The sequence below is a fragment of the Wyeomyia smithii genome, chromosome 1, assembly GCF_029784165.1.
Source record: "Wyeomyia smithii strain HCP4-BCI-WySm-NY-G18 chromosome 1, ASM2978416v1, whole genome shotgun sequence".
Taxonomy (NCBI): Eukaryota; Metazoa; Arthropoda; class Insecta; order Diptera; family Culicidae; genus Wyeomyia; species Wyeomyia smithii.
In genome coordinates, this window is record NC_073694.1 from 112,195,931 (window position 1) to 112,268,019 (window position 72,089).

The window sequence follows — 72,089 nt, forward strand, 5'->3', positions numbered from 1 at the left end:
GAACAACTGAAATTTGAAGAACACAAATGATTATTTGAAGAGTTAATATTTTCTCGTTTTGCGCTATGATCCAAAGTTAATTATCTTCATCTACATGCATACTCTGACTATTATTACGTGTTTGCGTCGCTTAGTGTTTGGCTACGCTCATGCAGAACGCAAATAACGGCGCGATGCGATTCGGCAAGACGAAACCTGTTGAAATGTATAGCTCTACTTCGCCTTAAAAAGAGCTGTACATTTCACCACGGTAAGGCGAATCGCATCGCGCCGGCATTCGCGTTCTGCATAACAGTAGCCTTTGTTCCGTTCCCGTTTAATGATGTCGTATTAATTGTGCATATTACAATTCGGCAGCACTTCAACTTCTCATTTGCACAAAATTTAAAAATATCCAATGAACTTCATTCAAAATATCAGACAAAAAGAAATTACAATACTGCCAATGAACGGTCAACGTTTATTTACTAGAAAAAATGACTGACACGCAAGCAGCCAGGTTATCTTTCTTGTAAAAGTTTTCTACTTCAATCTTGCGGTCGTGGCTTTGCATACAACCTTCTTGTGATTTTTCCTTTTTTTCTACCGAACACTAAAATATCAGTCATTCAATTTCATCTTATCCGTTTTGTGCGAGACTTCGTACACCGTTCGTCTCTCTGAGCTATCGCGTTCAATTTCGTTTTCCGATTGCAAAATAAAACGAACGTGCATTACGATCATCTCTTTTCCTCTCTAGTGTAGAATCCTCGCAATCCTGTTCGCACTACTTTATGACGATTTTTTCCGCATTTTCCTTTTGTTCAATATCCATTGATTTTTAGTGGCAATGAACGACCGGAAAAAAATTCATTTGATCGCAGTCGCTGTATGCTTCTGATGCGTATATTCTGTTACAGCGTTTTGGTGGCTGAAGACGCTTGTTTTTGTTGTTGTTGTTGTTAATGTTTAGCGATTATGGAAAAGTAATGTGTTGAAGCTGTTTGATTAATTCTTCATACATCTCTCGAAGCATCCATGGAAATCAAAGCATCGCGTTTGGACATGAGTAGTGTAGTTACATCTGCCAACGCGGCTAGCACTTTATGTTGCGCAGCTCGCGTCGCGGCGGTGCACAGTGTGGCGGCTCCATACAAATGCTGGCCAAGCGAAAAAATATCTTCAAGTCATGGAAAATACATGGTTTTTGTATAATTTTGGGACGCCGAGTCCAAATTTGATATTATTTTTGCATGAAAATGCGTATTTTTGGAAAATAAAATGCATGATGCTTGAAAGACTTTCATATGCCATAAAAAACATAAAATATTAATCAGTTATTAAGAAAAAGAAAAAAAATTGAAAAATATACTTCGTGTTGAGAATCACTTATGACTTGTTTTATTTTTTCAAAGTGACTATTGATTCTTTTTATCGCATTCGCATTTTTTTTCATTTGCATTTTTTTTCCTTTCACCTTCATCTTCATTTTTGTGTTCATTTTCAATACAGTTTTAATATCTTCAAGAAGGGTTTTCGAAATGCAGTTTCTAACGTCAAAATAATTATTCACTATTTGCTCTTTAGAAATTAGCAGGCGATGTATTATGTCATGGTTTATGTTTACACGATTGTTTTTACATGTGACTGGTATGATATAAACTTAAAACTTGATTTTGGTAGTCAGTGCTGGTGATCCAAAACATAAACAATGACTAGTTTTTGATACTTCGTTAATTATCGTAATATAGATCAGTTAAACTTGTAAATATGCAAAAAGTGTGATTAATTATACTGAAACTTGTTTGAAAACTTTGTTATTATCAGACTAATATGAGCCATTTGTTATTATGTAGACGGTTTGCAGTTTGCAATTCAAATTTACATTTTTGAAATCCGACATGTGCCGAACACTCGTTGTTTCTCTTCGAAAGAAAGGTACTCTGTGCAACTCTGCGCAGGATCGGACTAGATGCATTTAAGGCATTTTTTCCAAGCTATCTTTTAAAACTAGTGCCAATAGCGCCAAACCCTGCCGTCTAAACTTTAAACGCTGTTTTATGTGAAAAATACGTAATTTTTTGATTCCGTCAATTTTCAAATTATTCGTTTGTTTCTATATTTTTTTAATTTCTTTTTTTTTATTTTTGAAATTATTTTTATTAAGGTATTTCAATTTCTTTTAATTTTTAAATTCTTTAAAAAAAATCAAAATTTTTAATTGTTTTTAATTATTTGTTATTTTTTTCCCTTTCTATCAAGCGTAGCGTATTTTCTGGATGTTCTCTTACAAAATGTTCGCTCTAGATCACATTTGAAATTTAAAAATTTTTTTTTTGCTACTATACATACCGCCGTTCTTATGCACGCTGGGACAACTAGAACGGCAGTATAATCGAGTTTGAAATTATATATAATAGAATTATATACATATAATCGAGTCAATATATAATCGAGTCTCTATATAACCGAATCATGGGCGCAACTAAGGAAGATTTCTAGGGGGAGCTAGTTTTCATTTATGTCATTTTAAAAAAGAAATAAAAGAGTTTAAATATGCTTATTTAATAAAGCCTAAAATAGTATCGTAAAAGCAGAAAAAATCACTTCGGGATAGAATCTCCGAAGATGTGCTGAATATCTTGAACACAGCGCAACGTCAACCTCTTTCAGCAACATTGATTCGATATTGAGGAGAACTAGGTTTGGTAAACGGCTGGGCAGTGCTTTTTAACAGAACACCCGTACTAGTTGGAATAAAATAGACCCCAGTGTTGTTTAAGGCATAATGCTCTATTCCTACCTCCACGTGGAACCGATTGGGATACGAGCAACCAAGGGAAAACCGGTGAACCGGTGGGAACTTGGTCGTACGCTGACAGGAAGGGGTAGTTGTTCTCCTTAGAGAGCAGCTTGTCTGAGCGTCTACACCACAGGCTAGGGGCGGCTCAAACAGCGACTGATCCGGACCGGACAGTTGAACTATGAAATGTGGTGTCTCGCCAGCTACATCTCTGGCGGCAGCTCCGTCGCGAGACTAGGCATCGCAGCCCTGGTAAGGCAGCATACTAAAATAAACATACTGCGGAGAGTCAAGAATTCAAAACGAACCGGAACAATCGGTAATGACCCTCCCGACGAAATAAGGACGACGATTAGAAGCTCGGTATATGTAACAGTAGATCGCTTAACGCCCCGGATGTCGACCGGATTCTGCTGGACAATCAGCGACAGTTTGTGTTTGTTGAGAATGAACGGCCGGTTCCACAACTACACTATCCCGCACAGCTGGAGAAACTCTACCATAGCTGCTCGCGTAGAGACATAAAGATCGTCATTGGGAACATGAACGGAAGGAATGACTTGTATAAGCCGGTTATCGGCCGGCACAGCCTGCACACCGTGACGAACGACAACGGCCAGCTATGCACCAACTTCGCAGCTTCCCGCGGATTGGCAGTCCAAAGTCCCTTCTTTCCTCGACCAACGTACAGCAAAACAAATTGACCACGTTCTCATCGACGGCCCCTACTTCTAAGACATTACAAATGACCACCTCAATACAAAAAACTGCAAAACCCTGATATAACCGGTAGTCCTCTACGGAAGTCCTCTTGGTGTTTTCGAACGGAAGGTACTATGGACTATCTAAGGTAGAGTACAAACGGACGACGGATAATGGCGACAGCGAATGAACAAGCGCTGCTTGGAGAGAACCCCATTGCACACCTGGCGAAAGACAATAGGTTGCGGGGGACTGGTCACGTCGTAAGGATGCCGGACGACAACCCTGTGAAATCACTTCTTCTCAGCAACCCTACCGGCAGCAGAAATTAAGGGTGCAGCGTGCATGATGGCTCGACTAGATCGAAAGAGACTTGCGAGTGATGAGACGTCTGGGGAACTGGTGAAACACAGCCCAAATCCGAGTAAAATGGCAACAACTGCTTGATACAGCACGAGTTACTACAGCTCTCGTCTGACTGGTAAGGTTAGTAAGAGAGCAAGGGTTGAGAATCGATCCTGGGTGCAGAACTAGTTCTTAGCCAACGAATGACATCTCAATTTGTGTTGATTTTGATGCTCTGATAAGTAGTATGGAATGTATATATATTGAATACAATAATTCTCTGGGAAATTCTAGGGGGGCTTCAGCCCCCCCTAGCCCCCCCGTAGTTGCGCCCATGAATCGAATCCGACCTTTATATCATCGGCCTAACAGATAGATACTTTTAAATTCGATAGTTATCAGGAGGCTAATTTTTCAAGTCAATTTGTATGCGGGAAATTTTTTTTCGTTATACATTAATAGTGTTCTCCATAAATTGTTGATGATCCTCTTCATGCATCAAACATCAATTTTGAAGTCCGCCTGCTTCACCTTCGCCTTAATCCGCTCCTGGGTACCAGAAACAACTTACAACTCGCAACTAAAATTGAACTAGTTTCAACAATTCAATTTAGGTGGCCTCTAATGTTTCTGCTGATTTGCAATCTACCTTTATTTAAATTTTTGCATCTAAAAAAACACAGTTTGTAAGACGGTTATCAACCAATACATCACAAAACTATCAACTCAATTGTAGAACGTGATTTGTCAGGGCATAAGGATTGACATTTTCCACTATTTATGCATAACGAATCAGAAAAAAAATTGACTGAAAAATTAGCCTACTGATAACGATGGATATAAAAAGAATAGAGTATATATCGGCTTATCTGTTGGGCCAATGATATAAGCGAAGCAAGAATCTGAATAAGCTTCGGAAAAATATAAATTACAGCCGCGCGCAACGCAACATATGGTATAATGCTAGCCGCGTTGGCAGAAGTAAAAACACTACTTGTGCCTGTCGGCGCTTTGCGACGTATAACTACGACGGACTTCAGCATCATTCGCTTCCGAGACGTCGGAGTAACAACACATGTTTTATTGTAAAGAGTTTTTCGAGAAGTGATTGCAATTTTGGTGGGAAAAAAAGAGTGAACTTGCGACAGAGTATAATTATCGCGTACTGTGGGTGAAAAACATTAGTGAACAAGGAAATTAAAGAGTGCGACAGGACGCTTAGAGTAGTGAGAATTGGAACAGAAGATACCCAGTTAACAAACAAAATGGCGTGTGCCGCGGCACAGAAACAAAATTAAAGATGGCGACTGCATTCCATGATAAAAACCAAAGCCTGATGACAACCGAAACAACTATGGACGTCCAAGAGGATAATCTTAACGATTCCATAAATGAAGATAATAACATCCCAACAAAACAAGTAAAAACAAATTCCAGACAAGATGAAAAGACAAGGAATTATCAGTACGAGCACAGTGACCAAGGACCGTATCGTATCATGGTTGAATTGATAGACACACAGAATGGAATCCTAAAAATTAATAAGCTATCCTTGGCCAGCACGTTGCGAAGGATGCCCATGTATAAAACGCACATCATCGAAATACAACAGGTTGGACGTAACAAACTAATGGTATATTTGAACAACTACCAGATGGCAAACCGATTGACGACAGATTCAGCTTTAAATGAAAAAAACTATCGAGCATACATCCCACGACACTTGGTGTCAGTTACTGGAGTCATCGCAGGAGTACCTTTGGATATATCTGAGAGCGAAATTGCCGATGAAATTGAGTGCGAATGGCCAGTGATGTCTGTATACCGTATGAATCGACACGTCAATGGTAAAAAAGAACCGACCATGCGAGTAAGCATTACCTTTAGAGCAGCCAAACTCCCTGAACGGGTAAGAATTTTCTGCTGTTCAGTTGGTGTTAGGGCGTTCTACAGAAAAACAGTGATGTGCCAGAATTGCCTTCGTTACAATCATTTGACAACAAACTGCAGAAGCAAGCGTAGATGCAAAAATTGCTCAAAAACTCATGATAACGAAGAAGATTTCAGCGAGTGCAATCAACCTCAGAAATCTTTATACTGTCGCCAACCACACAAAACAACCGATATTAATTGCCCGGAACGAGCCAGACAAAACAACGTGCAGGCAATCATGGCACGTACCAACTTAACAGCAGTCGAAGCTGTGGAACAATTCCCTATTCAAACTCGTAACTATTATGAAACCCTAGTGGGATACGCTCAGGAGCCGACACCTGCTGAATCATTCGCGACAATGACAGCAGGAAAGTACAAGACACGGGTGGCAACATCAACCCGACCACGAAAAAGGACAGGCGAAAACGATGAAACAAACATAATCTCGGAACAAGTCGTAGTAATGCAGGAGAAAAAGAAAACAACGGACGAAGTAACCAAGAAAAATGGAGTGGCCTTATTCAATAAGTATAAGTCCAGCGAATCAGAGAGATGGATTAAACAACTACGTCAAGCAGCGATTAAAAAACAAGAAAATAATGACCAATGTAATATTCCACATCACACTCAGCCCACCACATCCACGAGCACGGTGAGCGTAACTAACACGGAAAATTTCACAAAGTTTGTGTCGAAAATGATCGGAGAAGGCAGGGTAAACCCTGTTAGTTTGGAACTAAACAGAACAAAAAATAATTAAAAAAAAAAAAAAAATGCGTATAGTACAAGCAAATGTTCAGAGTCTAAATAAAAACAAGCACGAAATTTTGCGAGTGTTAAATGAAAATAAATACAACGTCGGCGTTTTTTCGGAAACTTGGACAAAACCAGAAGAAGAGACAAGCCGAGCGTATAGAATAAGCGGTTACCATCAAATTCTAGCAGCAAGACCAGATGGTTATGGCGGAGTCGGAATATATATACAGCACAAACTCAACTACTTACAAATTAACATCATCGGAATCGGAACAAATTCAGATAATTGCAGTAAAAATACTGCGATTAGACATCATCATCGTTGGAGTCTATGTCGCACCCTCAATAACAACCAGTATATTCGAATCGGAAATCAATTACATTTTGTCACAATTAGAGCGGTACAGCTAGATCGTTATTGCCGGCGATTTCAATTGCCACCACTACTCGTGGGGTAATAGCAATTGCGACCGAAAAGGAGCGATCCTAATGGACGCCTTGAACGACTCAAACTTCCTGTTAATGAATACTGGATCCAAAACATTTATCCCGATAGACCCAAACAAACGTGCAACAGCAATTGACCTGACAATATGTTCGGCAGGTTTATATTCGCAGATGGAGTGGAAAGTTTTGCCAAAATCCATTGGCAGAAGCGAACACTTGATAATAGAATCGAATTTAATCACACAGGACAGAGATTTCAACCCAACTATCATCAATCATCGTAAAATTTTCGAAGAAATCTCAAATTGGAACAGCGAGGACGTTCAAAACTTAAACGACTTCCAAAGCAAAGTTTAAAAGAGCATTGTACGAAACAGAAAACCAAGTAGATATACACCAAAAGCTTGGTGGAGCGACGAAACAGAGAAAGCATGGAGAGACAAGATGGAGGCTATTAAATTTTTTTACAATAACAGTACTTTAGAAAACGCTATAGAAGTAAAAAAATATTCGGCGATTTTCACTAAGTTAAAGAACGAAGGTATTAAAAAACAAATAGAAAATTTTGCGGAAACGATTGACCCGCAAACAAACTCGAGGATACTATGGAAAAAAATTGCAAGGATTTCCGGAAAGAGTGGAAGAAGAAATGTGAATAACCCTGTACAAGAACACATTCGTTGTTTTGCTTTCGTCTCGATTAGACGCAAATTGTTCATCTCCGTTTGAGTTCGCAAAATAACAATACACGAGTTATCGTACGGGTGTTTTTTTTTGTCGATTAGTTCTTGTGCTGCGCGATAACAATAGCCGGCAGTTTATCGGCAGAAACATCTTCTGCACACTGGTAGGGGCAGGCTACCCCGCCAGTGATCTGATACGCAGCTGATATATCAGCAAGAATAATTCTCCCGCACCGCTGTTACCCCGCTAGCAGCACGGACAACCATACGATCGAGCGAGTGGAAGTCAACTACAAGTGGCATCTACAAGGTCGCGTGTAGGATACGGCCACTGTGTCACAACACGAAGCTGGATCGTCATTGTTTGTTCTGCGGAGACGCTCGATTGATCCTACTATCAGCCGTGAGGTCGTGACTCAGACGTTCGGTGAAGTATTCACATTTAGAATTTTTATCATTATTATTAATAGTATTATTATTATTGTTATTATTATAATTATTATTATTATTATTATTATTACTATTGTTATTAGTATTAGTATTACTGCCTTTTTTTTTATTTTGATCCATTGTAGTTTGAAAAATTGTTTTTAAAATTTAATAGCAACTACTTGACCCCCCCACATTCGAATATTTATCGTGTGTGTGCGGTATAGCGTAACGCTCCCGCAAAATGGACGACATGCAGGTGCAACTATTCCTGGATGTGGAAACAAATGGGGAAGAGATTGAGATCTCCCCCATCAATTTCCCTCTACCTTCCCCGCTACCTAGCCCCGTACCAAGGGTACCGGCAACACGGGTGAAAGCTTACCCAGATGCTTCGAAAGGTCCGTTCGTGGTTTACTTCAGGCCCATAAAGAAGCCTCTAAATATTATTCAAATCGGCAAGGACCTGGCAAAACAGTTTTCGGCCGTAACCGAGATTACGAAGGTGAGGCCGGACAAACTGCGAGTTGTCGTGAGTAGCTTGAAGCAAGCAAACGGAATTGCTAGCTACGAGCTCTTTACAAGGGAGTACCGCGTGTACATCCCTGCCAAAGACGTGGAGATCGACGGTGTGGTTACCGAAGGAAGCCTCACGGTCGATGACATTTTGCGTCAAGAACCCCCTGATTCAAGATGTGAAGATACTGGATGTCAAGCAATTGCATTCAGTATCCATCGAAGAAGGGAAGAAGAAATTCTTCCCTTCGGATTCCTTCCGTGTAACATTCGCCGGATCCGCACTGCCGAACTACATTTCTTTGGACAGGGTTCGTCTGCCTGTACGCCTGTTCGTACCGCGGGTCATGCATTACCAAAACTGCAAGCAGTTAGGTCATACCTATGCAGCAAGTGCGGAGGCAATCATGCTGAGACCGCTTGCAGTGAGGATACTGAAAAGTGTCTTTACTGCGAGGGAACTCGGCATGACCTTTCGGCGTGTCCCGCGTACAAACAGCGCGAGGAAAAAATTAAACGTTCCCTCAAGGAACGATCAATTGCTCTTTCGCAGAAATGCTGAAGAGTGCTGAGCCACCCTCGACAGGAAACATCTTTTCCTTTTTGCCAACCGATGAGGGTACATCTGACGATCCCGTCGAAGGGTGTTCTTATGCCATGCCAGAAGGATCTAGGAAGAGGAGAATGATCAACTCTCCTAATCTTTCTCGCAAAGGTCGCAAGATAACCCCTAGCGGAACGACCAATAAACCAACACGAAAAGGAAGCGGTGAAGAAAAACCGAAGCAAGTACCTCCCGGTTTTAATTTTAAATCAAACCAGGAGTACCCACCGCTTCCTGGGGCACCAAAAACCCCTCGTGCACCCACTTCTCGATCAGAAGATGAAAAAGAAACAGGGTTCATAAAATTTTCTGATATTGTGGACTGGATATTTAAAACATTCAACATACCAGATCCCCTACAAAATATTCTTCTTGCCCTTCTTCCTACAGTGAAAACCTTTTTGAAGCAACTAGCAGCAACTTGGCCCCTCATTTCAGCTATCATATCTTTCGATGACTAAAACGGCGAAAGAGGTTAGGAATTTTATCACTGTATTACAGTGGAATTGCAGATGTATCATCCCCAAATTCGATCTATTTTCTCATTTAATAAATACATACAATTGTGACGCATTTGCGCTCTGTGAAACCTTTCTCAATTCAAATGACCAACTTAATTTCCACGATTTCAACATCATTCGTCGAGATCGAGACTCACACGGTGGAGGGGTACTTTTAGGGATTAAAAAGTGCTATTCCTTCTTCCGAATCGACCTCCCCTCGATCTCGAATATTGAAGTCGTTGCCATTCAAACGAATATGAATGGAAAAGACCTATGCCTTGTTTCGTTATATATCCCTCCATCCGCGCGAATTGAACAGAGGCATCTCACTGATATAGCAGAATTGCTTCCTGCACCTTTTTTGATTTTGGGAGATTTTAATTCTCACTGTTCGCTATGGGGGTCGCTGTACGACGACAACCGATCTTCTTTAATCTGCAACTTGATCGACGACTTCAATATGACAGTTTTGAATACTGGGGAAGCGACACGTGTACCTAATCCTCCAGCACGTGAAAGCGTGCCTGACCTATCCCTCTGCTCGACATCACTAGCGCTAGATTGCCAGTGGAAAGTAATCAACGGTCCCCACGGTAGTGATCATCTTCCAATCGTTATATCAATTGCTAATGGTTCAACTCCCCCGAACCCAATCAATATTTCCTACGACCTTACACGTAATATTGATTGGAAGTGTTATGAGTCTATTATAGCGCAATCTATCGAGACTCACGAGGAACTTCCTCCGGAGGAAGAATACGCGTTCTTAGCTGGCTTGATAATCGACGCCGCGACTCAAGCTCAGACGAAACCGATACCCGGGGTAACGATTAGACAGCGCCCTCCCAACAAATGGTGGGACAAAGAGTGCTCTGAGCTGAACGCGCGAAGGTCCGCGGCGTATAAGGACTACCGGGAGTACGGCACTGTCAACCTGCTTCGAAAGTACGAGGCACTGGGCAGGCAGATGAAGAGCTTAGTAAAGGCGAAAAAACGCGGGTACTGGCGGCGGTTCGTAAACGCGTTGTCGAGGGAAACAGCGATGAGCACTCTTTGGGATACCGCCAGGCGCATGCGGAACCGTGATGTTACGAATGAAAGTGAGGAGTATTCAGATCGCTGGATACTCGATTTTGCCAAAAAGGTCTGTCCGGACTCTGTACCGGAACAGAAAACCTTTCGCGACGCGTTATTAGTAACTACGCAAGAGCCTCCATTTTCGATGTTGGAATTTTCAATGGCTCTCCTGTCGTGCAACAATAAGGCTCCAGGGTTAGATAGAATAAAATTCAACCTGTTGAAGTATCTACCCGACTCTGCAAAAAGACGCTTGTTGAATTTGTTCAACAAGTTTCTTGAGCTAAATATTGTTCCGCATGACTGGAGGGAGGTAAAAGTCATTGCTATTCGGAAACCCGGGAAACCTGCCTCTGATCACAATTCATATAGGCCGATTGCGATGCTCTCTTGCCTCCGGAAATTAATGGAGAAAATGATCCTCTTACGGTTAGACAAATGGGTCGAAACAAACGGGTTACTTTCAGATACTCAATTTGGCTTTCGCCGGGGCAAAGGGACGAACGATTGCCTAGCGTTGCTTTCTACTGAAATTCAACTATCCTTTGCTCGAAAAGAGCAAATGGCTTCTGCGTTCATGGATATTAAGGGGGCTTTTGACTCTGTCTCTGTAGAAGTTTTAAGCGCGAAACTTCATTCGCAGGGACTTTCACCAAATTTGAATTACTTTTTGCTCAATTTGTTGTCAGAAAAGCATATGTATTTCTCACATGGCGATTCGACAACTTCCCGAATTAGTTACATGGGTCTTCCCCAGGGTTCATGTTTAAGTCCTCTCTTATATAATTTTTACGTCAATGACATCGATGAATGTCTTGCAAATTCATGCACGCTAAGGCAGCTTGCAGACGATAGCGTTGTATCCATTACTGGTAGCGAGGCTAGCGATCTGCAAGGACCATTGCAAGATACCTTAGACAATTTGTCTGAATGGGCTCTTAAGCTGGGTATCGAATTCTCTCCGGAGAAAACTGAGCTGGTCGTTTTTTCTAGGAAGCATAACCCAGCTCAGCTGCAGCTCCTACTAACGGGTAAAACGATCTCTCAGGTTTCAGTCGCTAAATATCTCGGGGTCTGGTTCGACTCTAAATGCACCTGGGCTTGTCATATTAGGTATCTGACACAAAAATGCCAACAGAGGATTAATTTTCTTCGTACGATTACCGGAACTTGGTGGGGTGCTCACCCAGGAGACCTTCTAAGGTTATACCAAACAACGATATTGTCAGTTCTTGAGTACGGCTGTTTCTGCTTTCGCTCCGCCGCGAACACACACATTATAAAATTAGAGAGAATACAATATCGTTGTTTGCGTATTGCCTTAGGTTGCATGCAGTCGACCCATACGATGAGTCTTGAAGTGTTAGCGGGTATTCTTCCGTTGAAACATCGTTTTTGGAATCTGTCTTACCGGTTGCTAATTCGATGCACAGTTATGAACCCATTAGTAATTGAAAATTTCGAGAGGTTGGTCGACCTTCAATCTCAATCCAGATTTATGACTTTATATTTTGACTATATGGCTCAAGATATTAATCCTTCTTCATACGATTCCTCCAATGTCGCACTTTTAGATACTTCTAATAATGCTATATTCTTCGACACCACCATGAAACAAGACATTTCTGGTATCCCGGATCAATTGCGACCCCAAGAGATCTCTAAGATTTTTTCCAATAAGTTTGAACATGTTAGTTATGATAAAAGGTTTTACACTGACGGATCTAATCTAGATGAGTCCACTGGCTTCGGTGTTTTCCACGAAAATTTTACCGCCTCCTACAAACTCGATGCTCCTGCTTCCGTGTACGTCGCAGAGCTTGCTGCCATTCAGTACTCTCTTGGGATCATCGAAACCCATAGACCCCTACTTCATTTTCACAGACAGTCTCAGTGCCATTGAGGCTCTGCGATCGATGAAGACTGTGAAGCACACCCCGTATTTCCTGGGGAAAATACGGCGGTTTTTAAGTGCTTTAACAGATAAAAATTACCGGGTTACCTTAGCGTGGGTCCCTTCTCATTGTTCCATTCCGGGCAATGAAATGGCTGATGCTTTAGCTAAGGTGGGTGCTATTGATGGCGATATTTATGTAAGACCAATTGCTTATGATGAATTTTATAGCATTTTGCGTCAGAGAACACTCAACAGTTGGCAATCATCATGGAACTCAGATGAACTGGGACGGTGGCTACATTCCATTTTTCCTAAGGTATCGACGAAAGCATGGTTCAAGGGTTTGGATGTAGGTCGGGACTTCATTCGCGTGATGTCCAGACTTATGTCCAATCACTACACGTTAAACACGCATCTCTTTCGTATAGGGCTTGTAGACAGTAATCACTGTGTTTGTGGCGATGGCTACCATGATATCGAGCATGTTGTTTGGTCGTGTACCGAATACTGTGGTGTTAGGTCTAAGCTTATAGATTCCCTTCGGGCCCGAGGAAAACAACCGAACGTACCCGTTAGAGACATTCTGGGAAGCGGTGATCTCCAGTACATGACACAGCTATACGGGTTTATAAAAAATGCTGGCATTAAAATTTGATTTTTTTTATCTATTTGCTAGAATACAATTTCTGCCACAAACTGAAAGAGAATGATACACCCGGCTGGAGACACTAAAACGAAGACTCGGCATCTCTATGTTTACGCAGACACCTCAGACCAAAACTGCTCAAATAGAACATCACTGGTTAGCCACGTACAAATGAATACATTCTGTAATATAAAATAGTTAAAAACAAAATTGTAACACCCCTCCTCTCACCTTAAATCCCCACTAGCTCGTAGTCGGCCGCGAGAATAAAGAAAAGGCCTCCCTCTTTTCCCTGCTAATTTAGAATTAAAAAAAATGTACTTGGCTCAGTTAAACATAAATTGTATCGTGCCGTGTCAAATAAACTATTTAAACTCAACCCTGTACAAGAAGATGTGAAACTAGGAGAAGAGTTCTTAGATGTGCACGTGGGAAATAATGATGTAGACATTGATGTACCACTATCCTATGGACCGCTCTGTCGATACAATCTAATGGATGCAGAGAAATGGAGCCAAATTTTGTCAAAAAAGAATTCCAAATCAACTCCCTCTGGAGACATGATTACATACGGCATGCTGAAACAGATAAAACCAGAGGTAAGAAACATCATATTAGAACAAATCAATCAAATGTTCATATCGGGAACACTATGTAGCCGGCCCTGGTCGATCCCTAGCTTGCGGGCAGCTTAAGCGCCACTCCGAAACGGAGACTGCCCACCTAGATTAGTTTTGCCCGGTTGAGACTCCCCTAAAGGGTCGTTCCAAAGAATATACCAAAAAAAAGGAATCAGGATCGGACCAGATGGCTACACAAAGTTCGGTCACCAAAAACGGGTCGACACCCTTTTATCCCCCAGCAGAAATCTTCAACACCATCTATTCTCTCAGAGAGTTTGCGGTGAGAAACCACCCGCACTATAATTTCTCATCACGGGTAATGCCGCTATTTACCACCAGAGATCGTACGCAACCTGGAAGAAAAGCTTTGCCGACCATTCGAATCTCGCCACGCGGAAGACGAAACTATCACAAACGGAAAACGAACCAAAATGACGTGAAACACTAGAACCGGACTTAAACCTTGCGGGAGCATTACATAAACAAAACTACAACACTATCTGCATGAAACAAACTCCATATATCATTATTGAAGAACAGGTTTGTATTTAAATCGAGCAAGCATGCTTTTATATTATAATTTCATTGTATGTGTGTAACTTATCGTCTAGACTAAGCTCCTATTGTGTGCGTTTTTTCTCTCCCTATCTCTAGTGCTCATTGACCCATGTGCTTTTCAAGTTTCGATCAGCTGCTCCAGAATGGATATTTGCAGTGACGTCCTGCGGTGCGAGCAAATGGCTAGCTACCCGGGATTTAGATTTGTTGAGTGGGGCGATCAAAAATTCTGAAACGCGTGCACGCTATTTCGGCCTCCACTCAACTGCTAAAATCATGGGCGCGGTTTCGATACCGGCCAGTGCGACTAATAGTCGATTATTGGGAAATCACAATTAAATTGTGGGGTCCTTCATGGACGCGCCCACCGCTCTCGAGAGTAAATTGGAACGACTCACCAATAGATTGCTGTGTGCTGCTGCTGATGCTGATGTTGGTCGTTGGCGTGTTAAACTGCTGCTGCTGGCGATCACATAAGGCCAACGCGGTCGATCAGCACACGCCGATTTGGATGATGGAAATAATTCACTGCATAGTGCCGCTTTCCGGGATCCCTCGACCGGAAACGGCCACTAGCCTCACCGGAGGACTTTTGTCTATCCGATGCTGGTCACGTGGGCAGATAAAGTGTGATCTGCGAGTGTCCCGCGCGATGAAACGGCTGCCGGGAAAAATTTCGTCCTGGGGGAAAACGGTACGCGTTGCGTCTTTCGCTGTCCTGCTCTCGCTCGTTCGGCTGTGGGTGAGAGTGCGCAGCCCTGTGGCTGTACAAACGGGGTCATTAGCATATGGTCGGGGTCAATGGCTTTGAACTTTGAGCACATTTACCTTTCTACTTTGCACACAATTTCAAAACGCACTATTCGCACTGAATAAATCTCAATTAGACTTCACTTGGTAACGAGCCTATTGTACACTAAAGGACAAGGAATTAAGACAAGTAACTAATAAATCACGTCACTAAACTTACTTAACAAAAATTAATTAGAAAACGCGGACAACAGACTTTTAACGCGACACTTCCAAATTGCTTGACGATCTAGGACGAAATGAACGATCATTATTAGTCCTCAGATAAGGGAAGGTGATTTCGTACGAATTAACAGGAAGTACGTAATTTCCCGCAAATCTCGTCGTGAATATTCGGAAATCTACAATTCTGCTGGTTGTTTCATTTTGGCTGCCGTCATTGGGCCCTATCTGTCCCTCTCCAACCATTTTTTGGCAATTCTATATGGAAACTACTTCGGGTTTTCTCAACCGCCTAATCTAGAGATGCACATTCTCAGAGAGACGCGTGCGCTAGGGTGTTGCGACTGATACGAAAAACTACGGTTGTCTACATTTTGGCGCAACACAATTGTGTTGATCGATTATAAATTAATTCTAAACAAATTCTTGAAATACTATGACCGCTACATAACACCATGCTTGTTTTACGAAAATTTGGTTGTTGGATAACAACCAAATTTTCGTAAGGGACAACCTTACTTAATTTTTCAAACAAAGATTAAAACCAACTGCATGTAATGTATTCTACGGATAATGCATTTTACAACAGCTTAAAACTACTATTTACAAAAACTCTAGGTTCGCCATAAGTACGGAGTAATAAGTGGACTCGACATTTCTGCTGGCTGAATTGGTAGTTCCATTAATACAACATCTCACGCTTCCGACATCGATACAATAATCATAAGATTCTTGATCTTGCCGAAGCGTTACTCTAATTACCAATGAGTTTCTTTCGACTCTCAAAGAAACCCGAACTTCATGAACATCATAATAATCAACAGCAATACTTCATAAACAGGCTTATCGGGTCTAAGGAATACTCCAATCCTAATGTTGGATTCTTTCCTGTACCACGATTTACCGCAATGCTTTGCCCATCAAGACAACTTCAGCTCTTTTTACTGAATAAAAGTCTCTATGACAAATCGCAACATTACTACACTTAGCAGCACGTCTAACGCCGAACTTAATCTGCTATTGAGACATCTGCTCCAAATTCCGTAACAACTGAACTTTACCATATGTTTCTACTTCAAATATACATTTGAATCACCACGAAACATCACTTGAATAGTGCGCTTTCCCCTAAACCCATTTTCCTTATGTTCCTACGTTGAAGAGTGTCAACCACTGGGAACACGGTTAAATGATTAACTCTGAGAAAAAGCTCACCCCTTCTCACGCACACTACGAACAGAACTACCGAAACAAACAAAGAAGAAACGTCAAAAGTGAGACAAAATTGATGTGAGGTGGATGTGCTGTGCTGTTATCGTGCAAATTATGAAAATTTTAGAGGTAAATATATAAATTACTCCAAAAACAAATTCTCAAATTCACTAACTTTTTAATTTCTCGTACTTGATATTTCCAGATGGGAACCACATGCAAAAAACGCGAGAGGATCGTTCACGGTTACCATTGATGATTGCTGAACTGCGAAGATTGGACAAGGTCGAACTTTCTTTGGACTGGAAAGCTATTCGTTTGCTGCTGGCGGATCGATGCGACGGTCAACGCGAGACGATTGCCCATAGTGCAGATCAAATGCTGGATAGGGAAGTTATTTTTCAATGGAAGGTGAGTGTGCTAACAGATTCTAATGCAATTTGTTTTCCGTTTCTTTTTAGGAACAATCGGATGGCTGGTACCCAGGGATTTTAGTGATTAAGGATGCGTCAACCCGAATGCTAACTCGCCGACTGATCCTGCTTTTAATAACTATTTCTTTAAATCTCCATAAATAAATTCTCCAACATAATAATGATCATAATTAAACATCTAAATAATTAACAGAAAACATCTAAATGAATAACCAATGAACATCTAAATAAATAACAAATAAACAATTAGAGCGTAAGGTAGGATAAGTTATCAAATAAACAAATTTTCTAATACTAACATAGGCTAAGAAATATTGTGAGCTATAAACTAACATTTCTTATCCGATATATTTTTTTTATATACATATTTACAATTTTGTGGAGTGATCGTGCACAGGCACAATCCTTCCTCCTCTTCCCTTCAAGTCTTGACAGGTCTGAATTTTGGTCTTATTAACCCAAGGCGAGGGTTGAGTTAAACGGTGTTAAAGTTTACCGTACCGAACATATTCACAAGTTCCTTGGGAAGAGCAAGTCCTCGACCAAGATCCCCCAGTAAATGAAGTTGTTGTGGGGGCGCACTGTCTTAAAGACAGTGCAAACTTGTGAACAGTTGGACGATGTTTTTAGCAACCAGAGCCGAAGCATCATGGCGCGTTGTCGCAATCAGTTAAAACTGAAAGGTACATAGCTGAAAGATTTTACGGTTAATCATTACCGGCAAGAAGAACAAGTTTTTTGAGGAACTTGCAATTGAAAATTCCAAGTCGTTTACCGTTTAAATCTTCTAGGTCGTAACAGTGGTTTCCTACCACCCTCTTCACAATAGCAGGCACGTATTTCGGTGCAAGCTTTGCGCTAAATCCCTTACCCTTATCCGATTGTTCCACGTTCTTTTTCAAGACTTTTTCACCTGCCGAATAAGTGGGACATTTGGCGTTGAAGCGCAAATTGTAATAGGAAGAATGTTTGCTGTACGCTGCTTCCAAGTTCTTGCGAATCTCTCCGTACATTCTTTCTCGTTCATCATCATTTATCACCCCGGTACCGGCTGTTGTATCTCTCAAGTGCCGATATTCCCTACCATCAGATACCATATTCCTCCCGAATAGGACGAAGTATGGAGAATACTGTGTAGTTTCGTGCACTGAGTTTCGAATGGCATTGGCTATCTGCTGCACGTTGTTTGTCCAATCTTTATGGTTCTTCCCGATGGAAGCTCGGATGGCTGTCGTGATCACGCGGTTCACACGTTCCGTATCGTTAACCTGCGGGTGATAATTCGGAGTTCTCCAGTGGGTCACGTGGTACTTAACCAGAAGGCTCTGGAACATTGCGGATGTAAATTGTGTTCCGTTGTCCGATAGTATCACCTCTGGTACACCGAACAACAGGAAAATGATGTTCTCGACGAATTGTACCAACGATTCTGCGGTTGCCTGTCGAAAAGGCTGAACTAACACGAACTTGCTAAAAACGTCTGTCACCACTAGCAGACACGTGCTTCGACCTTTACCAGATGCTGGTAGTGGACCAACGTAGTCCATTGTCAGGAACTGCCAGGGGTACTGGGCTATTTTCTTTTGACCTGCCATCGGAGGGGTCGTGTTCTGGTTGGTCGCTTTGCTGGTTTGGCATTGCATGCACAGTCTACACAGCTGTCTTACTTCGCTACTCATCCGCGGCCAGTAATACCGTTCCTTCAGTGCCGCCAAAGTCTTCTCGTGTCCCAGATGAGCCTGTTCGTGAATTCGGGTAATTATTCCTTTCCTCTCGACTTTCGGTGGATATTGTTTCCACTGAAACCGTGGGTCTTCTACCTTCGCGTTTGCTTTCACATATTTTATCACCTGGCCATCTACCACCCGAAAATCCGGATAGTTCGCTGGTTCCTTGTGGATTCGCTCTAACAGTTCTTGGTGATCAGCGTCCACGGTCAGCGTGCAGATGGTTTCCACGGATCTCGATAGACAATCGGCGAGTATGTTATTCTTTCCTTTCTTATACTCAAGCTCGATATCGTACGATTGCAATTTTAGTGCCCACCTTAACAGCTTTGAGTTTCCCGACTCTACTCCAATTGTGAAAAGCCACAGCAGACTTCTCGCATCGGTGATTACTTTGAAGCGTGAGCCTTCTACATAGTGCCGAAAATGCTCAATTGCTAGCAGCACGCCCAAGCATTCTTTTTCCACGCTTGCGTATTTACGCTGCGTACTGCTTAATTTCTTGCTAAAGTACGCAATCACCTTCGGCTGGCCCTCGATATGCTGAATAAGCGCCGCGCCCACTGCATTGTCTGAGGCGTCTGATTCAATGGTGAACTGCAACTTAAAATCTGGGTTCCCGAGAATCGGTGCTGATACCAGTGCCGCTTTTAGTTCTCCGAATGCTGTTTCTGCTGCTTCTGTCCAAGCAAACTTCTTCGTTTTCTTCAGCAGATCAGATATCGGTGCAACTATACGGCTATAATTTCGTATAAATCGCTGGTAGAAACCTGCTAGACCCAGTAATCTTCTGATATCTTTTATGCATTTCGGACGAGCGAAATCTAAGATCGGCGATATTCTCGAGTTATCAATCGATACTCCGCTCTCGGTTAGTAAGTAGCCTAGATACGAGACTTGCTTCCGACAAAATCTGCTTTTGTCTAGGGAAATGGTCAAACCTGCCTTCGTTAATCGGTCGGCTACTATCTTCAATAGTCGCATGTGTTCACTGAGCGTTTTTGTAGCGATTACTATATCGTCTAAGTACACAAAGACGTTAGGTTCGAGGTCGAATCCAATCACACGGTCCATTAGCCGACACATTGTAAACGGTGCGTTAGTCAACCCGAATGGACACACTTTAAAACGGTATAATCCCTGTGGCGTTCGAAATGCCGTATAGTCCCGTGATTCCTCCTTGAGAGGGATCTGGAAATAGGCATCCTTTAAATCTACCACCGAGTAATATTTCGCCTTCCCTAATCGATGAAAGATCTCCCCCATGTTTCGCATTGGATACGAGTCTTTCTTCGTCCAGGCATTAATCTTACGAGAGTCTAGACAGACTCGTAGTTTACCGTTCGATTTCCGAACCGGTACTAGAGCACTAGCCCACTCGCTTGAACATTCCTCGATCGCGTCCATCTGTTTATACCGTTCTATTTCCGCCTCCATTTCCGCTTGTATAGCCGGGGAACAACGATACCACGGTTGTCGTCTCGGCTTGGCTTCTTCGCTAAGGACAATTTCGTGCTGTATCAGTGATGTCCTACCCAAATGGTTCGCTGTCGTGCATGGGAATCGTCTTATCGTTTCCACTAATTCCTTTCGTTCGCTTCGCGTCAGCTCGTGTTCTGTTTCCACCGTCTCTGGAGTAGTCTTAGATGGTTCAGGTAATTCCAGTGCTGGAATATCAAGAGTTGCATCCGGTTCACTGCTCTTTAGCGTTGGAAGTATTTCCACTGGCATCAATTTAAACTCGATCGTTTCTCCTTCCAATTCCGCGTCTGTAGTCATTGTCGTCACTCTTTCGAATCCCGCTACTCCTCGCATCATCGGTTCTATTCCAAAGGACTTCCAGAAGTTGTACCCCAGGATAAGTTCTTTGCATACCTGCGGTACGACTAGTGTTGGAATTACTCTGGTAACGCCCCGGAATACCATCGGTAGTTGAACGCATCCCAAGCACTCGTGGATCGTTTTGTCGGCAGTGACGATCTTGAGAGGGCTTCGCTGCATCCTCAAACCATTCTTCTCCGCAATATCTGCTACATTTGTTACGCAAACGCTTGCGCCAGAATCCAGTAGTGCATCAAATTCGGTGTCAAAAATCTTTACTTTAACCTGTGGGCAGGTTTCCGTGTGAATCTTCACCTCACACACCTTCATGAACGGGTCTTCGAATATATTAGAGTTGGGAACTTCGTCAGTCGAAGGAATGCTGGTGTCCCCTACAATGCATCCCTTTCTTAGTTTCCCGATCGCTTGTTTCTCGCGTATCGGTCACCTCTCTCGTGGTTTCCGCATGTCCAAGTTGTTTTGTCGGGTGTACCACAAAGGTAGCAGAACATTCGCTTTGGTTCCCTGCATAGTCGCCAAATATGCCCTGTATTCCGGCAATTCCAGCACATCGGTCCTTGCTGGTTGTCACTAGGTGTAAGTATCGCATTCGGTTGCTGACTCGTCCTCCTTGGTTTTTCAGCCGTTTTACCACGACGATCCCTCTCGTATCGCTTATCCAGTGCATTCACCTCTTCTTCTGAATACGAGTCCGCGCATTCTTCTGCAGCCTCTATGTTTCGTATCGCATTTTGCTGACGAATCGGTCCCTCGCGAAACTGTCGTAATGTCGGGTCATTGGCGTCGATTCTATAAGCAAAGTATTCCAGTTTCCGTATATCGTTCACCGTTCTACATGCCAATTTTGATCGGTAGTGGGGGCGCATGTTGTCCCAGATCACTTCAAAAATTCTTTGCTGATCTAACGGTGTGGTTAATAGTTTATTTAAACGCTCAATTTCGGTCTTGAACGTAAGGAATGTTTCGGTTCGGTTCTGCTTTCGCTCGTATATCTTCTGTCTATTGCCTTGGTCCTTGTTTGGGTTTCCAAACATATACCGGATTCTTGTCTCGAAATCCTCCCAATCTAAGAACTCGTCAGCGTAGCACAAATACCAATCGTACGCTTCCCCGCGTAGTATCGTGTGTACTCGTTGCAGAAGGGTCTCTTCGTGGATTCTATCCATCCTTGCCAGCCTTCTAATCTTGTGTAGAAAGTCCTCCAGTGATCGCTGGCGCGGATCACCGTTAAATGTCAAATGCCATTTCTCCATTCTTCGGTCTGCGTTCTGGATTTCCCGTTCGATAATTTCGCGCTGTGGCGTACGCCTTGTTCGCTCTTGGTTCGTGTCAAATCGATCTCCTTCATCCATTCTACCCCGACTGTCACAGTAGTTCTCACCATCGTCTCGACGATTCCGGTGTCCACCTCTGTTTGACCAATTATCCCTCTCGTGTCTATTTCCGTTACCGTTCAAATTTCTCTGTTCCTGGCTCCGCTCCGTATTTCTCCTTTCGTCTCGGCGTTCAAACCCAGAGTTTTTCCGGCTATGCCCGTTATTTGGCTTACTTCTGCTGTCGGAATACGAATCTTCGCTATCTGTTTCCTCGTCTGAATTCGTGGCCTGTCCTCTTCCATACCTGCTACTGTTCCATTTTTCAGTAGCCAGTCGGGCCGTCGTTCTTGCTTCAGCCAGTTGCCGTTCTAAGAATTCCAACTTTTGCTTGAGAGCCTGCATTTCAAAGCTTTGGTTCTGGGGTGACGTTTTTGGAATTGTACCGGTTCGTTTTTCTTGAGAAGATTTCGAATTTTTTTCTTCGTTTTCGCTAACTTCTTCCGCATTCTCCTGCTCCAACGCTGTCCTTTGATTTTCATCCACTTTCTTCGACAGAACGTCGTCTTTCTTCGCATTAAACCTATTCAACACAGCACGAATTTCACTTCCAAGCTCCCTACGCATCCTCTCTGACTCATGGTCGTTCGCGATACTACGCGCCACTCTAAGCGCATAGTGCTTCACACGCGATAGGCAGCGATCAGTGTCCTTTCCCGTTTCTAACCTTCTCCTCAAATCATCCACTATACTTGACACCCGATCATATTCTTGGTCAATAGTAAACCGCGATGAATACTCTCGATTTTCTTTAATGTCCTCCGAAAACAATCTACGCAACAACCGGTTTTTCGATTCCGCGTCAGAATTAATTTCTTCAGCTCTGCCCCGAATCATCAATTCGTAATCGACCTCCTCATTTGTTAAATGATCCGCGCGCGGGAATTTTGTCGCCATTTTTAGGACAAATTATATGTATTTAATTTAACAAATTTGAACTAATAATATTGGGATACGCTACTAATAATTATAATTGAAGAATAATCAAAATCTAAATCATACACGAATCACACCCTCAATTCAATATTGCTTTATTACCCCCAAAATTCACTATCAAAATCTTCAAAAAATTGCGGTCACAACTACATCAACTTATAGTTTTACTTTATTCATTAATTATCAAACAACATGAACCTAGACTACGATAATACAAATATTCAGAATAAATAACGAAATTAAATTATGAAACAACATGTAAATATATTTTCCATCCAATTGCATATCCTAAACATCAAGCAAATTGCCTCCATTCATCAACAAAATCTGCAGTTATTTTGCGTTGGGCGCCAATATGTAGCCGGCCCTGGTCGATCCCTAGCTTGCGGGCAGCTTAAGCGCCACTCCGAAACGGAGACTGCCCACCTAGATTAGTTTTGCCCGGTTGAGACTCCCCTAAAGGGTCGTTCCAAAGAATATACCAAAAAAAAGGAATCAGGATCGGACCAGATGGCTACACAAAGTTCGGTCACCAAAAACGGGTCGACACCCTTTTATCCCCCAGCAGAAATCTTCAACACCATCTATTCTCTCAGAGAGTTTGCGGTGAGAAACCACCCGCACTATAATTTCTCATCACGGGTAATGCCGCTATTTACCACCAGAGATCGTACGCAACCTGGAAGAAAAGCTTTGCCGACCATTCGAATCTCGCCACGCGGAAGACGAAACTATCACAAACGGAAAACGAACCAAAATGACGTGAAACACTAGAACCGGACTTAAACCTTGCGGGAGCATTACATAAACAAAACTACAACACTATCTGCATGAAACAAACTCCATATATCATTATTGAAGAACAGGTTTGTATTTAAATCGAGCAAGCATGCTTTTATATTATAATTTCATTGTATGTGTGTAACTTATCGTCTAGACTAAGCTCCTATTGTGTGCGTTTTTTCTCTCCCTATCTCTAGTGCTCATTGACCCATGTGCTTTTCAAGTTTCGATCAGCTGCTCCAGAATGGATATTTGCAGTGACGTCCTGCGGTGCGAGCAAATGGCTAGCTACCCGGGATTTAGATTTGTTGAGTGGGGCGATCAAAAATTCTGAAACGCGTGCACGCTATTTCGGCCTCCACTCAACTGCTAAAATCATGGGCGCGGTTTCGATACCGGCCAGTGCGACTAATAGTCGATTATTGGGAAATCACAATTAAATTGTGGGGTCCTTCATGGACGCGCCCACCGCTCTCGAGAGTAAATTGGAACGACTCACCAATAGATTGCTGTGTGCTGCTGCTGATGCTGATGTTGGTCGTTGGCGTGTTAAACTGCTGCTGCTGGCGATCACATAAGGCCAACGCGGTCGATCAGCACACGCCGATTTGGATGATGGAAATAATTCACTGCATAGTGCCGCTTTCCGGGATCCCTCGACCGGAAACGGCCACTAGCCTCACCGGAGGACTTTTGTCTATCCGATGCTGGTCACGTGGGCAGATAAAGTGTGATCTGCGAGTGTCCCGCGCGATGAAACGGCTGCCGGGAAAAATTTCGTCCTGGGGGAAAACGGTACGCGTTGCGTCTTTCGCTGTCCTGCTCTCGCTCGTTCGGCTGTGGGTGAGAGTGCGCAGCCCTGTGGCTGTACAAACGGGGTCATTAGCATATGGTCGGGGTCAATGGCTTTGAACTTTGAGCACATTTACCTTTCTACTTTGCACACAATTTCAAAACGCACTATTCGCACTGAATAAATCTCAATTAGACTTCACTTGGTAACGAGCCTATTGTACACTAAAGGACAAGGAATTAAGACAAGTAACTAATAAATCACGTCACTAAACTTACTTAACAAAAATTAATTAGAAAACGCGGACAACAGACTTTTAACGCGACACTTCCAAATTGCTTGACGATCTAGGACGAAATGAACGATCATTATTAGTCCTCAGATAAGGGAAGGTGATTTCGTACGAATTAACAGGAAGTACGTAATTTCCCGCAAATCTCGTCGTGAATATTCGGAAATCTACAATTCTGCTGGTTGTTTCATTTTGGCTGCCGTCATTGGGCCCTATCTGTCCCTCTCCAACCATTTTTTGGCAATTCTATATGGAAACTACTTCGGGTTTTCTCAACCGCCTAATCTAGAGATGCACATTCTCAGAGAGACGCGTGCGCTAGGGTGTTGCGACTGATACGAAAAACTACGGTTGTCTACATTTTGGCGCAACACAATTGTGTTGATCGATTATAAATTAATTCTAAACAAATTCTTGAAATACTATGACCGCTACAACTAACATACCAGTTAAAAGAAATAAAAATAATTGCGATCCCCAAGGCAGGACGTGATCAAGGTACGGTAGAAGGAAAACGACCTATATCCCTGATCCCCACAATTACCAAGATTATGTACTCAGCGATGCTTGAAAAAATTCATAACCATCTAAGTAGAAAAAACCTTCTACCCAATCTGTCCTTCGGGTTCAGACGAAAACTGTCGACGTCAACCTGTGTCAACTATGTTGTGAACGCGGTCAAGCAAAATAAAAGGGAAGGTTTTCTCACAGCTGTAACATTCTTAGACTTGACAAATGCATATAATGCCGTTAAAACCGATACCTTGGAAGAGATCATGAAGGAAATGCTATTCCCACTTGAAGTTATTGTTTGGATTACGTCTTTTCTCAAAAACAGGAAAGTGATAATGTCAGTTGGAGAAAAGAACCTATCGAGAGTTGTTAGCAACGGACTCCCTCAAGGCGATGTGATGTCGCCCTCCCTTTTTAACATATACACAAGCAAACTTTATCCTACGGAGGATGCAGATGTTACTCTGGTACAATTTGCGGATGACTTCGCCCTGATAGTCAGATCGAAATCGATAGAAATGTTAAACCAGAAGATGCAACACCACCTAACGGAATTTGCAATTAAAGCAAAAGATCTTAACTTGAATATCAACCCTAACAAAACCAAAGTAATCATGTTTCATGGAGGTAAACGCACGCTAAAAATCAAAATCAACGACACAACAATAGAGATGGTTAATAGCCACAGGTACCTCGGACTACAAATCGATAGATTTCAAGGATTCGGAGGGCATATACGAGCTATCAGAGAAAAGATCAACGAACGGCTCAAGATGCTCAAAATTATTAGGAACATCCGGTGTGGCGGTCATCTACAAACTATGAACTTGGTTTACAATGCCGTGGGAAATTCGAAGCGAATATATTGCATGTGAAGAAATTGCCAAAAGTGTTGCGCATCGTAATCCGATATATGCACTGCTTCAAAAAATAGAAAACTATGAAGGAGAGGAGCACAATTTAACATACGTTGAAAAGCATTATTTGAAAAATTTACAAGTTTTTAAGAATATTAGCCCCATCCGCACAGTTGACATCTATTCGATTTCAAAGAAGGTCGAAATCAACATGAGCATTGGAACAACATTCAAAAAACAAAAAAAAAAACCCGAAGATAATGAAACAAATGGTCTTAGGACTACTCAATGGAAAGTATAAAAATAGAAACAAAATATATACGGATGCTTCAATTTTAGATGAAACTTGTGGGATAGGGGTCTATGTGGAACCTACGAACAAATGGATTTCTAGAAGGCTTGAGCACTCAACATTCATAATGACAGCTGAATTGGTGGCGATAAAGATTGCAACAAATGAAATCAGGGAAAACGACTTGAGAAATGCTGTGATTCTCACGCACTGTCATCCTGCATGATGTTGAAACATAATCAAGAACAGCTGGAAAGAATCGAATTAGCAGACGAAATTCTAAGGACATGTTGGGAAATGGGGATCCAAATCCAATGGATACCAAGTCATATCGACATCAGAGGTAACGATCTGGCCGATTCCTTAGCCAAGCATGGAGCACAACACGGCGAACTTTTCGAACAGCCTATTTTACTAAAAGATGTTTATCTCGTGTTGGAAAAAACAAAACAAATGAAGACAAACAATTGGTACCAGGAATACGCTAAAGAAAAAGGAAAAAAATTATTCGATATACAACCGGAATTTAAAGAAAGCCCCTGGTATTATAATTTACCATTGAGCAATTTTGAAACGAGAACGCTAAACAGGCTGTTCTCCGGACATGACTATAGCAGATACTGGCTACACAAAATGAAATTGGAAGACAGCCCAGGTTGCATATTTTGCAACGGAATTGAGACAGCAGAACATGTCGTACTTCACTGCAAACGCTACTCGCAAACAAGAAATAAATATGACTTCGATGCTCAGTTTCAAACAACAAAGCAATTATTCGAAGCGAAGAACATTGATATCCTAAAAGAAGTGGTGGATTTCCTAAAAACAAATCACTTAAAGATATGAAGAACAAAGAATAAATAATGCGAATATAAAAATTTTTTGAAAAACAAACCATAACTGTAAGCACTACAAATAAAGATACATAACAAAACACCGGTTGATGAGCTAATAAGCTTTATCGCCTGCTGAAACCGTTTGCTGCAATCGCAGCCACAGGGGTGGACTGTCAAATAGACGTTAAAGATTCGATGGACGTATGGTTACCGTTACCTGTCCAACCAAAACAAAGAGAGAAGAAGAAGAGAAGAAGGACTTCAGCATTTCGCATGAAGAAATATTCAAACTATATATCCACCTCATTTGTCCTCAAGCAATAATCGCTAAACATCAACAACAACAAACATCTCCACCAAAAAATAACGTGCATCTATAAGCAGTGCCCCAATCCCATCCGATACAGCGAAAAAGCATTCATCGACCGTTTTTTGACCGTTCAGACAGTCAGTCAAGAACCAGTCAAGAACGAGAGAAACGAAAATAAAACACGCCACATGCTGCCGATCATACTCTAGTTTGCTCCGTTCAACATACATTGTAAATGATCGAGCGAGAGAGTTTTAAAATCGGCTCCTCCGAAACTGCGGTCGCTATCGTTAGGAAAAAAATCGTCACACGAGAGAAAGAGAAAAACTTTTTTTCGTTCAACCGATCGTTTCTGCCGTTCAAATCAAACGAAAAAAGCATGTGCATTCATCGCAGTCACAATCAAATTTCGATCCCTTCTCAAGCACTGAGTGAGATTAAACAGTTTCCAGAACACGTTTTTTTCTATTACTTCTGAACAACAAGTTCAATCTTCATAAAATTCAAAAGTTAAGAGTTTTTTAGGTAGCCCGTTCATTTGAAATTAATTTTGTTCAAATCGGTTGCGTAGTTTCTGAGATATTGATGTTTCGTGATTTTAACATTTTGATACATAACCTCTAAACTAAAAATCCGATTACAATAAAATTCAATAGGGTCTTATGGGGCAACTAGACCTTTCATTTGCAATTAATTTCATTGAAATCGGTTCAGCCATCTCTGAGAAAATCGAGTGAGATTAGGAGAGCGTTACACACACACATACACACACACATACAGAAAATGCTTAGCTCGTCGAACTGAGTCGAGTGATATACGACATTCGGCCCTTTTGAGCACTTTTATACCTTTAGTTTTCTCAGTGATTGCTATACCTTTCTAGGAGAAAGGCAAAACGATATAAATCCATATGGGACTGGTATGCGATTATAGGCAGCGTAGGGTGTTTTATTGTCGAGCACATAACGGTTACGATAAAGTTTTGTTTTTGTAGTATCTCAATTATTTATTTTTCTCAATATTTTTAAATGGAAATTCAGACAACTTTCTCAAAGTCATTCCTTGACGACTTTTTTCTCTTGTCATTATTCAGATACATCGATTCACAAAAAAAAACTTAAAAAATAGTATATGCAAAGTTGCTCAGTCTAGTAAAGTCTACATACTTGGATGCCAACCAAAATGGTAATTTTAAGAAAGCATATACAAAATTTTCACCTGCCCGAAAAAACACCTAGTGAAAAATCGAAAAAGCGGTTGAAGTTTGGCCTTTAAAAATCCAATAATTCACCCAAGGGGAGTTGGCTGCATGAAATTTCGGTTTTCGAAAAAAAATTTGGTGTCAGATAGCTTTAAAATCGTTGGGTGTGATGCAAACGCCCATCACATAATATGGGGAAGCACAGATATAAACAAAAGAGGTGAGTGCCTTTTTGAATATATACTAACAAATAATATTGATATATGCAATCGAGGTAATAATCCAACTTTTGTAAATGCAATTCGACAAGAAGTGCTCGACCTAACCTTATCGAGCGCTAAACTATCGGAAAAAATCGTCAACTGGCATGTATCTGATAATCGCTTCTCGGCCTAAAGGCTAAGATCAAAGTGTAGGCATGTATCTGATGAGATTTCTCTATCGGATCACAAGCAAATTTTGTTTGACTATAACGCAGGGGACTTAGTAACGGAAGTTTATAGAAACCCTAGAAAAACCAACTGGGAGCTTTTTCTTTCAAAAATAGTTCGTGATGAATCTACCTTTGAAGGGCAAATCCAGACAATAAAAGAACTGGAGGATTCATCACAAAAATTTACGAATAAAATCATAGCCCTTTATAACCAAAGCTGTCCAACCAAGACGCGAGTATCCAACAAAGACGCGCCTTGGTGGAACAAAAATCTAGAAAAACTGAGGAAGTTAACTAGAAGGTTGTTCAACAGAGCCAAGTTAACCTCAAATTGGGATGCTTATAGAGAGTCCCTTACGCAATACAATAAAGAAATTAGGAAATCACGCAGAAGGGGATGGAGATTAATGTGTGAACAAATTGAAAGCACCCCTGCAGCTGCAAGAGTACACAAAGCCCTTTCCAAAGATCACACGAATGGCTTGGGCAGAATAAAGAAGGACGACGGTACTTCTACTGCCGATTCTCTTGAAACACTCAATGTTATGATGGAGAAACATTTCCCAGGATCACGATCCATTCTAGAAGAAGAAACGCAGGACTCAAATGCGCCATGTGCTGGTTCGACTATCGCTAGGACAAATGCGCATTACATAGCCTGCGATATCTTCACAAAATCGAAAGTGGAATGGGCAACCAACTCATTCGAGCCCTATAAGTCCCCGGGATTGGATGGATTATTACCAATAATGCTTCAACGGTGTGGAAGGGTAATAATTCCATTCATAACCGAGATATTTAGGGCAAGCCTGACACTTAATTACATACCCACCAACTGGAGAAAAACGAGAGTGATCTTCATAGCAAAGGCTGGGAAGCGCGACAAAACACTTCCAAAAGCCTTCAGACCAATTAGTCTAACCTCCATTATGTTAAAAATTATGGAAAAACTAATTGACTATCACATTAAATCAACGTACCTAAAAACCTCTCCGCTGAGTAGGTATCAGTTTGCATATCGAAGCAACATGTCAACAGTGGATGCAATACATATGCTAACGACAAAAATAGCGAAATCTATAGATACAAAAGAAATCGCACTCGCTGCGTTCTTAGACATAGAGGGAGCTTTTGATAATGTATCCCATCACTCAATGTTGAACGCAATGGGACACCATGGGTTTGATACATATACCTCAAAATGGATTGAAACCATGCTGAATAGTCGTGAGATAACTGCAGTATTGGGCAATACTACCCTTACAAGGAACACAACTAAGGGATGCCCGCAAGGTGGAGTTCTATCGCCTTTGCTGTGGTCATTGGTTGTAGACCAGCTACTTAGAAACCTAACTGAGCTAGGTTTCGAAGTTGTCGGATTCGCCGATGATGTTGTGATTCTTGTGAGGGGAAAATTCGACAGTACAGTATCGGAGAGAATGCAGTTAGCTCTAAACTATACTTTAGAATGGTGCAGACAAGAGGGGCTGACCATTAACCCCTCTAAAACAACCATTATTCCCTTCACCCGGAAAAGAAGGTACAACTTGGAGAGCCTGAAGCTGGGCGAGACTACACTGCAGCTTTCCACTGAGACTAAACATCTTGGAGTAGTTTTAGATCAGAAACTCAGCTGGAATGCACATATTGAATATGTCATCGGTAAAGCTACGAGTGCCCTCTGGGCATGTAGCAAAGCTATTGGCAGAACATGGGGTCTAAGGCCAAGTATGATCTATTGGTTGTACCAGGCAATAATAAGACCAAGAATAACGTATGCCTCGCTAGTGTGGTGGCCTAAAACAAAAGAAAGGTCAACGCAGAACAAGCTTGGCAAGTTGCAAAGGCTAATTTGTAATGCAATTACAGGAGTAATGAAAAGTGCTCCGTCGAAAGCCTTAGATGCAATTCTGCATCTATTACCACTCCACCAGGTAGTACAACTAGAGGCGGAAAAAAGTGCATTGAGACTAACACGCCTTAAAAAAGTACCTGATGGAGATCAGACAGGCCAGCTGGCAATCCTCAAACATTTTCAGCTGAGCAAACATATACCAGGTATCGAAGATTGGATGAATACAGAAGCAAACTTCGAAATACCTTTCAAAATCATAGAGACCGAACGGGACGTTTGGGAACAAGGTGGCCCAAACATCCGACAAGGCTCTGTCGTCTTTTACACAGATGGCTCAAAAATGAATGCTAACATATGCATTTTTTCTGATAGCCAAGCAGCACTTAAAGCACTAAAAGCCTTCACATGTACCTCTAAGCTAGTATGGGAGTGCATCCTTTCACTGAAACAACTGGCAGAAAGGAACCAAGTATGTTTATACTGGGTTCCTGGTCACTGCGGAGTGGAAGGCAATGAAAAAGCCGATACGTTAGCTAGACAGGGGTCATGTACCGATTTCATTGGCACAGAACCGTTCTGTGGGGTGTCATCAAGCGCCTTGAAAGCAGAATTGAAAACCTGGGAACACAGGACAATACAAGAGAACTGGAGATGCTCAGTAGGGCTACGCCAGTCTAAACGCTTTATAAAACCAAGCGTCAAGAAAAGCCAGCAATTGCTTAGTTTAAGTAAAAAGGGACTAAGGACAATTACCGGACTGTTTACAGGACACTGTCCAAGTAAGCATCACCTGAAACAAATTGGTCAGTCAGATGACGAAATTTGTCGTCTCTGCGGGTTCGAATGTGAAACCGCAGAACATTTGCTCTGCCACTGCAGTGCACTAATACAGCGCAGAATAAGAGCCTTTGGAAAAGGAACTTTGGAGCCTTTTGAGGTCTGGTCTGCGAATCTTAATGAGGTAATACATTTCATACGAAATACAGGGCCTAATTGGGAGAAAGGGTGCGATAGGACAACGACGATCACTTCCATCAATAGTGATATGTCTGCCACGAGTACCTAGACTAAAGAAGAGGTATACCACAAAAGATCAAAATAATGGTCGCAGTGGTCCAAATCTTACAAAAAAAAAAGCTTAAAAATGCATCAAACGTCGAGATCTGGTACCATCTGTACCATTTCTCAAGGTTGGTAACTTCGTTTTGCGCCACATCATTTTGAATCCAACTGATCTGAAATTTTACACAGGGTGTTTTTCGGGCAGGTAAACATTTTGAGGAGTCTCTTTTGGCTTCGCAGTCTTTTGCGAAGCCGAAAGAAACTCCTCTGAGTGAACTATCAGTCGATAAAAAGTATAGTGGTAAACATTTTGTATAGGGTTTTTGCCTTTTTCCTAGAAAGGTATAGCAATCACTTGCAAAACCGAAAGTATAAAGTGCTCCAAAGGGCCGAATGGCATATATCACTCGACTCAGCTCGACGAGCTGAGCATTTTCTGTATGTGTGTGTGTATGTGCAGATTTTTATTCTCACTCACTTTTCTCAGAGATGGCTGGGCCGATTTTCATGAAATTATTGCAAATGAAAGGTCTTGTTGCCCCATAAGACCCTATTGAATTTTATTGTAATCGGATTTTTAGTTTAGAGGTTATGTTTAAAAATGTGAAAATCATGAAACATCAATATCTCAAAAACTACACAACCGATTTGAAAATTGGTCTCAAAAGAACGGGCTACCTAGAAAACCCTTAAGTTTTGAATTTCATAAAGACTGAACTTGTGGTTCAAAAGTTATGAAAAGAAACGTGTTCTGAAGACTGTTTAATCTCACTCATGTTTCTCAGAGATGGCTGTACCGATTTTCATAAAATCAGTGTCAGATGGTAGGTCTAATTGCCCCATAAGACCCTATTGATTTGTTTTTCAATCGGACTATTACTTTGCCTGTTATGTTTAAAAATGTGAAATCCAGCTATGCAAAGGAACATATTCCGAAGACTACTCGGACTCACTCACTTTTCTCAGAGATGGCCGACCCGATTTCCACAAAATTAGTGTCAAATGAATGGTCTGGCTGCCTCATAACACCCTATTGAATTTTACTGTAATCGAAATGTAACTTCATTTGTAATGTGCCGACTTGTGAAAATCACGAAACTTCATTATCTCAGAAACTACACAACCGATTTGAACAATATTGATATCATATGAGCGAGCTAGTTAAGGGTTAACTGATGAATTATGATTGAACACGTGGTTTCAAAGTTTGGCTGCCCTACACGTTCCCATTTCATTTGATTATAAACGAACTTTAGCAACCGTTATGTATTAAATTGTTAATAAAACAACCAAAGTCTATTATCTCAAAGATTACACGACTCATTTGAACATTACTAGTGTCATACGAACGAGTCATCTCTCAAACTTACAAATAACAAACTTCATAACAATTTGGTATGTGGCTCAAAAGTTATAGAAAGAAGAGAAATTCAAAGACTATTCAAAACTATACCTGCTTTGATCGATATATGTGGCCTCAACATAATTTAAATGTGGTGTCGTACTATTTGAACGTTCCAAGTTTATTGATTCCTTGCGGTTTGTTTGAAGTCTGCAAATGCACGACGAATCGGCCATAGGATATGATCAAAGTCAAATAACAAATCGTTTGAAATGATTGGTTTTATCGAAATGACAACATCCTCGTATTTTGGCTTTTGTACATCGCCTTAATTCTGAATATATTCATATTGGGTGGTATTCTGTCATTATCAGCAGACTTTCTGGCATCAATCTGACACCGGAAATACCCATATTGGGAGGTATTTTTGGTTGTTTTCCAGAAACTAAAAGTGGTCGTCTTCAAATTCAAAATCATGTCCAGGATCAATGTTTGGTTTCTATGCATCATCACGTTTACGGAAATATCCATATTGAGTATTATTCGGTCATTTCCGACTGTTGCCTATAAGTTGCCATTTAGCAATTAAAATGGTGCCTGAAGTCAATTGTTAGCTCCTTGCATCATTCTGGTTCCAGAGATACTCATATTGGATAGTATTTGTTTATTTTAGGCTGTTTTTCAAAACCGGTAGTCGCCATCTTGGATTTCAAAATGGTATTTAGGATACTGGCTAAAGAAAAAACTCATATTGGGTGATATTTGGTCACTTTGGACTGTTTTTCAGAAGCCGAAAGTCGTCATTTTAGACTTTAAAATTGCCTGTGAAATCAATTTCTGTCATCTGGGCATAATTATGGTTCCGAAAACATTCATATTGAATGGTATTTGGTCATTTCCGGCTGTTTGCCAGACACCGGAAGTCACCATCTTAAAATTCTAGATTATGTCTGTGATCAATTTTTAGCTTCTGTGCATCTTTCTGGTTCCAGAAATACTAATATTTTATGGGAATCGTCCATTTCAGGCTGTTTTCCAGAAACCGGAAGTTGCCATCTTACAATTCAAAATGTTGTCTGAAATCGATTTGTGGCTCCAGTGCATCATTACGGTTCCGGAATTACCCATTTTGGGTGGTATTTGGTCATTTGCCACTGTTTTTCCGACACCGGAAGTCGCCATTTTGGATTTCATAATGGCATTTGGAGACAATTTCTGGATTTTGAACGGCATACTGGTTGAAGAAAAACTCATATTGGGTGGTATTTGGTCATTTACAGCTGTTTTCAGAAACCGGAAGTCGCCATCTTAGAATTTAAAATGCTATCTGTGGTCGATTTTAGCTCCTGTGTATTATTCTAGATCCGGATATTATTATATTGGGTGGGAATCGGCCATTTTCGGCTGTTTTCCAGAAACCGAAAGTTGCCATCTTACAATCCAAAATGTTGTCTGAGGTCGATTATGGAACATATTTGTTACCACTAAAAACATTCACCTGCCAATATGGTTCCATTTAGTTGATTAGTTCGCGAGATGTGCAAAAATTTGTGAAGAAACATGTACTTCCATATTTGTTACCTCTAAAAACATTCACATACCAAATTTGGTTGTATTTCCTTGATTGGTTCTTGAGCTGTGCGAAATTTGTGTTTCATTTTCATGGGATCCCTCCCTTATAGAAGAGGGAGTCGGGTTTCAAACCATTATGTCCATATTTGTTACCACTAAAAACATTTACCTGCCGAATTTTATTCCATTTGGTTGATTAGTTCTCGAGATGTGCACAAATTTGTGTTTCATCCAACTATTATGGACATATTAGTTACCCCTTAAAACATCCACATGCCAAATTCGGTTTCATTTGCTTGGTTTGTTCTTGAGTTGTGCAGAAATTTATGTTTCATTTGTATGGGACCCCTCCCTTCCAGAAGAGGGAGGGGTCTCAAAGTATCATAGGAACCTTTATCGGCACCAAAAACCCCTACATACAAATTTTCCCGTCGATCGGTTCGGTAGTTTTCGGGCCTATATGGATCAGACAGACAGACAGACTTGACTGCATTTTTATATGTAAAGATTACAACATTATTATTTTAGAACCTAAAGAGTGAATATACATTTATTGGATTGAAGCGTTCATGTAAATCTATTTTTACAAATAAAAAATTGAATGAGAAAGGCTGGGTTTGACCGCTAGGTGGATTAATTTAGGTTTTTTCTAAATTTTTTGATTAGTTTTTTCTCATACAAGTGATTGGCACCCTACTACACAACCACCATGTTTCATTGAACTCTGAAAGGGTGCTGCCAGCACTCAGTCGATATCCTGATTTTTAGATAATTGGAAGCAAGGTTGCAAGGCTTTCCGCAAAATCCGCGCCATGGAGTACTTAAAACGCGCCAAATCTGTGAGAAACGCAAAATCCGCAAAAAAACGCGAAATCCGCGCCGACTGTAACAACCCTACAGTAGCTGACCATATTGGGAATGTATTCAGGCAACCAGTAGTAGCCATCTGGAATTATAATGGTATATTAGGTCGGATTGTGGCTTCTATGTAACATCTCGATTTTTAAAACCCATGGTGCACGGAGGCACCTCAAAAACGATGAGAATAATATCATATGCGTTATGGAATTTCATATTATAATAATAATATCATAAGGAAAGTTATTTTTTTTTTGTGAATGCAGTCAAACGTAAAGAACTATTCATTTGTTTACTATTAACCCAAGACGTAAACTAGTTTTTTATTAAAATTTTTTAAAATTTATTTTCCCTTATTTTTGAATTTAAAAAAAAATATTTTCTGGGTTTTTTTTTCATTTTTTGCCTTTCTCCTAGAAAGGTATAGCAATCACTTGCAAAACCGAAAGTATAAAAGTGCTCCAAAGGGCCGAATAGCATATATCACTCGACTCAGCTCGACGAGCTGAGCATTTTCTGTATGTGTGTGTATGTGTGTGTGTGTATGTGCAGATTTTTATTCTCACTCACTTTTCTCAGAGATGGCTGGACCAATTCTCATGTAATTAATTGCAAATGAAAGGTCTTGTTGCCCCATAAGACTATATTATATTCCATTGTAATCGGAATTTTAGTTTAGAGGTTATGTATCAAAATGTAGAAATCATGAAACATCATTATCTCTAAAACTACACAACAGATTTGAACAAAACTGGTTTCAAATGAACGGGCTACCTGAAAAACCCTTAACTGTCGAATTTTATAAGGATTGAACTTGTGGTTCAAAACTTATGATAGAAAGAAGAAACGTGTTCTGAAGACTGTTTAATCTCACTCATGTTTCTCAGAGATGGCTGGACCGATTTTCATAAAATCAGTGTCAAATGGAAGGTCTAGTTGCCCCATAAGACCCTATTGATTTGTTTTGCAATCGGACTATTACTTTGCCTGTTATGTTTAAAAAGGTGAAATCCAGTTATGAAAAGAAGCATATTCCGAAGACTACTAGGACTCACTCACTTTTCTCAGAGATGGCTGACCCGATTTCCACAAAATTAGTGTCAAATGAAAGGTCTAGCTGCCTTATAACACCCTATTGAATTTTACTGTAATCGAACTGTAGCTTCGTATGTAAAGTCTCGAAATGTGAAAATCACGAAACTTTATTATCTCAGAAACTACACAACCGATTTGATCAATATCATTATCAGATTAGCGGGCTAGTTAAAGGTTAACTGATGAATTATGATTGAACACGTGGTTTCAAAGTTTGGCTTCCCTATACGTTCCCATTTCATTTGATTATAATCGGATTTAAGCAACCGTTATGTATTAATTTGTTTATAAAACAACGAAAGTCTATTATCTCAAAAATTACATGACTTATTTGAACATAACTTGTGTCATACGAACGAGTCATCTCTCAAACTTACAAATAACAAACTTTATAACAATTTGATATGTGGCTCAACAGTTATGGAAAGAAAATAGTATGAAGGTGGTATCCAAGACACGACCGCATAGTTGACATAGGACTACAATAATTTTATAATTTTATTTTGAAGCTATGATTGATTTGAGCTCGTTGCCTGATTTATTTTAACCAATTTGAGCTCAACATCTTCCAAAAGGAAGGTATTTTGGTTCGGGTGGTAATATCAAGTATTTAGGTCGTCAGCCCAAATTCATCAAGCGACACATCGAAAGACTTGGAACTAAAACTAGTTCATTGGTGACCATTTATACTGTTAAGGTCGTCTTTGACCATTTAAAAAGTCAAAAAAGTCATGAAAAAAGAACCGTTCATTATGGGCATGGTTCGATTTTGGCAACAGAAAAAATTCTGGTGTGTTGCCAAAATCGAACGGGGTCTGTATATGGATTATTTCTTTGCATCACTCTAACTCAGAAGAAAAAATATTCTCTTTAACATTCAAAATGGTCCAGTACCGTTCAGTTTTACAGTACCAGATGCAAGAAATACAAAAGAACTACTGCTGCGATTGGCTGGTGCGAGTAATTTTTTTCTTTCGTGGTGGCGAGGCAACCTCTGTCCTTGCCTCCTTCGAAAGTGGGGCCTCCGAGTCCATGCTCATCTCTTCTTCGCTGCCGTCCGAAACGTTCTGCTTTTGGGATTGCTCGTGATCACTTATCTTCTGCTTCTTGCCTGTTTTTTACGCTACGATAGTGAACTCTTCGGGCGCTGGTAACGTGTTTGCTCTAGTTGGAAGAGTTGCTTCTACTGCGTCCGTTGTTGTTCGTGTCTTTGCTGTTGTCTCTGCTACCGATTTGGGGGTTGAAGTCTCAGCTTGACTGTTTGTACTGGGTTGTTGAACGGCGGTGGTGTTTGGGTGCATCTCGGCTGGTGGTGAAGCATTGCGTTTCGCTGCTTCAGTGCAAGACATTCCGAAATGAACTTCCTTAGTGCAGTATTGGCATGTTGATTTTTGGTTATTGTACGAAACACGGCTCATAAGGGGTTCCGAAAAATTTCCCAGCTCAAATTTTATGTAGCTGGGAACCGGTCGATGCAAGCGCATTCGCAAGATGCGTACGCCGCTATACACACCGCCGAAAATTTTCTTCCATTTGTCGTGTCTAATGGATATGACTTCTCCGTATGCCTTCATATGCGTGCGGATCGCATTCGATTCTACTTGGATAGGCAGATCGTGTACCCGTACTTCAATTTCATTATCTTCTATGTGCAATGGGATAGTGTAACGCTTCTGCTCATGGCAAATTGCGTGTTTGGAGCTGTTTTGCTTAACGAATTGTTCAGCTATCCCACGGCCCCCGCGAAAGGTTATAAGGCGCAATGCCGCACGTGGTGCATCTGTATCGCCTTACACAAACTAAAGTCCAGTTTCATGCGGTCTCTGAAGAGTTTTTCCACCTCTTGAATTGGAGGCCGTATTGGGCAAACACGAAAATCAACACAAACCGTGTCCTCACGCATTTTTGGAATAGCGTTATTAGTTTCCATTACTCACGCGACGAGAAAAAAACACTGCGAATCAGCAAAAGTACAACGTACGGCAAACTCGATTGAACAAAGGGTATCTAATGTCTATTGTTCTCGCGGTTAAAAGCACATGCGTGTGTTCTGGTTGGAAAATGAGCACGAACTCCATTTTTTTCATTTTTAACTGCTATTATTTTATTTCTGATACTAACTGTTCAAAATTATTCTTAGTTTTTAATTTAATTTTTGATTTCTTTTGATGATTTCGAATGTTTTTCAAACTTCGTTTTTGTTTTATGAATCAATAGAGAACGTCCATTGATTCCACAGAAAAAAATAAATATTTCCGAAACCCTGCTCTCTTGCATAGATCCTCAAAATTTTTCGCATGGAGGCACACTTTGTCAAATAGCCCTCACTTCCTTCTTCTCAAGCGCCACGTATTTTATGGACATTTCCTTAAGACATTTCAGCTTTAGTTAAGTCATATTTTAAATAGAAAAAAAATCCTACCATAAATAGTGGAATTTAAAATGATATATAATCGAGTCCAACCTATATATGAATACAGTGACGTTTCGATTATACTACGATCAAACAAAATTTTGCGTCATATTTGAAACATATTTATTCCATGTTATTTGCATGTGTATGTGTATGTGTTAATGTATGTTCATATGTGTGTGAGTGATAAGTTTTAAATGTTCGTTATAGTTGGCAACCAAAAATTTTTTATTTATGGATTATTTATGGATTTTAAATGGAGATTATATACCACGGTTTTGACAAAGCGCCAATCACTTATATGTAGTATTCTCGGTTCAGGTCACATACAAAATTATTTAACAATCTCTCGCCAAAGTCAGCCCTATTTGAACACAGATTTTACAAAATTTTAAATAGTTGCTTTATCCATTATTGCCTCTTTTGCTTCTACATTGTTTTTAATGTTTTTTTTAAATTCTATGTCATATCATGTTGCTATCAATTTGGCTGAGTTCGTGCGAGCAGAGAATAAAAAAAAAAAATGAGTGAAATCCTTATTCACTCCCTCTTAAAGAACTTTCAAAGATGAAACAAGATACAATTTCTACTTACATTCGTTGTTTTGCTTTCGTCTTGATTAGACGCAAATTGTTTATCTCCGTTTGATTCGCAAAATAACAATACACGAGTTATCGCACGGGTGTTTTTTTTTCGATTAGTTCTTGTGTGCGATAACAATAGGCTGCAATATATCGGCAGAAACATCTTCTGCACACTGGTAGGGGCAGGCTACCCCGCCAGTGATCTGATACGCAGCTGATATATCAGCAAGAATAATTCTCCCGCACCGCTGTTACCCCGCTAGCAGCACGGACCATCATACGATCGAGCGAGTGGAAGTCAACTACAAGTGGAATCTGCAAGGTCGAGTGTAAGATACGGCCACTGTGTCACAACACGAAGCTGGATCGTCTTTGTTTGTTCTGCGGAGACACTCAATTAATCCAACTATCAGCCGTGAGGTCGTGACTTAGACGTTCGGTGAAGTATTCACTTTAGAATTTTTATCATTATTATTAATATTATTATTATTATTGTTATTATTATAATTATTATTATTATTATTGTTATTATTATTATTATTGTTATAATTATTATTATTATTATTACTATTATTACTATTGTTATTAGTATTAGTATTACTGTCTTTTTTTATTTTGATCCATTGTAGTTTGAAAAATTGTTTTTAAAATTTATTATCAACTACATGATCCCCCCACCCCCCCCACATTCGAATATTTATCGTTTGTGTGCGGTAGAGCGTAACGCTCCCGCAAAATGGACGACATGCAGGTGCAACTATTCCTGGATGTGGAAACAAATGGGGAAGAGATTGAGATCTCCCCCATCAATTCCCCTCTACCTTCCCCGCTACCTAGCCCCGTACCAAGGGTACCGGCAACACGGGTGAAAGCTTACCCAGATGCTTCGAAAGGTCCGTTCGTAGTTTACTTTAGGCCCATAAAGAAGCCTCTTAACATTATACAAATAGGCAAGGACCTGGCAAAACAGTTTTCGGCCGTAACCGAGATTACGAAGGTGAGGCCGGACAAACTGCGAGTTGTCGTGAGTAGCTTGAAGCAAGCAAACGGAATTGCTAGCTACGAGCTCTTTACAAGGGAGTACCGCGTGTACATCCCTGCCAAGGACGTGGAGATCGACGGTGTGGTTACCGAAAGAAGCCTCACGGTCGATGACATTTTGCGTCACGGGGTTGGCTGCTTCAAGAACCCCCTGATTCAAGATGTAAAGATACTGGATGTCAAGCAATTACATTCAGTATCCATCGAAGAAGGGAAGTAGAAATTCCTCCCTTCGGATTCCTTCCGTGTAACATTCGCCGGATCCGCACTGCCGAACTACATCTCTTTGGACAGGGTTCGTCTGCCTGTACGCCTGTTTGTACCGTGGGTCATGCATTGTCAAAACTGCAAGCAGATAGGTCATACAGCCACCTACTGCTGCAACAAGGCACGCTGCAGCAAGTGCGGAGGCAATCATGCTGAGACCGCTTGCAGTGAGGATACTGAAAAGTGTCTTTACTGCGAGGGAACTCGGCATGACCTTTCGGCGTGTCCCGCGTACAAACAGCGCGAGGAAAAAATTGAGCGTTCCCTTAAGGAACGATCAAAGCGCTCTTTTGCAGAAATGCTTAAGAGGGCTGAGCCACCCTCGACAGGAAACATCTTTTCCTTTTTGCCAACCGATGAGGGTACATCTGACGATCCCGTCGAAGGGTGTTCTTATGCCTTGCCAGAGGGATCTAGGAAGAGGAGAATGCTCAACTCTCCTCTTCTCGCAAAGGTCGTAAGATAACCCCTAGCGGAATGACCAATAAGACAACACACAAAAGAAGCGGTGAAGAAAAACCGAAGCAAGTACCCCCCGGTTTTAATTTCAAATCAAACCAGGAGTACCCACCGCTTCCTGGGGCACCAAAAACCCCTCGTGCACCCATTTCTCGATCAGAAGACATAAAAGAAACAGGGTTCATAAAATTCTCTGATATTGTGGACTGGATATTTAAAACATTCAACATACCAGATCCCCTTCAAAACATTCTTCTTGCCCTTCTCCCTACAGTGAAAACCTATTTGAAGCAACTCACAGCAACTTGGCCCCTCATTTCAGCTATCGTATCTTTCGATGACTAGTATGTCGAAAGAGGTTAGGAATTTTGTCACTGTGTTACAGTGGAACTGCAGAAGTATCATCCCCAAATTCGATTTATTTTCACATTTGATAAACACATACAATTGTGATGCGTTCGCGCTCTGTGAAACTTTTCTCAATTCAAATGACCAACTTAATTTCCACGATTTCAACATCATTCGTCGAGATCGAGACTCACATGGTGGAGGGGTGGAGGGTTTAACTCTCACTGTTCGCTATGGGGGTCGCTGTACGACGACAACCGATCTTCTTTAATCTGTAACTTGATCGACGACTTCAATATGACAGTTTTGAATACTGGGGAAGCGACACGTGTACCTAATCCTCCAGCACGCGAAAGCGTGCTTGACCTATCCCTCTGCTCGACATCACTAGCGTTAGATTGCCAGTGGAAAGTAATCAACGATCCCCACGGTAGTGATCATCTTCCAATCGTTATATCAATTGCTAATGGTTCAACTCCCCCGAACCCAATCAATATTTCCTACGACCTTACACGTAATATTGATTGGAAGTGTTATGAGTCTATTATAGCGCAATCTATCGAGACTCACGAAGAACTTCCTCCGGAGGAAGAATACGCGTTCTTAGCTGGCTTGATAATCGACGCCGCGACTCAAGCTCAGACGAAACCGATACCCGGGGTAACGATTAGACAGCGCCCTTCCAACAAATGGTGGGACAAAGAGTGCTCTGAGCTGTACGTGCGAAGGTCCGCGGCGTATAAGGACTACCGGGAGTACGGCACTGTCAACCTGCTTCGAAAGTACGAGGCACTGGGCAGGCAGATGAAGAGCTTAGTAAAGGCGAAAAAACGCGGGTACTGGCGGCGGTTCGTAAACGCGTTGTCGAGGGAAACAGCGATGAGCACTCTTTGGGATACCGCCAGGCGCATGCGGAACCGTGACGTTTCGAATGAAAGCGAAGAGTATTCAGATCGCTGGATACTCAATTTTGCCAAAAAGGTCTGTCCGGACTCTGTACCGGAACAGCAAACCTTTCGCGACGCGTTATTAGTAACTACGGAAGAGCCTCCATTTTCGATGTTGGAATTTTCAATGGCTCTCCTGTCGTGCAACAATAAGGCTCCAGGGTTAGATAGAATAAAATTCAACCTGTTGAAGTATCTACCCGACTCTGCAAAAAGACGCTTGTTGAATTTGTTCAACAAGTTTCTTGAGCTAAATATTGTTCCGCATGACTGGAGGGAGGCAAAAGTCATTGCTATTCGGAAACCCGGGAAACCTGCCTCTGATCACAATTCATATAGGCCGATTGCGATGCTCTCTTGCCTGCGGAAATTAATGGAGAAAATGATCCTCTTACGGTTAGACAAATGGGTCGAAACAAACGGGTTACTTTCAGATACTCAATTTGGCTTTCGCCGGGGCAAAGGGACGAACGATTGCCTAGCGTTGCTTTCTACTGAAATTCAACTAGCCTTTGCTCGAAAAGAGCAAATGGCTTCTGCGTTCATGGATATTAAGGGGGCTTTTGACTCTGTCTCTGTAGAAGTTTTAAGCGCGAAACTTCATTCGCAGGGACTTTCACCAAATTTGAATTACTTTTTGCTCAATTTGTTGTCAGAAAAGCATATGTATTTCTCACATGGCGATTCGACAACTTCCCGAATTAGTTACATGGGTCTTCCCCAGGGTTCATGTTTAAGTCCTCTCTTATATAATTTTTACGTCAAGGACATCGATGAATGTCTTGCAAATTCATGCACGCTAAGGCAACTTGCAGACGATAGCGTTGTATCCATTACTGGTAGCGAGGCTAGCGATCTGCAAGGACCATTGCAAGATACCTTAGACAATTTGTCTGAATGGGCTCTTAAGCTGGGTATCGAATTCTCTCCGGAGAAAACTGAGCTGGTCGTTTTTTCTAGGAAGCATAATCCAGCTCAGCTGCAGCTCCTACTAACGGGTAAAACGATCTCTCAGGTTTTAGTCGCTAAATATCTCGGGGTCTGGTTCGACACTAAATGCACCTGGGCTTGTCATATTAGGTATCTGACACAAAAATGCCAACAGAGGATTAATTTTCTTCGTACGATTACCGGAACCTGGTGGGGAGCCCACCCAGGAGACCTTCTAAGGCTTTACCAAACAACGATATTGTCTGTAATTGAGTACGGATGTTTCTGCTCCCGCTCCGCAGCAAACACACATTTGATCAAACTGGAACGAATACAGTATCGTTGTATGCGTATTGCCTTAGGTTGCATGCAGTCGACCCATACGATGAGTCTTGAAGTGCTAGCGGGTATTCTTCCGTTGAAACATCGTTTTTGGAATCTCTCTTACCGGTTGCTAATTCGATGCACAGTTATGAACCCATTAGTAATTGAAAACTTCGAGAGGTTGGTCGACCTTCAATCTCAACCCAGATTTATGACTTTATATTTTGACTATATGGCTCAAGATATTAATCTTTCTTCATACGATTCCTCCAATGTCGCACTTTAGATACTTCTAATAATGCTATATTTTTCGACACCACCATGAAACAAGACATTTCTGGTATCCCGGATCAATTGCGACCCCAAGAGATCCCTAAGATTTTTTCCAATAAGTTTAAACATGTTAGTTATGATAAAAGGTTTTACACTGACGGATCTAATCTAGATGAGTCCACTGGCTTCGGTGTTTTCCACGAAAATTTTACCGCCTCCTACAAACTCGATGCTCCTGCTTCCGTGTACGTCGCAGAGCTTGCTGCCGTTCAGTACTCTCTTGGGATCATCGAAACCCTGCCCATAGACCACTACTTCATCTTCACAGACAGTCTCAGTGCCATTGAGGCTCTGCGATCGGTGAAGACTGTGAAGCACACCCCGTATTTCCTGGGGAAAATACGGCGGTTTTGAGGTGCTTTAACAGATTAAAATTACCGGGTTACCTTAGCGTGGGTCCCTTCTCATTGTTCCATTCCGGGCAATGAAAAGGCTGACGCTTTAGCTAAGGTGGGTGCTATTGATGGCGATATTTATGTAAGACCAATTGCTTATGATGAATTTTATAGCATTTTGCGTCAGAGAACACTCAACAGTTGGCAATCATCATGGAACTCAGATGAACTGGGACGGTGGCTACTTTCCATTTTTCCTAAGGTATCGACGAAAGCATGGTTCAAGGGGTTGGATGTAGGTCGGGACTTCATTCGCGTGATGTCCAGACTTATGTGATACGTTAAACACGCATCTCTTTCGTATAGGGCTTGTAGACAGTAATCACTGCGTTCTGCGTTTGTGGCGATGGCTACCATGACATCGAGCATGTTGTTTGGTCGTGTACCGAATACTGTGGTGTTAGGTCTGAGCTTATAGATTCCCTTCGGGCCCGAGGAAAACAACCGAACGTACCCGTTAGAGACATTCTGGGAAGCGGTGATCTCCAGTACATGACACAGCTTCACGGGTTTATAAAAAATGCTGGCATTAAAATTTGATTTTTTTTATCTATTTGCTAGAATACAATTTCTGTCACAAACTGAAAGAGAATGATACACCCGGCTGGAGACACTAAAACGAAGACTCGGCATCTCTATGTTTACGCAGACACCTCAGACCAAAACTGCTCAAATAGAACATCACTGGTTAGCCACGTACAAAGGAATACATTCTGTATAGTTAAAAACAAAATTGTAACACCCCTCCTCTCACCTTAAATCCCCACTAGCTCGTAGTCGGCCGCGAGAATAAAAAAAAGGCCTCCCTCTTTTCCCTGCTAATTTAGAATTTAAAAAAAATGTACTTGGCTCAGTTAAACATAAATTGTATCGTGCCGTGTCAAAAAAAAAAAAAAAAACAATTTCTACTTAGAAAAAAATATTTTCAAAATAAACAAAAACAATGGAAACTTGAGCTGATAAAAAATCTGGATAAAACTGGAAAAATATACAAAAACTGGATGATTTTGTGATTCAACTGTTTAACTGGATTACTCGAAAAAAAAAAATATGGAAGAATCTAGTTAAAATTGGGAACTTTGTATGGAGTCGTACGTCTGTTTGTCTGAGGCATCACTATCTTTCTAAAAGTGAGGTATGGAATACGCGCGGTTAGGATGTGGCTTCAATGTGAACCTCAATGTTTTGATATTTGGCCAACTTCTCTTCTAGTAGAGGAGAAGCTAACGAAAACTACTCCCTCTTAAACTGAGAGAGCAAATAAATGTTTATCCCTAACACGTGATGATAAAGAGTGAAAAGGAACTCTGCGACTGGAATACTCTACCCCTAAATGTGGATAATTACTCACTCTGTGTGAGAGACAGTCTAGTTCTCCAAGGGGTTTGGCAGGTAGAAAAGGAAATTTGGGCAAAAATCAAAAGAACGGAAGAAGCCTGACTATTCGCCGCGACTATTTTGCAACCCACGCAAACTTAGCATTTGCGTTAAACTGTCGTACATTAAACATAAAAAACTCTTTTCATGTTTCTTCAAATATAAGTTAATGTTAGACATGAAACGAACTCAGTGATTTTATATGTACATATTTTTCATCGAATTAAAACATTTTTATAAGTAGGCTTCATTTACAATTTTACTAAGTTAAGGTTTGCTTCTATTTTTCCATACTTCAACTCGTAATAGTAATAATATCTTTTCATTTTCTAACTGGAACTTAGCTAGGCCTTTTGTCTTTTTAAACTGTCAATTTTTGTAAAACTTTCTATGAATTGCATTAATAACTACTGATTGAATGTTCCCGGCAATTTACAGGATTAAAAAGTTAGATTTTAAAGTATGTATCATACCTCTTAGTCCATATTTTTTAAATCTCATCATTCAATTCTCTCTTCAAACATCAATTTTTTATTTTACTGGTACATTACTCGTTATAAATATACTTCTCTGAACAGAGGACAGGAGAGAAAAAATCAGTGATACGATCATTTTGCAAACAATTTTTTTTCAGCATTATTCCTAAACATTGGCACAGTAAGGGTTTTGACTTACGATGAACTTAAGTTTATAAAGTTCATGTTGAAAATCATTTTTTTTTATTTAATTAAAGACGTTTTAACTACTAGGTAGTTATTCGCGTCGTATGTTTAAAATTCAAATGTCCTGCGTTTTAGGCTCAACACAAAAAGCTATACATTAGCATGGGACAAAAAATTAAAGTCAGTTTCAAGGTCCAGTTTCCATACGATTTTTATGGAAAAATCCACATTTTTAAACTTATTCTCTAGAAATGTCTAGTTTCCTCTTATAAATATATCGATACACGATATTTAAAGGAAAAACGTTCTATGCTTGTAGAAACCATGCTTGAATCAATATTTTTTTCTACTTTTTTTCGGCTAGGATTTAGCTCTCCCGGTTGGATCTTCAAACCCCGTGGCGCGGATTTTGCGGATTAAAAATCAAGATTTCTGTAACAACGCTGTATGTTTTGTGAATGGTATAGAATTAGCTGTATTCACACTAGAGCTGCCCGTCACAACACAAGTACAGCTTATCGGTTAACTAGACCTTGTCCTGTCAATGCATTCACCACTTTACCATCCCATTGAACAGTTAGATTGTCGTCTGGATCAAAATGGTTCATCAAATGTTGAGCAAAGTCGGATCGGTGTTTATCACGCTCACGAAGAATAGTAGAACGGTTAATGTTAGTATCTTTAATGTCGACTCCAAGTGATTTGCTCGCTGCTACCAAAATTCAGAATCCGTACTAACCTTTGCAGCATCAAGAGCTTGTACCAATTCAAGGGTCACAACGTTGTGTGTTCCTCTGATTCTCTGTGAGATGCGCTGCGATGGTTGATCTGGTTGATTTTATGCAACTAAACGAAAATTATCGATTTTCGACTAAGATTCACTTTTTTCCGACGACCCTCTAATAACTTTTGCTTCTCTTTCATACGCTGGACTCAGGAGGATGGCAACATGCTATCTCTTTCTATGTTGAATGAGTGAAAGGTCTCCCCGACTAAAGTGAAAATTATATGGAACTTTGGCTGGGCGCCTGCTTCTGGGCTTTATTTTTAAATAAAGCCCCGATATGTTGCCTACTGTCAAACGTGTAGAGTTTAGATAGGACTGCCATCCCCCTGACTGGTCTGCTTTCAACCACAAATTCAACAATACTTAAACTCCTTACCTTACGCGCCATTTCCACTCTTTGCAGCCGTTAGAACTGACGCATACTAAGCGTTATTACTTGTATTAGTGAGCGCGTTGTCGAATCATCGAACATGTATTGATTTATTTACTGATACAATGAACCCATTCATAAGTATGAATGAACTTAGGGACCATTCAAATGTTACGTAACGCCTAAGTTGGTTATTTTTAGCCCCCACTCAGCTCTTTGTAAAAAATTTAATATGAGTCATCTAAAATTTTTGTATAGACCTCAACTTCCATGGTGAAATTCACCCCCACGTGAGGGTCGGTCATACTATCATATCTTTAGGTCCGTTGGGGAACCACTTAGCCAATGGTGGGCACCGCCAACCGAAAATTTAGCAACGCTAGTCGCTAAGCCGCTAACTGAAAAGTTTAGCTCAATAATCGCTAAACGCTAAACCCACATTAGCGGAACTTTCGCTAATCGCAAACTTATCAATATGTAAATAGTCATGTCGCTATACTTATTGCTCGTGTTTTGTAAGATTTGGACCACTTTGATCTTTGTGGTTAAACAAACGAAAACAATTACTTTTTAGAGCTATTTACAATCAGAGGTTCACAAAACGGTGTTCATGCTTGATTTTGTGAAAACAAGGAAACAAAGTTATTCATCTTGCATTAAAAATAGACACTTTCAGGAAAGTTTTCAAAAAAATTCAATTATTATCTGAATCGAAAAAGTAGAACCAAAGTTGTCATAATTTCAAGCGCATTGCACTTTACAAAAGTTCTTGGTGTGCCGAAAATTCAATCTACACCTTGAGCTTATTCTTCAAAATGCTCCTGTGGCTTGTACGATAACTGGAATAGTTCTATTGTCGCTTCTCTACAAAGTTTAGCGAAATAGCGATTAGCGTTTCGAAGGCCAAAATTTTAATGACGCTAACTGTTTCGAAAACCAGCTGAAAAATTGGCGAAATCGCTAAACCGCTAACTGAATATTAGCGTCGCTAATTATTGATTAGCGAATTAGCGGAATGGTGCCCACCACTGCACTTAGCGTTATCATAGGGACCTCAACAAAATATCATTTTCTTCAGCTTGTCAAGACGAACATTTTGAGAGGTTGAATTCATAATTTCGCCCATTTTTCTTAAATAAGAGATGGGCTAGTATACAGTCCTAGGGTTTTTTTTTTAAGTTTTAAATTAGTTTATTTGACACGGCACGATACATTTTCTGTTTTACTGAGCCAAGTACAATTCGTTTTAATTCTACGTTAGCAGGGAAAAGAGGGAGGCCTTTTCTTTACTCTCGCGGCCGACTACGAGCTAGTGGGGATTTAAGGTGAGAGGAGGGGAGATACAATTTTGACTTAAAACTATTTTGGAACTTTGTTTTTCAACTGGTAGAGCAATTGTATTCTTGTTTGTTGTGGGTTCAAAATATTTGTGTAAGCATAGTTGCGGGCTCTTCGTTTCCGTGTCTTCAGCATAGCATATTTGTATCCTTAATCTGACAATTAGACAAAGAAAATTTTAAATTTTAATGTCAGCGTTTTTCAGAAAGCAGTATAACTGTGTCATGTACTGGAGATCACCGCTTCCCAGAATGTCTCTAACGGGTACGTTCGGTTGTTTTCCTCGGGCCCGAAGGGAATCTATAAGCTCGGACCTAACACCACAGTATTCGGTACACGACCAAACAACATGCTCGATGTCATGGTAGCCATCGCCACAAACGCAGTGATTACTGTCTACAAGCCCTATACGAAAGAGATGCGTGTTTAACGTGTAGTGATTGGACATAAGTCTAGACATCACGCGAATGAAGTCCCGACCTACATCCAACCCCTTGAACCATGCTTTCGTCGATACCTTAGGAAAAATGGAATGTAGCCACCGTCCCAGTTCATCTGAGTTCCATGATGATTGCCAACTGTTGAGTGTTCTCTGACGCAAAATGCTATAAAATTCATCATAAGCAATTGGTCTTTCATAAATATCGCCATCAATAGCACCCACCTTAGCTAAAGAGTCAGCCTTTTCGTTACCCGGAATCGAGCAATGAGAAGGGACCCACGCTAAGGTAACCCGGTAATTTTTATCTGTTAAAGCACTTAAAAACCACCGTATTTTCCCCAGGAAATACGGGGTGTGCTTCACAGGCTTCATCGATCGCAGAGCCTCAATGGCACTGAGACTGTCTGTGAAGATGAAGTAGTGGTCTGTGGGTAGGGTTTCGATGATTCCAAGAGAGTACTGAATAGCAGCAAGTTCTGCGACGTACACGGAAGCAGGAGCATCGAGTTTGTAGGAGGCGGTAAAATTTTCGTGGAAAACACCGAAGCCAGTGGACTCATCTAGATTAGATCCGTCAGTGTAAAACCTTTTATCATAACTAACATGTTTGAACTTATTCGAAAAAATCTTAGGGATCTCTTGGGGTCGCAATTGATCCGGGATACCAGAAATGTCTTGTTTCATGGTGGTGTCGAAAAATATAGCATTATTAGAAGTATCTAAAAGTGCGACATTGGAGGAATCGTATGAAGAAGGATTAATATCTTGAGCCATATAGTCAAAATATAAAGTCATAAATCTGGATTGAAATTGAAGGTCGACCAACCTCTCGAAATTTTCAATTACTAATGGGTTCCTAACTGTGCATCGAATTAGCAACCGGTAAGAGAGATTCCAAAAACGATGTTTCAACGGAAGAATACCCGCTAACACTTCAAGACTCATCGTATGGGTCGACTGCATGCAACCCAAGGCAATACGCAAACAACGATATTGTATTCTCTCTAATTTTATAATGTGCGTGTTCGCGGCGGAGCGGAAGCAGAAACAGCCGTACTCAAGAACTGACAATATCGTTGTTTGGTAAAGCCTTAGAAGGTCTCCTGGGTGGGCTCCCCACCAGGTTCCGGTAATCGTACGAAGAAAATTAATCCTCTGTTGGCATTTTCGTGTCAGATACCTAATATGACAAGCCCAGGTGCATTTAGAGTCGAACCAGACCCCGAGATATTTAGCGACTAAAACCTGAGAGATCGTTTTACCCGTTAGTAGGAGCTGCAGCTGAGCTGGGTTATGCTTCCTAGAAAAAACGACCAACTCAGTTTTCTCCGGAGAGAATTCGATACCCAGCTTAAGAGCCCATTCAGACAAATTGTCTAAGGTATCTTGCAATGGTCCTTGCAGATCGCTAGCCTCGCTACCAGTAATGGATACAACGCTATCGTCTGCAAGTTGCCTTAGCGTGCATGAATTTGCAAGACATTCATCGATGTCATTGACGTAAAAATTATATAAGAGAGGACTTAAACATGAGCCCTGGGGAAGGCCCATGTAACTAATTCGGGAAGTTGTCGAATCGCCATGTGAGAAATACATATGCTTTTCTGACAACAGATTGAGCAAAAAGTTATTCAAATTTAGTGAAAGTCCCTGCGAATGAAGTTTCGCGCTTAAAACTTCTACAGAGACAGAGTCAAAAGCCCCCTTAATATCCAAGAACGCAGAAGCCATTTGCTCTTTTCGAGCAAATGCGAGTTGAATTTCAGTAGAAAGCAACGCTAGGCAATCGTTCGTCCCTTTGCCCCGGCGAAAGCCAAATTGAGTATCTGAAAGTAAACCGTTTGTTTCGACCCATTTGTCTAACCGTAAGAGGATCATTTTCTCCATTAATTTCCGGAGGCAAGAGAGCATTGCAATCGGCCTATATGAATTGTGATCAGAGGCAGGTTTCCCGGGTTTCCGAATAGCAATGACTTTTACCTCCCTCCAGTCATGCGGAACAATATTTAGCTCAAGAAACTTGTTGAACAAGTCCAACAAGCGTCTTTTTGCAGAGTCGGGTAGATTCTTCAACAGCTTGAATTTTATTCTATCTAACCCTGGAGCCTTATTGTTGCACGACAGGAGAGCCATTGAAAATTCCAACATCGAAAATGGAGGCTCTTCCGTAGTTACTATAAACGCGTCGCGAAAGGTTTTCTGTTCCGGTACAGAGTCCGGACAGACCTTTTTGGCAAAATCGAGTATCCAGCGATCTGAATACTCCTCACTCTCATTCGAAACGTCACGGTTCCGCATGCGCCTGGCGGTATCCCAAAGAGTGCTCATCGCTGTTTCCCTCGACAACGCGTTTACGAACCGCCGCCAGTACCCGCGTTTTTTCGCCTTTACTAAGCTCTTCATCTGCCTGCCCAGTGCCTCGTACTTTCGTAGTAGGTTGACAGTGCCGTACTCCCGGTAGTCCTTATACGCCGCGGACCTTCGCGCGTACAGCTCAGAGCACTCTTTGTCCCACCATTTGTTGGGAGGGCGTTGTCTAATCGTTACCCCGGGTATCGGTTTCGTCTGAGCTTGCGTCGCGGCGTCGATTATCAAGCCAGCTAAGAACGCGTATTCTTCCTCCGGAGGAAGTTCCTCGTGAGTCTCGATAGATTCCGCTATAATAGACTCATAACGCTTCCAATCAATATTACGTGTAAGGTCGTAGGAAATATTGATTGGGTTCGGGGGAGTTGAACCATTAGCAATTGATATAACGATTGGAAGATGATCACTACCGTGGGGATCGTTGATTACTTTCCACTGGCAATCTAACGCTAGTGATGTCGAGCAGAGGGATAGGTCAAGCACGCTTTCACGTGCCGGAGGATTAGGTACGCGTGTCGCTTCCCCAGTATTCAAAACTGTCATATTGAAGTCGTCGATCAAGTTACAGATTAAAGAAGATCGGTTGTCGTCGTACAGCGACCCCCATAGCGAACAGTGAGAGTTAAAATCTCCCAAAATCAAAAAAGGTGCGGGAAGCAATTCTGCTATATCAAGGAGTTGCTTCTGTTCAATCCGCGCGGATGGGGGAATATATAACGAAACAAGGCAAAGGTCTTTTCCATTCATATTCGTTTGAATGGCAACAACTTCAATATTCGAGATCGAGGGGAGGTCAATTCTGAAAAAAGAATAGCACTTTTTGATCCCTAAAAGTACCCCTCCACCGTGTGAGTCTCGATCTCGACGAATGATGTTAAAATCGTGGAAATTAAGTTGGTCATTTGAATTGAGAAAAGTTTCACAAAGCGCGAACGCATCACAATTGTATGTGTTTATCAAATGTGAAAATAAATCAAATTTGGGGATGATACTTCTGCAGTTCCACTGTAACACAGTGACAAAATTCCTAACCTCTTTCAACGAATTAGTCATCGAAAGATACGATAGCTGAAATGAGGGGCCAAGTTGCTGTGAGTTGCTTCAAAAAGGTTTTCACTGTTGGGAGAAGGGCAAGAAGAATGTTTTGAAGGGGATCTGGTATGTTGAATGTTTTAAATATCCAGTCCACAATATCAGAGAATTTTATGAACCCTGTTTCTTTTATGTCTTCTGATCGAGAAATGGGTGCCCGAGGGGTTTTTGGTGCCCCAGGAAGCGGTGGGTACTCCTGGTTTGATTTGAAATTAAAACCGGGGGGTACTTGCTTCGGTTTTTCTTCACCGCTTCCTTTTTGTGTTGTCTTATTGGTCATTCCGCTAGGGGTTATCTTACGACCTTTACGAGAAAGATTAGGAGAGTTGAGCATTCTCCTCTTCCTAGATCCCTCTGGCAAGGCATAGGAACACCCTTCGACGGGATCGTCAGATGTACCCTCATCGGTTGGCAAAAAGGAAAAGATGTTTCCTGTCGAGGGTGGCTCAGCCCTCTTAAGCATTTCTGCAAAAGAGCGCTTTGATCGTTCCTTAAGGGAACGCTTAATTTTTTCCTCGCGCTGTTTGTACGCGGGACATGCCGGAAGGTCATGCCGAGTTCCCTCGCAATAAAGACACTTTTCAGTATCCCCACTGCAAGCGTTCTCAGCATGATTGCCTCCGCACTTGCTACAGCGTGCCTTGTTGCAGCAGTAGGTGGCTGTGTGTCCTAACTGCTTACAGTTTTGGCAATGCATGACCCGCGGTACGAACAGGCGTACAGGTAGACGAACCCTGTCCAAGCGGACGTAGTTCGGCAGCGCGGATCCGGCGAATGTTACTCGGAAGGAATCCGAAGGGAGGAATTTCTTCTTCCCTTCTTCGATGGATACTGAATGCAATTGCTTGCAATCCAGTATCTTTACACTTTGCATCAAGGGGTTTTTAAAGCAGCCAACTCCATGACGCAAAATGTCATCGACAGTGAGATTCCCCTCGGTAACCACACCGTCGATTTCTACATCCTTGGCAGGGATGTACACGCGATACTCTCTCGTGAAGAGCTCGTAGCCAGCAATTTCGTTTGCTTGCTTCAAGCTACTCACGACAACTCGCAGTTTGTTCGGCCTCACCTTCGTAATCTCGGTTACGGCCGAAAAATGTTTTGCCAGGTCTTTGCCAATTTGGATAATATTCAATGGCTTCTTTATGGGCCGGAAAAAAACAACGTAGGGACCGCCAGCGGCATCTGGGTAAGCTTTTACCCGTACTTCCGGTACTCTTGGTACAGGACTTGGCAAAGGGGAGGGCACAGGGGAAGGTAGGGGTGTGCTGATGGGAGAAATTTCAATTTCTTCCCCGTTTGTTTCCACCTCCAGGAAAAGTTGCACCTGCATGTCGTCCATTTTGCGGGAGCGTTACGCTCTACCGCACACAAACGATAAATATTCGAATATGGGGGGGGGTTCAAGTAGTTGATGTTAAATTTTAAAAACAATTTTTCAATCTACAATGGATCAAATAAAAAAAAAGACAGTAATACTAATACTAATAACAATAGTAATAATAATAATAATAATAATAATTATAGTAATAGTATTAATAATAACAATAATAATATCAATAATAATATTAATAATAATATTATAACATAGTAATAATATTGATAATAATAGTAAAAATTCTAAAGGTAATACTTCACCGAACGTCTAAGTCACGACCTCACGGCTGATAGTAGGATTAATCGAGCGTCTCCGCAGAACAAACAATGACGATCCAGCTTTGTGTTGAGACACAGTGGCCGTGTCCTACACGCGACCTTGTAGATGCCACTTGTAGTTGACTTCCACTCGCTCGATCGTATGATGGTCCGTGCTGCTAGCGGGGTAACAGCGGTGCGGGAGAATTATTCTTGCTGATATATCAGCTGCGTATCGAATCACTGGCGGGGTAGCCTGCCCCTACCAGTGTGCAGATGTTTCTGCCGATATATAACAGTCTATTGTTATTGCGCAGCACGAGAACTAATCGACAAAAAAACACCCGTACGATAACTCGTGTATTGTTATTTTTTTTGGTCCTAGGGTTGTATAAAATGTAAAATGGGACTAAACACTGTAATTAGAGGGATTTTTTGTTACAAAAGTTACAGAGTCCGCAGACAGAATCAGTTCGTTCGCTCAGTGACTCCCGTATTTCAATTCTCTGCCTTTCCTTAAAATCTATTTTAGAAATATATTTAACAACACTCGAAAGAAAGATGTTGTGCCTGTAGTGTTTTGTTGTGCAAACAGCATATTGTTCATCATCAAGAATTTCTCGTAATGTGTCTAAATCAAAATTAACTCTATTTCCTCAAAAACCAAATCCAATAATACTTACGCTATCGCAATGAATTTTTTTGTCTTATTTAACTCTGATTGAATTAAATTCATCAAATGGATTTTACTTTTGAAATAATATGGAAGCCCTTACATAGGTTCACTAATAGGCAAATAGGAATGCTCGCATGTGATTGGTTCTTGTTCGCGTAAATTTGTCCTTGAAACTTTACATATATTTCCAGCGCTGAGCATTGAAATCATAGTTATAACTAGCGTAAATTTTCCAACATTTTATCTATCCAACAACATAATGGTTATTGTTATCCTTCATATGGTTATGCTGATATTATCGTTTGTTTACAGAATGCATCCCGGTATAGAAAAAAAGACGTAGTCTCACGTCAAAAGAACTAGGCCACCTGGAAATTCTGTTGAAGTTAAAGTGGCTTGCTTATTCTTGGTCTGCATTTTGTGATATGCGGAAAAGAAACATGCACCAACAAGTTGATATTTGATATTAAATTGGGAACACGACAAGGAACCAAGTGCAGTAAACACTTGACTTGTTGTTTGATGGAAAAGCAGCGATTCTGTAAAATTAGATTTCACAGCTCGTAAACCATGTCACTAGAATTTATGCTTTTCTATGAATCGTGGGATTCTAAAGACGTGGAAATATTTTACCACATCAGCATGATTGTTTCCGCACTTACTGCAGCGTGCCTTGTTGCAGCAGCAGGTCGCTGTATGACCTAACTGCTTGCAGTTTTGGCAATGCATGTCTCGCGGTACAAACAGGCGTACAACTCTGTCCAAAAGGACGTAGTTCGGCAGTGCGGATCCGGTGAATGTTAGTCGAAATACTACGAGGTTTACAGTCCTAGGGTTGTATGAAATGGTGACGTGGGACTTAACGCTGTAATTAGAGGGATTTTTTCTACAACGAAGATGAAGTTCAAAAGATTCATGCTCGTTCTTTGGCTCGCCAAGTTTTTTTTCTTTTGCATTTTTGAATTGCATTCACTGTATTACGAGGACAGTTAATATAACTTTATTATTTGTCAAGTTATAAATGAAAAAATATCATTTAACAATCTTAAAAAATGATTAATTTTAAAAAAGATTTTGGATAAATCTTAGTCAATGGACAAAAAATTCGCAAGCATTCGCCGACTCTTACTCTTCTATAAATTTGTATATTTAGAAATTTACTTTTTCGATACTATTCAGTCACCAATATTCAGTGGATATCGAAACTGAAATGAAATAAAAATAACTTATAACTTATGGCCATCACAAAAATATACAATTCTTGTTGGGTAATTTATGGTAATCATAGCCATGAGATAAACTTTTATACACCATCAGCAGCAGCAATGCAGTTTTTCCTCGATGTACGAATAGAAGTGTACCGCTGCAATATACAAATAGAAGTGAACAACTGCAATCATAAACGTCGAGAGAGGTGCGGCTCTCTGCTACACACATACTGTACGGTACTGTTGCTTTCACCAGCATGTTTTCTTCAAGAAATCAGTTTTTATTACGTTCTAACAGAGATTAAGAAATTGTTCAAGAAAACAGGGTTGTTTCAAACTTCTGAAAAACCTATACCTTCAAGACATTAAATTAGTCCAAGTTCAAAGAAGCAAATATAAATTGACCTATCGCATGTGATTGGTTCTTTTTCGCATAAATTTGTCATTGAAACTTATCAATTTTCAGCGCTGAGCAATGAAATAATAGTAATAACTAGCGTATTCCAAAATTGTCCAACATTTTATCTATCCAACAACATATTGGTTATTGTTATCCTTCATGTGGTTATGCTGTTATTATCGTTTGAAATCTGACGCAACATTTGCCAGTTTCATTTCCTGTTTCACAGAATGCATCCCACCAGTATAGAAAACAAAGACGTAGTCCCACGTCCAAAAATCTGTAGAGGAGAATTCCTTCTTCACTTCTACGATGAATACTGAACGCAATTGCTTAACATCCAGTATTTTCACATTTTTCATTAGGCGGTTCTTGAAACAACCTGCTCCATAACGAAAAATGTCATCGACTGTGAGATTCCCTTTGGTAGTCACACATCGCACAGTGCTTGGCAGCAGGCTTTGTTTTGCTTATCTTCATCTTAAAGAGAAAGAGTTTTCTTCCCTCTTAACAACTGCGAGCTTACATTCAATGTGCATCACACCATCTGCTGTAGAGAGAGCGCAGAGTAATAGTTTCACTGACGAAAAACGCTCCTAATTTGACAGAGCAAAAATCCAGTGAAACTCTTGTAAATTGCTCATTCGCGCACGCAAGAAAAATGAAATAAATTTCTCGGCGACCAACTGAGCATTGCGTTACCGTTCTCATCGCTCTGGGGTGCGGCAATAACAGGATAAAATCGAACTTTCTGCAGAATACGCACCCGTGGTGAGTTGTGAATCTTCCTATAATATTAAATTCGAAAACGGTTAGGATGTGGCTTCAATGTGAACCTAAATGTTTTAATATTTGGCCAACTTCTCTTCTAGTAAAGGAGAAGCTAACGGAAACTACTCCCTCTTAAACTGAGAGAGCAAATAAATGTTTATTCCTAACACGTGATGATAAAGAGTGAAAAGGAACTCTGCGACTGAAATACTCTACGCCTAAATGTGGATAATTACTCACTCTGTGTGAGAGAAAGTCTAGTTCTCCAAGGGGTTTGGCAGGTAGAAAAGGAAATTTGGGCAAAAATCAAGAGAACGGAAGAAGCCTGCTTGGCAGGTCTCCGAACAAAAGTCGTCTTTGTTTACTATACTGGGATGCATTCTGTAAAATTGGAAATAAAACTAGTAAATGTTGCGTCAGATTTCAAACGCTAATAATAGCATAACCACATGATGGATAACAATAACCAATCATTCTGTGCCGAACACGCATCAGCATCGGTTGTGCTTCGAAATCGCTCCGATAAATTTTAATACGTGTGTGCAAGTGGTGGCATTTTTTGACCAATCCCGGTGTCTTTTGTCTAGATTGCTGTGTCGCAAGGTCAAGCGCCTTTGTGTTACTGTGTCGCTTTGTAGCTGCCTGCTGTCGAACGATTTGTTGGTGAGTGCAGTGCACTCCAACACGAAGGAGAAAAAGAAAGGAAGGTACGTGCTTCTTGTCTGTCCCATCGGCGCGCTAGGTTTAGCGCGATGGATGTAGACCCCCCACCTCCCGCACCTCCATCCTCGAATCCCCTCGACCCTGTCCCTCCTGCCCCCCCTCCTAATATTAATTCCTCAGCTCCCCCACGTGTCAGATTGTATCCAGATAAATCGACTCTTCCGGTGGCAGTTTACCTCAGGCCTAAAGCGGGGCCGAAGTCGAAATCTTCAAACATTCTACAGATTTCGAAAGACCTGACACACTTTAAAGCTGTGACTGAAATTTTAAAAATCAGGCCGAACAAGCTCCGTGTCGTGGTCAATGACCTTAAAGAGGCCAACGATATAGCTTGCCCCGAGCTTTTCACACGGGAATACCGTGTCTATGTACCCGTTAGAGATGTGGAGATCGACGGTGTCGTGACCGATTCGAGTCTGTCCGTCGAGTGTATATTGAAAAGTGCTAAAGGGTGCTTTAAGAACAACACATGTCCCGATGTGAAGGTGCTCGACTGCAAGCAATTGCGGTCGGTATCGATCGTCGGTGACAAAAAAGTTTACACTCCGTCAGACTCGTTTCGAGTTACGTTCGCCGGGTCTGCACTACCAAGCCACATCTCGATCCACTGGGTTCGTCTCCCTGTGAGGCTATACGTTTCCCGCGTCATGAACTGCCTGAATTGCAAGCAGTTAGGCCATACAGCCGCCTACTGCTGCAATAAGGCACGTTGTGGCAAGTGTGGGGAGACTCATGCGGAAGATTCTTGCAGTGTTAACGCCGTAAAGTGTATTCACTGCGGGGAAAATCTGCATGAGCTCTCGACATGTGCGGTGTACATGCAGCGCAGGGATAAAATAAAACGGTCTCTCAAAGAGCGTTCAAAGCGTTCCTACGCTGACATGCTGAAGAAGACCGCTACCACGTGTCCCATAACATCAAACCTTTTTGATCTGTTGTCCTCTGATGAAACCGACTCTGACGATTCACCAGCGGGAACATTTTATGCCAATCTTGGGGAGTCTAGAAAGAGGAAAAATATTTCCTCTCCTAAACTTCCCCGAAAAGGTCCTAAGATTTCCCAAAGTGAAATGAATGGTACAAACAAACCTAAAAGTGCAGCGGAAAAACCGAAGCAAACCCCTCCTGGGCCTGCAAATTTAATGTCCCAGAAGGAGTTCCCAGCACTTCCTGGAACATCTAAAACCCCAGTTGTTCCTTTTGCTCATTCAGTTGAAAAATCAAATGCTGGACTGGTGAAATTTTCTGACATTGTGGACTGGATTTTTGAAACTTTCAATGTACCCGATCCAATAAAAGATTTTCTTACAGCATTCCTCCCAACAGTTAGAACATTTTTGAAGCAGTTGACTGCTCAATGGCCCCTCCTTGCAGCGCTCGTATCCTTCGATGCCTAAATCATCTGCTTATGTGAAGGATTCTATCGCTGTCTTACAGTGGAATTGTAGAAGTATTTTACCAAAAATTGATTCGTTTAAAGTTTTGATAAATAAAAACAAATGCGATGCATTTTCCCTTTGTGAAACTTGGCTTACTTCGAATACTGATCTAAACTTCCATGATTTTAATATTATTCGCCTTGATCGAGACACCCCATATGGAGGAGTACTCCTAGGGATTAAGAAGTGCTATTCTTTCTATCGTATTAACCTCCCCTCGATTCCAGGCATCGAAGCTGTCGCATGTCAAATGACAATACAAGGTAAAGAGCTTTGTATTGCCTCAATATATATTCCTCCCAGAGCACAGGTTGGGCAACGGCTGCTCTTTGATTTAATAGAACTTCTTCCCTCGCCACGTTTGATTTTGGGAGACTTTAACTCTCATGGCGTGGCTTGGGGTTCCCCTTCTAATGATAACCGCTCCTCTTTAATTTATAACCTTTGCGATAACTTCGACATGACTATTCTAAACAACGGTGAAATGACACGTGTCCCGAAACCTCCAGCGCGCCCAAGCGCTTTGGATCTCTCTTTATGTTCGACGTCGCTACGGTTGGATTGCACATGGAAGGTAATCCTCGATCCTCACGGTAGCGACCATTTGCCTATTCTTATTTCAATTACCAACGGGTCAACTCGCATGCGGCCAATTGACATTCCGTATGACCTCACACGGAATGTTGATTGGAAGTTATACGAGGAAATGGTTTCAGAAGCTGTCGAGTCGATTCAACATCATCCACCACTTGAAGAATACAACCTCCTCGCGGGCTTGATTCTCGACGCCGCGTTGCAAGCCCAAACGAAGAAATATCCCGGCGTAACGATCAAAGAACGGCCTCCCACTCCGTGGTGGGACCAAGAGTGCTCCGATGTCTACACGCAAAGATCCGACGCGTTTTTGGCCTATCAGAAGAAAGGTATACCTGGCGACTATATACGGTATTCGGAGCTTGATACTAAGCTTAAAAGCTTGGCTAAAGCAAAGAAACGCGGATATTGGTGGCGGTTCGTGAAGGAGACGTCGAGGGAGACATCGATGAGCACTCTTTGGAACAGCGAAAGCGAAGAGTCTTCAAGTAGGTGGATATTTGATTTTGCCAGGAAAGTATGTCCGGACTCTGTTCCTGCGCAAAACTTTGTTCGCGATGCGTGTCCGGGCCACGACGCGATAGAATCACCTCTTACGATGGCAGAGTTTTCAATTGCTCTCCTGTCCTGTAACAATAACGCGCCTGGGTTAGATAGAATCAAATTCAACTTGTTGAAGAATCTACCCGGCAATGCCAAGAGGTGCTTGTTGAACTTGTTCAATAAGTTCCTGGAGCAAAATATTGTACCGCAGGATTGGAGGCAAGTGAAGGTGATCGCCATCCAAAAACCGGGAAAACCAGCCTCTGATCACAACTCTTATAGGCCGATTGCAATGCTATCCTGTATCCGGAAATTGATGGAGAAAATGATACTCCGTCGTTTAGACCATTGGGTCGAATCAAATGGTCTACTATCAGATACTCAATTTGGCTTCCGCCGTGCCAAAGGGACGAATGATTGTCTTGCGTTGCTTTCAACAGATATTCAGCTGGCGTATGCTCGCAAAGAACAAATGGCGTCTGCGTTCTTGGACATTAAGGGGGCTTTTGATTCCGTTTCTATTGACATTCTTTCGGGTAAACTTCACCGACAAGGATTTTCTCCAATTTTGAACAATTTTTTGCACAATTTGTTGTCCGAAAAGCACATGCATTTTACGCACGGCGATTTGGCAACTTTTCGAATTAGCTACATGGGTCTTCCCCAGGGCTCATGTTTAAGCCCCCTTCTTTACAATTTTTATGTAAATGACATCGACGAATGTCTGGCAAATTCATGCACGATAAGACAACTTTCAGACGACAGTGTAATCTCTGTTACAGGAGCCAAAGTTGCCGATTTGCAAGGACCATTGCAAGATACCTTGGACAATTTGTCTGCTTGGGCTCTACAGCTAGGTATCGAACTCTCTCCGGAGAAGACTGAGATAGTAGTTTTTTCTAGGAAGCATGAACCAGCTCAGCTCCAGCCACAATTAATGGGTAAAACGATTTCTCAGGTTCTGGTGCACAAGTATCTTGGTGTCTGGATTGACTCTAAAGGCACCTGGGGTTGTCACATTAGGTATCTGATGAAAAAAAGCCAACAAAGAGTGAATTTTCTTCGTACAATAACTGGATCATGGTGGGGAGCACACCCGAGAGACCTTATAAGGCTTTACCAAACAACGATATTGTCGATAATTGAGTACGGGTGTTTCTGCTTCCGCTCCGCAGCAAACATACATTTGATCAAACTGGAGCGAATACAATATCGTTGTTTGCGTATCGCCTTAGGTTGCATGCAATCGACCCATACGATGAGTTTGGAGGTCTTAGCTGGAGTTCTACCATTGAAAAACCGCTTCTGGAGCCTGTCTTCTCGTATTCTTATCAAATGTGAGGTCTTGAACCGTCCTGTGATTGAAAATTTTGAAAGGTTAATCGAACTTAATTCTCAAACCCGTTTTATGACATTGTATTTCAATCACATGTCACAAAATATTAACCCATTTTCGAATATTCCAAATCGTGTCAACTTATTAAATACTTCTGATTCTACTGTGTTTTTCGATACATCCATGATAGAAGAAACTCGTGGAATCCCGGATCATTTACGCGTGCAGCAGATCCCCAAAATGTTTTCCAATAAATATCGAAACATCAATTGCGACAATATATTCTACACTGACGGATCACTTATCGATGGGTCCACTGGCTTCGGTATCTTCAATAACAATTTAACCGTCTCCCATAAGCTCGATAATCCTGCTTCTGTTTACGTCGCAGAATTAGCTGCAATTCCGTACACCCTAGGGATCATCGAAAAAATGCCAACGGACCATTATTTCATCTTTACGGACAGTCTCAGTTCCATTGAGGCTCTCCGATCGATGAAAGATGTTAAGCACTCTCCGTACTTCCTGGGGAAAATACGGGAACATTTGAGTGCTTTATCCGAAAAATCGTTTCAGATTACCTTAGTGTGGGTCCCTTCTCACTGCTCGATACCGGGTAATGAGAAAGCGGACTCTTTGGCTAAGGTGGGCGCATCAAACGGTGGAATTTATGAAAGACCAATTGCTTTTAATGAATTTTTCGCATTTGTACGTCAGAATACGATCATCAGTTGGCAAAGTTCTTGGACCAGAGGGGAACTGGAAGGTGGTTACATTCCATAATTCCCAAGGTATCGACGAATCCGTGGTTCAAGGGATTGGATGTAGGTTGAGATTTCATTTGCGTGATGTCTCGGCTTATGTCCAATCACTATAGATTTGATGCGCATCTCCGTCGTATTGGGCTCGGGGAAAGTGGTATCTTTGCCTGTGGCGAAGGTTATCACGACATAGAGCACGTTGTTTGGTCATGCCCTGTCCACCGTGACGCCAGGTCAAAATTAGTAGCTTCCCTTCAGGCCGGAGGTAGACGGCCAGCTGTTCCTGTTCGTGATGTCTTGGCGAGCCGTGACATACCCTACATGACCCTCATATACATTTTCCTAAAATCCATCCATGCCCCAGTCTAGTCCCGTTCCCATCAGTCTACACCCAACAAAACGACAAGAACACGTTTGAACCTTAGGCAGAGATTTTGGAATCAACAACTGCACCCCACACGAATTCACCAGGACCTGAGAACCCGAGGCCTTCAGTGATATCTTGGCTCAGCGGCACATACCATAGGCCACTTGAACACCAGCGAACAACAACAACGAACCATAACCAGCAACTAGACCCCGCACAATACCTTCAGGACCCGAGAATTACAAGCCCCTCTTCCAGCTCATGACATCGTGGCTCAGCAGAACAAATCCATACATGCTGCATATTCATGGCCATTCGAAGAGCATCAGACGACCATCAAACTACAAAACACTGATTGAAAAATACATCCTAGTTTTAAGATAGACTTAATTTCAGCTCGTAGTCGGCAGCGAGGATAAAAAATTTGCTTTAAGATTTTAAGTCATCAGATATAGTTGGCGCTGTTAAACATTAAATTGTATTTGTGCCGTGCCAAATAAATAATATGAAAAAAAAAAACAATAACCAATATGTTGTTGGATAGATGAAATGTGGAAAGTTTTGTAATATGCTAGTTATCACTTTAATTTCATTGTTAAGCGGTAAAATTGATAAAAAGTTTTAATGGCAAATTTACGCGAACAATGAACCAATTACACGCGAGCATTCCTAGCACAGACGACGTGAATAGACACCATCCGTTCCCTGTGATATTCTCTGTATCAATATCGAGACAAAAATTGACAGAGTCTCCCCGTCCCAATAGGTCAATTTATTTTTGCTTCCATGAGCTTAGACTAATATGATGTCTCGAAGGTAAAAGTTTTCCGAAAAATTTGAAACAATCCTCATCCTTGAACAATTTCTATACCTGCTTTCAGAACCTAATAAAAACTGATGCCTTGAAAGAAAACATGCCGGTAAAAGCAACAGTACCAGTGGAGTGAAGAGCCGCAGGTTTCTCGTCGTCTATGATTGCAGCGGTACTCTTCTATTCATGCATTTCAGCGGTACACTTCTATTCGTACTGCAGCGCTATTATTCGTACTGCAGCGGTACTATTCGTACCTCAGCGGTACTATTCGTATTGCAATGGTACACTTTTGTTCGCACATTTCTCTTCGTGTGCAATCGAGGAAAAACTGCAATGCTGCTGTTGATGGTGATTGAAAGTTTATCTCATAAATGGTCGGCGTGCAACCAGATCGAACCAAGCATCAAAAACATTATTTCGAGTAATCGGGGTTCAAAGTTTTACCACCCCGTTTGTTCTCTGCAAGCTACTACAGGAAATTTTTATTATAATATCATCCGAAACTGTGCAAATAATTTCATTTTATCATGAAAGATAGATTATTAATTTTTACAATCACTGGTGTTAAAAACTCAATTTTCAAAAAAAATGGCGCTTGGTTCGTTCTGGTCGCACGCCGACCAAATATGATTACCATGAATTACTCAACAAGAATTGTAAGATTTTGCAACGGATCTTTATTTAATTTTATCTTCGATATTCACCAAATAATCGTGACTGGATAGTATCGAAAGAGTGAATTCCCAAATATACACATTTAAAGAAGAGTAAGAGCCTACGAATGCTTATGAGTTTTCGGATTATTCACTAAGATTCATTCAGAATCTCTTTCCACATTTCAAAATTGTTAGATGATATTTTATTATTCTAAGCTTGACCATAATAAACGTATATTAGCTGTCTTCGTAATACAGCGAATGTAGTTGTAGGCGAATGAAAAAAATTGTCAAGCAAAAAACAAAAATGGGATTGTTGATTGCTACGATTTTTTGCTGGAACTTCTTTATAATTTTGTTCAACATATCTTCTTAGGGGCTTCCATATTATTTTGAAAGTGAGATCCACATTATAGATTTGATTTAATCAGAGTTGAATGAGACAAAACCATTCATTATGATAACGTAAATATTATTTGACGTAGAATTACGTCTTACGGCAACATATACAGGGTGGCCACTCATTTTACATTTTCGAGTTCCCGCATTTTTCCCGCATGATTGCAAGAAATTCCCGATTGTCAGAAACGGTAACTAGGTTATGTTCTATCGACGGCTGAACGTCAATTTTTGGACCCTAAATCGGAAGTAATAGCTCATATCATTTCTACCGGATTTGCTCGGGACCCATGGTAGACAGGTTAAATACAATTTTTGCGGTTTTCTCAAATTTGCAAATCTTCCATTAAGCAGTCAATAATCGTGTTAGCTATTTTGTTTATTATAATCATTATGTTTGTCTATCTGTCTCCTAAAAATATGATATAAGCACCCTTTTTTTCAACGCATAACAACCTATGAGGGGAACAACAACAAACCAAACAGCACTTTTCGTACAAACTTTGTTTTTCGTTGTTTCAATCATCGGGAAAGGTCGTGGGAAGTTAAGGGTGAACAAGAAACTACTTAACCTGAGAGTAATAAATATTTTGATTGAATTGATTATTTAGGAAACAAAACTTGTGACATGGATTTGGGTTTTTTTTCTCGAATTAAAGATATTTTTTTACATTAAGGAAAAATACTGCGATTAACTGTATTTCGTTTATCACGCATTACATAGATTCTAAAAAACTTCAGAAGTGCATTCACAACTTTTTCAGTATTTTGATTTGCTAGTTCATCAAAGTTGCATCTCGCTGGTTATCTGCCAACATCTTCAACTTGTTTGCATCCAGCGCTCAAAATGGCCAAGCTGATCAAAAAAAATGATATTAGGGGCCAACATTTCAAAATAAGTGATTTCGAAACTTAAAAAATAAACTGAAAATCAGAAAAATGATCTTAAATTATTATTTTTCAAATTAAAAGGCTGCACAATCTGTCTTGCAGAAACCGTTTAAAAGGGAACAAATTTATTTCTAACTTCTTTCAAACTTTTCAAGAAAAAAAATGTTTCCCAAAATTTTCTCAAATCCTTATTAGGATTTTTTTCTGAAGAATTTTTAGTTTTTGTTTCTCCATGATCATCAATAAAATATTTTCGGAAATCAACTCTTTGAAATGTTTAATTTAAAATATTTTTAATACTCGACTACTGCCAACAACTTTGCCGAAAACATCGCACCAATCAAACAAATCGTTCTGGTTTGGAAAAAAACTTTCAGAAATTTTAACTTCTTCCGTTTTCAAATAATCAACTTTGAAACATTTGGCAACTTAGAACTCAAAGCTTTTTGAGATATTTAATATTTTTTTTCAATAGAACTACTATCTAAAGCTTTGCCGGAAACATCACACCAATCAAGCAAATTATTTTGGCTTTTAAAACATTTAAAGTATTTTTGTTTATTGGCCACATATTTAGCAGCGGAGCACAGAGCGATTGCAGGGCTAGCGATACGATCCCGCAGACACTAACAGTCTCTGTCGAGCTGAGACACGAACCTACGACGACTGATTAATTAGGCCAGCATCGTACTCTAAGGCCAGTTGCAATACGAAAAGCATGTCAAAAGTCGTAGGAAGAAACAAATAAAATAAATAAAATGTTTTTTAAAAAATCTCGAAAACGATAATATTGTTTTCTACAGGGTGACAAAAAAGTCCGGTCACACAGAAAAATCTCATATTTCAAAGAATAAGAAGAAAATCTGAATCTGGCTTTCATAGCTTTATTCAGTAACTCATAAAGATACTTCACAGACGATATCTCGGAAGTACACCACCTTTCTCTGATCGAACCAGCTTCAAACGTCTCGGAAAGTCGTTGCAAGCGGCGCGCACGTGCTTCATCGGCATCTCGTCCCAGATTTTCGTGATAACTCGCATGAATTGCTCCAAATTTGTTATGTTGTAGTCGTTCAGCTTCGACATCATGTATCTCCACACGAAATAATCCAGTGGATTCAGATCCGGAGACGACAGAGGCCATTCATTCTTCGAAATGAAACCGGTCAAGTTTTCCTCACACCACGCCTGAACAACCTTTGCGGTGTGGGATGGGGCGCCATCTTGCTGGAAGCAGTAGTAATCGACTTCAAACAATATTTCAGCTTGAGGCAGAACATTTTTATTCAAAACCGTGTACAGGTAGTAACGCTGCGTTTATTTTGACCCCTTTATCGATGAAAATAAGAGGCAGTTTACCTCTCCTGCAAATGGCTCCCCAAACCATCACTGACGTCTTATTTTGAAACCGGACAACGTTCAGATTGTCCGCAGGAGCTTGCTGGAGGCTCACACTCCAAACTCGATCATTTTGCAATTGACTGTATGCTCCAAAACGAGCAGCTTCTCTTCCGAAAAAATAATCTCGTCATCTGCGCGCCAACCGAGCAACTCCCGCGACCGTTGGTACCTCTTGTCCTTTGTAGCTTTGATAACCCCATGAACCACCTGTTTTTTGTACGGTGTAAGTTTTAAATGCTTGCGCAGAAGCAGGCGGATTGATTCTCGGTTCATTTTAAGGTTCCTGGCCAGCTTTTGCGCAGATTGGGCGGGATTCCGACGAATCCGGTCTCGTATAATCTTTTTCAGCCTTGGAGTTCTCATAGACCTTGGTCGTCCAGATCGTGCCTTGTCCTCGGTGCCTCCGGTCTCTAGGTACCGATTTATGGTCCGGTACACGAATTTCCGGTTGATTCCGAGCGGCTTTAGGTGTTTGAATATGTCTCCGGGTTTGTACCTTTTCACATATTCAGCGATAACAGCTGCTCTTAACTCTGCCGTGGCTCACAACTCAATGTAAACAAACTGCACAGAAACGAAACTCTGCCACTTTGGGCAGCAAAGTTAACCCTTTCATTTGACATATAGATGGCACCAGAGAGATGCAACGTGTAGGCTACAGGCGACCCCAAAAAAGTGTAACCGAACTTTTTTGTCACCGTGTAAGGGTATTTACATCAAAAATAGTTTTTTACAATCAACTTGTATAATTTACAGAAAAAATACGAGTTTGAAATATGTACAAAAATTTGTTTTTTAAAAATTTCAAAATGTTTGCTTTATTTTGTGGCAAGTTTTAAATGTTTTTTTTCAATTAACTGCTCCGCATAGCAAGTTCGTCCCAAATCCAAATTTTCACCAGCATTGAGTTTCTAAGCGGGAAAGGTAGCTAATTTCGCTAGAGTCCGCCAAATATTTCCTCTAAAAGGCTAGCTGAAATAAAAATCTATTTGAAAAACTGGAGAATCAGAACTGTGTGCCACTTATTTTATCCTCAATTCGTTCATTTAAACAACTACTAATAACTGGTAATGTTAGTAAGACTGTACAATGAAACTTATTTTGCATTGCTCTTAGAAATTGCAACAGTTTCTATTGTACATATGAGAATTTATGATTGATTCTCTCACTAAAAACTTTTTCTCGACAAACTGGCATCTTTCATTCCCAGACTGCGGACCGATTTTCGACCCCGGTTTCAATCCGCTTTACCATCTTGAGAAGTCCCACAGAGTCCATTCAATTTTTTTGGATACCACCAGATTTCGACATTTCATGCTATTCTAAGACATTTGGTGTCAACATTTATTTCATTTGAAAAGCAGGACTGCTTAAAGTAGTCAGCTGGTCGGCGGGTCAAAATAAGTAAGTTTAGTGACTTTTTGGTCAAAAAATTGACTGCTAAAGAAAAATGTGACTTTTAAGGGACTAACTTGCAGTCCTGCACTTCCAACTTCTCCATCATTTGTAATTGCATCATGCACAATGCTTTGAAAAAATCTTGGTAACAAAATCCCGATCAAATAAAAAAATTCCCGACTTTTTCCCGCATTTTTCCCGATGTAATTTAATTCCCGACTTTTTCCCGCATTTCCCGTTGCCACCCTGCATGTACAGGGGACCAACTTCAATACAGAGATCCAATTTCAAAAACCAAAAACATCGAGAGCGTCACGAAAATTGTCCAATTTCAAACGTTTCAAACTCAGTCAGTTTCCAACCAATTTCCGTCATTTTGGTAGCAATCGATAGTAAAATCATCTAAGCACCCGTCCAAATGCCGAAAGTTGTAATCTGATTGTTCGAACTATTGTACTATTGAAAATTTTCAAGCCTTGTCGAAACGCAAATGTCGACCTCTGATTAGTCGCTTAATGCTTCTTTCCCTAACACGGTCGACAGAATATACCTAGTTGACTAGGATTACGCGCTTTGTGTTTTATGTATAATTTATTCCATGACTGTACCGATACCACACGGACGTTAGTTGCTGATCGTGACGAAGAAAGAAAAGCCGGGTTTCAATTTCTGGCTGATCGCGCTGGGCTTGTTGATACTTAAGCACCTGTCTATCTGGCGGTTGTTATGGAGTTTTCGGTAGCTGCAGAATTATTGGAAATGGCAGGCAATTCTACTAGAGAAAACGGGAGAACTAGAATCATCGTCGAATGGTTATCCGAAATGATGATAATTGAACAAACTTGCCAGTGCTGTTACTGTTGTGAAATATAATAGCACCTTTTGGTGCTCTACAATTATGTGTGTGATTAAAGTAGTTAAGATTTTTCATCATGTGTAACAGACGGAAAACCGCAAATTTCAGCATTCGAAAGCCAAGAAAAATTCAACATTGCCTCAAGAACGTGTTGGTGACTCTGAGAAGAGCCGGTTGTAATTTATACTTGTTTTCGTGATGGATGGCAGCAGATAACAGAAATACAGCACTTACGCTATTGCGTCTTAAAACAAAACGGTTATCATCGCAGCAGAATTTCGACCTTCACACTCATGTCTACCATCGACAATATCAAACACTTTAAGTTTAGTAAAGCGGGCAATGTATGCGATTTGCGAGTGTGTGACTTTTTAGGCTTAGAAAAAAAATGTAAATTTAGCCAACGGAGCTCTTCCGTGATACGCGTTCGGAGTCTAGCCAGCAACTGACGTGTCTCATCGCTTGCGCCGCTGTAGATATAATAAGTCGTTATACACTGTGTGCGTGAAGAGATCACTCTCTCAGTTACAAAAATAAACTCCCATCGGGCAGTGTGTGCGTTGGCGTGCTGAGATACGGGAACACAATGTTCATCGTTGGCGTGCTGAGATACGGGAACACAATAGTAGAGGGTGATTCGACTTTGGTTTAGTACTAGCTATACCTTTCCCAGTAGTTTAATTGGCCAAAACACCTTGCCGGAGACAACGGAGATTGCGGGTTCGAGTCCCGTCTGGACGAGGGAAATTTTTTCTAAGACTAAAAAGTCACACCTTCTATTCCCGTTAATTTTCGCATCCTCGCAAACTGCATACATTGCCCGCTTTACTAAACTTAAAATGTAAGTCATATGACAAAAATGAAGCTAGTTCGTAAAATATCAAACACGCAACAATCTGCTTTCATGCGACACGGGAACGGGAACATTTTCTTCTTCCAATCTGCGCAACACGACACAATACATGTTATTTTGTTGCCTTTATGAGTGCTCTATCGGTCCGGTTCGACAGAATGTCCACAAGAAATCATTTTTGTACATCCGTATTATCCGAAACCGTAGGAACTGAAAATAAAGACGGGGCTCATCAAAAGATTGCTCTGAGCAAGAATGAATAACATATATTTTTCGTACATTAGTATTACGACATATGTACGAAATAAAATTTTTCGAACTCTGTAGAATGGTTCAACTGGAAATAATTTAGTAACGCCTATATTTTCAGTTTTATCATTCCACAACGTTCGATAAATTTATTGTGTCAGAGCGGATATCGCATGCTATTTGATCATGAAGCAATTATGCGATATTTGAATGAAATTTGCAATTGCAGCAATTGGCCTTTTTCAAGGCTACTAAATGTATTTGGAAAAACATAATGAATGGTTATTACTAAACTGCAACTGTAGTTTGATTCTGCTGCAAATGCGCAGCAGTGTGATGTTTAATACGATTTGTTGATACTGTGCACATGTGCGGTATATACGAAACAAATCCGATTAAACAGAAAAGTTCGGCACGCTCTGCTCACGAAGCTGAGTTCGTTTAAGAAAATCCAGAACACTTCATTAACAAGGATGTAACGTCTTGAAAAAGACGCATTTTACTTGACAGTTTCACGTCACAGCAGAATTTCAACCTTTAGGGCATC